The following is a 72,089-nucleotide window of genomic DNA, read 5'->3' as shown; positions in this document are numbered from 1 at the left end:
AGCCCATCAAAGAAAGAACAAGGAAAAAATGCCCATCAAACTGATGGAAGAGAATTGGACATTATGATTCCTTGGATTGAAAAGAAGTAGCCATGTACAAGTTATACAACTACATTGAATACAATCATGGGAAAAATGATAATGAAGAGATGAAAGAATAAGAAATCACTTTTGATAGATGTAAAGGCAACGAATCTAAAGAGAAAACAATTGAAACTCTATCTTATGCATTCGGCCTTGCTGTTTCCAAATCTAAACTTCCAAAAGACCGATCACCTCCTTTTCAAAATATCAAGTTTCCAACTCCAACTGTGAGCAAGCTAGGGAAAAACCAGGGCATCCATTTTTTTGTTTGGTGATGGCACATCAAGTATCCAACTCCAAAAAAACATCCCATGCATGCAAAAAATAACAAACAACAAAACATCCCATGTGCATGAAAAAAAAAACATGAAATCTTTTTATTTTTTACATCTAAGCCCCCCATTTCTACCAACATAGGGCTTGGTTTCAATTTTTAAAAAATTTTTTTTGCCTTCTACATTCTGACAAAACTAAACTTTTTTAGTTGATGGTCACAAATTTTGGTAGAAAAATGATGTTAAATGTAGTAGTGTGCACACTCATTTTTTCTAACACTTGGCATATTTGACAAATATCAAGGGTGCACACCTAACACACCCCTCAAGGTGTGCTAGGTGTACACCCTAAGTATTGAAAGTGTGTTGAAGGGGAAAGGTGTATGTAGCACACCTTCAAGGTGTGCAAGGTTCACCAAAGTTTTCCAAGTTTTGTTCATCTGAGGTGGTAAAATTAGCTTTTCAGGTGTTTTACTTGGGTTTTATGTTTTGGGTCTTTTTTATCGTGATTAGGGTTTGTTTTAATTAATGTTTTCAACCTTTCAAACTAATGGATGTTTTTTTGGGTAGATAAAATGGCTTCATCCTTGTCCTCCCTCACTACAAAGATGGCTTCAAAACTAGTGGTATTCAAATTTTAAGGTGTTCCATCGAAGTCATGCTTCTAGGATGAATATTCAAAAGTCTGAGATGCTGAGCTAGGTCATATTGAATAGAACACATGCATGGTCATATGCAACAAGCCAAATGAAAGGCCCTATATGGTGTTTGTACTTATTAGATTAGGACTAATAAACATAGCATCACACATAGTTTTATTATAGTCATTGGAGTTGATTATGGCATTAATAGAAAACTATGTTTTAGAGGAAAGGGTTGTAAAAAGCATAACTAGAGAGATCATCCCAGATTTGAGATCTAAGACTGTTGAGAAAGTATTTCATCTTCTGAGAATAGATCAGTACATTAGGTTAACATATCATTAAGAAAAAGGTAGTATAGAGAGCATGGAGAGGAAGTATTATAAATCATTCAATCCTTGTATCTCATTGATAAGACTCCTCTTGGACAAAAAGTAGGTAAAGTAGATATAATGAGGGGCTATATGAAAGATGATATCAGATAGTCTATAGTGCTCCTAAGTAGAGTCATGGGATTACCAATAGTAGGACACTTGAATATATGGATGGTACACTTTATTGAGACCATCAAAAAAATGAAGATGCCAATTGATTGGGCTTCAATTATCAGTGAGAATTTAGATGAACAACTAGTGGTAGTCAAGGATAAACACAAGTTCTATATGACATCTTATTTGGTGTACCTATTAGCTAGAAGAGCAATAGATTATTTGAGATTATTCAAAAAGGGCAACTTGCAAGATGCAAATGCATGGCCTTATGTGGTATACCCCTAGTTGGTAAGGAAAAGGTTTTTAGAGAACATTAAGGAATACATAATAGTGAATGATGCCTTCATTTTTGTAATCAACTAGTTCATTGAAGGAGATTATGCGAAAAGGATGTTAGAAGAGGCAGTGACAAAGATTACATAAATCGGCACCTATTACATCCAATTTAAAACATTCACCTATTTAAGGGTAGAGGGTACAACTGTTAATCCAAAGAAGCTCCCTAGCTATCCGTGTGATAGACACATATTGTTGGAGATTGCATGATAACTCTCATCTGCATATGAGGGAGTAAGGAGAAAAAATAAGAAGACCTAGGTATGGCCCATCATTATAGGTCTATTTAGTGTTAACCGGAAGTAGGATATTATGACTTTTGAGTCTGAGTGGCATCAGCATCCCTAGGAGGATTATAACTCTCCTCATCCCTATTTTAATAACATTGGCAAAGTTCAGTACTTGGTAGGAAAACAATTCCAACATGAAGATACCATAGAAGATCATTAGATGAATGTAGTTGATGACTACGAAATCCAAATAATGGATTATTTTAGGATGAATCTCTATTTGGTAGGCAATGCCTTGAAAATAAAGGTCCCATTAAAGATCATATAGCGAGACACTGAAGAGGTCTTAGATCCCTTTTATAACAAAGATAAGATATTTTATTAGCCTGTCATGAATATAAAGATTGATTGAGAACAAAACACATATATTAACTGTAGGTTGAGGCATATCATCCAATTAACCAAGGACTGGATCAAGAGACCATTGAAGCTGGATCAAATTCCACAAAATGTAGTTTTCCAAGCTACAACCTACCTAGTGAAAGGTAGAGGAGCCAGGGTGACATTTCCAACATTTACAACTTAGTCTCTAGTAAGGCCAAAAATAGTGGATCAACTTGATAGAGAAGTTGGATACTTCAGGGCATAGAAGGGTAAAAATAAAAGGAAAAGAACTTCCCCTCAACAAGCCGAGCCCAGAGAAGAGGCAACTCAAGCACAAGAGCACCAAGAGGTAGAGAATGTACAAGGGGCAAAAAATGTAGAAGGCATTTAGATTTAGGATAATTTGCTAGTGCCACTACTAGAACAAGGGCAAAAAGTTGAAATAGAAGTGCAAGAAGTGTCTCTGCCTGCACAAGAGGAAGAAGCATCTTTGTTAGCTCCCAAGAAAAGAAAGTTGAAAACTCCAGTTAAAAGGAGACAAAAGGTGATAATAAAGGTTATTCCTTTTCCATTACTCCTAGATGTTATTCTAAAGGAACAAGAATACGATGATGAAGATGAAGAAGAAAACCTTTCCTTGAGTTAAAGCACTCATCTTGCTAGGGCTACAGAGGTAGAGCATAGAATAAGCTCCACTATAACACCACCATCCATTCCTATACAACCTATTCAGGCTACAACTTTGGAAGATGAAGTACAACAATGGATCAATGAGCAAGAGGATGAAGGGGTTGATGTCTTTAAGATGCCACACCTTGATTTCATGGCGGTAGGCATTGAGTTGGTAAGCAATAATATAAGTGATACCCCAAAAAATCAAACTCTACAAGAGGATTGGAGTCAATTATTGCCTTAGTCAGTAGGACCTTTAATTGCTCCACCATTATTAAGTCAAGATTTATCTTGCTTAGATAAAGGTTTAGTTACTCCTCTCCCTCCAAGTAATGAAGACCAAGTGCAAGCTGAATGGGAAGAAGAGCCACAAAAAATACCCATCGATGAAGTATTAGAAGAGGGAAAAATATATGAGGAACCTCAATAGACTTCCCAAGATATAGAGGTGAGGACTATGGACTTGATAGACACAAAGATGCCTGAGGTGGATCTCTCATAAAAGGAAAAGACTCTGGAGAGAAGTGATAAGGGAAGAAGCCTAGTGGTACAAGCACCTCCTTCGTCTAAGGGTAAATATTTGATGGAAGATACTCTGAGATGGTTGAGAGGAGAGGTGATGGTTAGACATAAAAGGTAGCTATATTGTACTGAGGAAGAGGGGATGGGAGAATTAATTGAAGCCCTCAAGAAACCTGAGCCACTCGTAGGTGATGCACAAACATTGGCCTTTATTAAGAGAGATCAAAATTAGGACTTGTTTGCCGATGTTGCAATCCCTCCTTTACATGCAAATATTGAGGACTTGACTCCAAAAGATTATCAAATGAAGGTCTTGCTTGGAAAACCCATTGTGGATACTGCCAAATTAATGGTTACTTCGGGATCAAAGAAGTGTTTAGACATTTAGAACAAGATGAGTTTGAGTTGTTAAATCTATGGAAGGAGAATGAAATCCTAAGAGGATATTTGAATGAAGTAGTTGGTCCATTGGATCTTGAAAATCTCAAGTAGACTCTAAATGGGACACTTGATAAGAGGGATAAGGAGATTCTACAATTAGATCCATTTTGAAGGCTTGTCAATAATGGCAAGAAAGTTTTGAAGGGAAAGGTGTGCAGATCATACAAGGAAATCTTCAACTACTACACCATATGTATAATAATTTAGATAAGTTGGTTGCTACATTGAACCAGGATTTTGGGTTAATGGATGAAGTACATACTTGGGGTAAAGACCTACAAACGTTATAATTAATAAAGGGTGAGAGGTATTGGATGTTGATGGATGTATAAATTGTAGATGATTTAGGTAAGATAGATGATTGGATAGAGAAGATTTCATATGGTAATAAAGTAATGAAAACATTACACATGGTTATTCCTAAGCTCAAGGATCAAGCCCAAGAGTAGATTTTGGAAGCAGAGAGATATTACAACGATCCTTGCTTGGAAATTTTTGAAGATGATTCAAGGGATAAATTAATGACTGTACAAGAAGTTGTTGAAAATTTTTGGAAGACTTTTGAAGAGGCATCCACTAATGAGAATATTAGACAAGCATTTAAGACCAAAGAGGCATTGCTAGAATTGGGAGATTTTGCACAGACTCGCATAGAGGTGGGCAACTATAGACAAAATGTAAAGGATAAATATGATGCTTTAGATTTTTTGGATGCAACCCAAGTGACAAAGATTATAGAGAAATTCAAGAGAAAATACCTAGACATAGCTCTGGTGTGAAGGGGAACAAAACCCATAAGCTAGAATTTCAGTTTTGACGCTTGGTAAAATTTAGCATTTTTTGGACCTATCTTCTAAGGTTCTCAAGATTCCAAGGTGTGCAAGGTGTACTTCTCCCATCGTGTGCTAGAAGTTTTTGAAGAATTTATAGGTGTATTGACAGTTAATTGCTAGTTCCAAATTTAGATCTTTCCATGCACCAAAAATACATTCTGATGGCAGTTTAACTCCTATAAACATCCATACAAGGTTGAGCTTCTATGTTTGGCATCTCTAGAGACTCCTACATCATATAATGGCTTTCTTCTTCTTATTTTCTCATGCTTTGTTTTTTTAAAGACATGTAAAGCATCATGTATCCATTAAATGATATAAATAAGGATAGAGTCCTACTTAGCACCAGTTAGAGAGTCAATTTGTACATAAATAGATTTTTTTTATTAGTTTAGAAGCATATGTTTGCATAAAGAGATCTCTCTCTCTCTCAACATAAATTGAGGAGATGATTTCTTATAAATTCAAGGATGTAATATGTATTCAAGGTTGTTATTTTGATGCAACAATAGATGTTATTGGTGCTCTCATTCAGAGTGTAGTTATTCTTGCCTGAGGTTGTTATATGTTGTGAATGTATGTTCATGGAGTGTAATGGAGCCAATAGTTTTATTGTGTTATTTTGATTGAGCGATATTTTAATTTTGGTGTTTTTCATGTGTTTACAAATTCTACTAATGTACTTAGTTGGAGAAGAGACGACCCTAATCTTCTTGTATAGCTTTTTGTCTCACATGAGTGAACTTTCCATGGCCTTGTGATCTGATGAAAAGTGAAACATATTATGGTTACTAAATTCCCATCAATGATTGCATTAGTGGAATTGAGGAAATGTTGCCCCTATTTTCATTGGTTACTTACCGATCTTTTTAAAGGCTTAACTCACAAACATGTTGTTTCTGTGGCTTATGTCCATTAGGGATTTATTTTTCAACTAATTTTCTTAAACTTCTTGTCAGCCTACTTTGTTATTTTCTTTTACAAACACTTGGTTAATTTAGGAACTCATATAGTTGCATAGTTAATACTACATTCATTATAAATAGAAAATACCAAAAATATATTTTATTTTTGTGTGGTTATTCTTTTGAGATAGCAAGCAGATTCAACATCTTATCCAACATTGGTTAGAAGTAGCAAAGGCCTTCTCATGAAAACTCACATTTATCTTCTACTAAGAGGATTTCAGTAGCTCACAAGATCACTCAGAACCTTGGAGTTAATCCTAGATTAGTTTTACAAGAGAGGAGTTCGAAAGAATTTGTACTATTAAGCATCGTGTAAAATGACATCTCAACATGGGTACCAGGATAGAACACATGGTGTACTTTGATCCATGATGGTGGATGTGTAGGGAGGGATTGTTCCCTTGTTCATTTATGTGGCTACAAATTTACCCATGCAATGTATACAAGTGGGAAATTGTTAGGATAATGGGTGTTGCACACATTGCATAATATTGTTATATTGTATTATTTTATTTTATTATGTAATGTTGCAACTAGATGGGCGTGTAACATGTAAAGATTCCCATGGGATATACTTGATGAGTTGTATTGTAACATTGTGATAATATTTTATGTATTTATTTAATATTAAAGAAAAAAAATTAAATGTCCAATAATAAATGTGGGGTCAATGGGTTAGGTAGCACATGGTTTATGTAATACCACTTAGTGATTTTGTGAGACTTGCTACTATATAAGTAGCCACAAGGGTAGTTATTGTGTGTAAAGACAAAAGAACAAAAAAGGGAAAGAGTCGAGTGGGACAGGGCTTGACAGGTTAGCCAAGGGAGCATTTGTGAAGGTTGGAAACATGGCATGGGATGTATGGATTTATGCTTGTTCACATGGATTGCTTGGTGGTGGCTATGGCTTTGAAGGCTTCCATGGTTGTATTGTAATGGTATTTTTGCTGAATAATACATGGTGATGAATATTTTTGGAGGTTGAATTTTTTCCTTAATGAGGGTTTCCTAGGGTATATCTTGTGTCACATTTTTTTGGGTATGTTGTCTATTCTCTTGCATGTGGATTTCAATTGCATTTTTTTTTAAGATCTATTATGGGTTATGTGGAAAAGGTTATATTTTTGTTGCAATTTTCCTTACACCTAGGAACCCTCCAATGAGAAGGTAAAACTAGGGTGGGGATGACACTCACAAATCTTCACTACTGTAGCTGTAAAGTGTAGCCAATTAAGGCTATAATAAGCTTAATCATAAACTATGATCTACCCTGTGAAAGGTCTGCCATGTTAAAGGCTTACAAAGACTGTTAAATCTTACCCTGTTAAAGGATTTCAACACCTTTCAAAAGGTATGCTTGGTTAAAGGAATTTAACTTATAATAAAGTAAACACCCTATTAAAGGATTTAAAAAAGCTTATTAAGACTACTTTGTTGCGAGATTTGAACTGATTCACCTATTAGAATGTTTCAACATTGATCTTTTAGTTAGCACTTCTCTACTAGATATCAGATCTTTTCTTTCCTAATTTGTACTTGATCCTCTTGATCAAATGTATCTATTTTGTCCTCTAAATGTTCTACTCTATTCCCTCTAACTAATTCTGCAATTCATATTTATCTCACAACCTCTTTAGTCACTATGAATGCTCTCTCACTTAGCATTCACCCTTCTCTTCTCATCCATGCATAGAGAAAATCTTTAGGGTTTTCCCTCCTTAAGAAGACTTAGGTGAACAAGGGTTAGGTAAGAATTAACAACTCTGATTCATCCATTTTTCCTCTTAAAACATCCATCAATTTTATTGGTTACATTTAATGCATAGGGATTCCCAATATACCTTCATATATATCTTCTAGAATCATAAAACAATCCTTAAGTTGGCCCAAAAATGGTTTTCATAGGGGTTTGTGCCATTACAAACAACTATGTCCAAAACTGTTTACTCGGCACTTGAAGCTTTGATGTTTAGCATCCATTGTATCCTTAACATTGTAACTTGGCTTCTAAATGACTTGGAATCCACTATTTTACTCAACATCTAAATCACTCGACATATATTGACTTTCTTGACACTAGAGTGACTCAACACTAAGTGTCTAATCGACACATACTCGTGCTCAATACTAACCATATATTTTTCTTGATATGCATTATTTGATAGCTTATGCTCAATATAAAATATTTACTCGACATGCATTGTGTTGTGTTAAGTAATGACTTAAGTGTGTTGTCACTTAGTTATCAAAACCAAAATGAGATCAACATTATCCAAACTAATACAATTGTTAGAAAAGTAATAATAGGACTTGATGTGATAAAAAATCAAAACTCACTTGTAGATTACAGATCTCTAGTTTAGTCCTCCATCCTGTTTGGCATTCATACTCTTCATCTCTAAAAACTTGTTCACTCTTGAAGTATTCATCCCTCTTATCCTTCTTTCTTTATATGCCAATTGCATACTCTTCTATTCGGCCACCATATGAAGCAACACCATAGACTCCTTCTTTTCCTTAGGTTCTCGCACATGAAAACAATTTCTTTTGGCCTCGTATCCCCTTATAAAGAGAATTGTGACATTTTTCTGCTTAATCACAATTGTCCATCTTAGGGTTAGGTCAGATTCATCGAATCCTCCCTCTTTCTATTTTCTTCCCTCTTGAAACTTCTTCTACAATCCTCTTTGAATTTTTCTCAAAATGGTTTATCTTGAATTCAGTGTCTTGAGCTCATCAAGCTTATCTTCCACACACTTCATATGATTCAAGAAATTATTATTTTTGGCTTAGATTTAGTGAATCTTTGATGAAACTCTTATTGTTGTCACTCAACAATAACCTTCTTTTGATGCTTAACACACACTGGGTTGCTCGACATCCACTAAACTTTTCTTATACTATCTTTTTACCATCACTTAGCAGATACTAAATTTTTACTTTTCTTGGCACTAACTTATTTTCTACCTGACTTGAACTAACATCGCTCGACTCCTACTGATCACTCGGTCAAGCTTAGTAGACACATTTTGTTTTCCTTCTTCTCCTAGACTCAGCTAGTGTGTCCATCAATTCCAGCCTTGACTAGATAAACAATAGATCATATTATCCATGTATTACTTGGTCTTCATGCTCCTTTTATACAATAAATAAAACCTTTCTCTAGGCACTCTTATTAAAATTTTGAGGGGGGAGGGGTGTGAATCAGGAGTTTGAACTTCGACCCATAAAACTTTTCACCTCACATTCACTGTATGCATTCAATAGATAAACTAAAATAACATGTAAAGTAAATGCATCTAAAACATTGAAGCAATTAAACACATATGCTTGACACCAGATATGATTACCCATAAAACTTCCAAATGAGAAGGTAACACTAGGGTGGAGATGACATTCACAAATCTTCACTACTACAGCAATAAAGTGCGACCAATTAAGGTTACAATGGTTTGATCATTAGACATGATCTACCTTATGAAAGGCCTACCCTGATAAAGGCTTAAAAAGGTTGTTAAGTCCCACCTTGTTAGAGGATTTCAACACCCTTTTAGAAGTGTGCCTAGTTAAAGGACTTTTGACCACTCACTTGGAATGTCACCATATTAAAAGATTTGATAAAGCCTATTAGGACCACTCCACTTCAAAGATTTAACTAAAATCACTTGTCAGAATGTCTTAGCATAGATCTTGTGATTGGCTCTGGATTGCTTGATTAAAGATCAAATCCACACAATATCCTTCTTGATCCTTTATGATCAGATGTATCAATGTTATATCCTTATCTATCCTTTCTTCTCATTTAATTGATTCTGCAATTCATTCTCATTGCCAAGTCACCTTGAATGATGTACAAACTCTCTTGTTTGCTTCTTCAATTCAATTATTCACCCCTTTTCTATGCTCTCTATTCTCTCTCAAAACTTAGGGCTTCATCTTCCATATAAAGTCTTTGGTGGCTTAGGGTTAGGTATGAATCTATGGCTAAGATTCATCCATTTTTTTCGCTTAAACCTTCCCTTCTTCTGATTGGTTGCATGTAATTGCATAGGGATTTTGCAAATAGATTCATCCTTATCCCTAAAGAATCAAAATCTAAACTTAAGTCGGCTAGAAAAAAATTTACATAGTTTTTTGTGCAATCACAAACAAATATGTCCAATTTGTGTTACTCGACACTTGAAGTTACTCTTGCTCGACACATACTATAATTTTGTTTCTGACTCAACATCTAAACTACTCGGCATCTACTATTCACTTGACACTTGAATCACTTGGCATGGTCTATCTGCTTGACACTTGAGTTACTTAGCACATGAGTGACTCGACATGGTCTTGTATTTACATATTATACTCGACATGTAGAAAGATCCACTCAAGAACCCAAAAGAAATAAACCTAATATGTTACAAAGTTTACTTAACTATTTTTTTTTTGAATTTTAAGCAACATCAAAGTAAAAATAATGCAGAAGCAATATATACATACACAAAAAATACACATAAAAAATTATAAATACAGTTTCAATTCCTCAAGGGTTCCTTCACATTGAGTCACATTTAATAATATTTTATTAATAAGTTTAAGTCTCAATTACAATGTCCATAATCATAAAATAAATAAACATGTACTTAGTCATATAAGAAAATGCATAAGTACAACTAATAATATGAAAGCACATCTAATGAATAACATCCACTGCACATGTCATGGGGTATGTAAAAATGATACAAGTACATCAATATACAATACAATATCCCATAGGATCTCAAAACACATGATACATAGACATCAAATGAATAGGAGTCTTCAAGATAAGATGAAGAATGATAACGGTACCATTGTATCCACAACACCCAACATCTGTCAATCTCAGGGTGACCCAAATGGTAAGAATACACTACCTCTCAACTGCGTGGTCACCTAATTAGGATCCCACTTGTATAGGAGAGATAATGTATGATCCATAGACATATAATCAAATCATAAAATAATCCTAGGCAAGAAATCTTGATAGCCAAAACTACCTCAAGTGTAATACAAACTACTCAAGAAGAAGAGATAATCAAAATCAAAAGGACAGTCATTCTAATACTAACATCTCATACCAAGTCAACATGCCAATACCAAGACCAAAATATACAACCACCTCGAAATCAATGTCAAATGTCACAAGCACAATGACCAACAGATAAAAACTATCATCAATAAAAGTAAACTACCAATCACTAACTCCAGCAATAAAACACCACCAATGAATAACTAATCATTCATAAATAAAAGTCAATTGTCAATAATAAATGACATCCTATCAATAAGTAACAATTTATAATAAATAAACCATCAAAAGAAATATCCAGCAAGTACATCACTAGAGGCAAATATAAAAAAACCATGAAAGAGAATCAGGGTACATACTATGGAATGTCATCACATTAGCCAACTCTAGAGTTACCCTAACAGTCTCTCAAGACCCCGTCCCTCTAGTGACTCTATGCAAAACTAGAATACCATCTCATGATGATGAGAAAACTAGTCATACCTCTCAAGGGTATCATCTTCATCTCATCGTTAGTCTATATAAGCACTCAAGGCACAGATGAGAAAAAATCTAACTTATCTGTTTAATATATCTCAAGGAAAAGGGCTAGGAAAGATATTTTAATTACTATATTATCACTTGTTACACAATTGAGTTACCCTAGTAGCAACTTTGGGCCCCGACCCCCATTGCAAGCCACTTCCATAGACATGCACCTAAACTATCTTCTCAAAAATCACAAACCATAATAGTGTCCCATACCATGAGTAATATTGATTGAATTTGGTTCCTTAACAAGCAACCCAAAAATAAAATTGGTTCCTAAAATCCAAGTTATCAAAATTGCTCAATAGCATAAAACTCATAAAACATAAATCTTAATTCAAATAATAAATTTCCTCGTGACATCCAATCAAATAATCATAAAAGAAATCTCTAAACCTGCCTCTAGTTCACATCCTAACTTGGCCAACTAAACAACCCGCAAAGAAAAACCATCATGAAAATAAACATCACAAGACTATAAATAGAATATTAGAAAACACATAGTTTTTAGCCACATAATTTAAATCCACCAATTTCTCTTATTTAGTTTGGATCATAAGGATGTGTTTAGAAATAAAGTAAGAATATATATGTTAATATAAATTGTTATGTTGATGTACTTATTTAAAACACTAAATATTTAAATATCCAATCTTTTTGTACATATAACATATCCTTCAATTTTATCATATTATTAATTTAAATTATCTTAAATCATAAATGATTTAATTAATTACATAAATGTATATTTTAAATATTGATATTAATTTCAATTTCTAAAATATTAATATGACTTTATTTAAGTCTAATATTAATATTTACTTTCCCTTTAATTCATAATGCAACTAGAGATAAAATTATTAATTTAATTTAATTATTTATAATTTCTCTGATAAAGTCAAATATTTATTAACTAAATGATTAAAAAGTGAACTCTACCACAACTTCTCTTAGAATAAATTTTTTTATTATAAATATTTATTTATTAACTTCCCCCTTGCATTAATAAATATTAAATTATTTATATGCAACTAAGAGTTTAATTAGACTTAAATAATCACTAACATTCACTTTAACTAAATGAATAATATTTATTTAAATTTTTAAAAATTAATAAATAATTTTAAAATTTTATTTTTAATTAACTGATTTATTTTTTAAAATAAATAAATCTGAAAATAAAAAATACACATGCAATTAGTATTTTTGCATGTCATTGATCTCTCAAGTCATGCAACCATATTATAATTAGTTTTCTATTTTTAGCATTTTTTTTCACATGCAACCCTACTATACTTAGCTTTCTATTTTTAGCATATTTATTTTCACATGCATGTAACCATACTATACTCAGCTTTCTATTTTTAGCATATTTATTATCACATGCATGTAACCATACTATACTTAGCTTTCTATTTTTAGCATATTTATTTTCACATGCATGCAACCATATTATACTTAGCTTTCTATTTTTAGCATATTTGTTTTCACATGCATGTAACCTTACTATACTTAGTTACAACATGTTTTCCTCTCAACTAATCTTGTTCCTTTTTCCAATAAATTTTGCAATTAAATTATTTTAGATATAAGAATAATATTTATCTATATTTAGAAAATTCATGATAATCACATGGTTCTAATGAAAAATTTATAGTTGAAACTCAAACTAATCAATTTATTATTTTCTTCCAATTTTCAATAATTGAATTTTTTTTTTCTATTAGATATAAGAGTTTCAAAACAAAAAGAGCAACCAAAGTACCACCACAAAAATCAACAAGGAGGCCAAGCCTCACTAAGGAAGAACAGATTCAGTTGTACAACATAACAAAAAGAGGAGAAAGACTAGCTAACTAAGAACATCATAGTAATTGACCACCCAGGTAGTCCAACCTAAGGGACCCTCCATCCAAACGACGCTTTTACATTCTTGAATCTGCATCAGCCTGAATAAATCATCCTTTCTAGCATTCACTTTCTTACGGATTTCTCTATTTAGCCCAATGCAAGCTTGCTCAAAAGCTTGCAGATCCTCCAAGGTTCTACGCCATTGGTATCCATGCTGAAGGAACCATCTCATCTTGTCTCGCTCGATCAACATAGTAGCTTGCACCTACAAAGAAATTTTAAAATAAGTGAGCTTTCAAAAAAATTCAATAAGGTCCCTTGGCTTACCTTGGTATCTTTCCTCATTCCTGCATTTCCAGATCTGCCAGAGAATGTTAGATGACAATATATTCCAAAATAAATTGGTATCTTTAGGAAGACCATTAATATGACCAGTGATAATATCAAGAATATTAACATCAATAGGATAAACAATGCCAAACATTCTCCATATTTCTTTAGCAAAAGAACAATCTAAAAGAATATGTCTACCAGTTTCAGGAACTTTGCATAAATTACAAAAATCAGAATTAGATAAATCTCTCTTAATAGGTAGCTTGTCCAACATGACTAACCATCTGAAGCATCTAATTTTAGGCTCAACAGAATTCTTCCACAAGATATCAAAGTATTTTTTCCAAACATCAGCATCAGAAGAAGAGTACCAAACAACATTGACATGATCAATAATATTAGTATTACAATCTAGGATTCTGTATATATTCTTGGCCTTAAGTAGATTCGTGACCACTCCACCAGGGCATTTACACTTTAGGTGCCTTTGAGAATCAACATGGCATATAGTGGGAAGACCATTAACAACTTGCACAATCATGTTATAAGTTCTTTTATGGGAATCAGGGATATCATATTTATCTTTAAGCTCATCCCAAGGAGTGATTTGGTTCTACTCAAAGAGATCTATGAACTATTTAATACCTTTCTTAGCCCACAATCTGGCAGAACACCCTTGGGTAAGGGCCAAAGGTTTACCATTTAGGTGCAGATTCCACCAAATTGATCTTTCACAATGGAGTTGATCATTGCAATGAAAATCCTTGTTAGTGATGAATTTCCTAACATGGTCCCAATCCTTCCAAATAGATCTAAAAACTATGGAACCTTGGACCATGACAGGAAAGTTACCAATAATGAGGTCACAAAAGGGGAGATTAGTCCAAGATTTGGCTTTCTTAGGCATACCCCTTTCAATGTTATTTCTAACTAACACTTTCCAAGGATAGTCACCCTCCATGGATTGAAAAATCCATTTGGTAGATAGGGCAATACCTTGAATTCTTAAGTCCTTCAGCCCAAGTCCCCCAAGGGCCTTGTCAGTGTGGCACCAAGCCCACCTAACAGAATGAATTTTATTATTACCCTTTCCATCAGACCAAACAAATTGTCTGATGGACTTCTGAATTTCAGCAATCTGATAATTGTTAAAAAACCATGCAGAGGAATAGTAAATGGTGTAGGAGGACAAGATCTTCTGGAAAACTTGAATTTTTCCTGCCAGAGATAATGCCCTATTATGCCATTTGTTAAGTTTCTTATCAATCTTCTCTTTAACCCATGACCACATGTCCTTGAGGGTAGGATCCACTGAGAAAGGGATACCAAGATATATAGTGATCTTATTGGGGCCTCCCCAAAGAAAATTGTATTGAGGAAACCAATCCGGGGGCTGCACATCCCACCCCAAACAAACTGATTTCACTTGAGATATTTTAGCCCTAGATATAGAACAAAAGAAACTAAGTTTATATTGCAAAGCCTTAAAATTGCTTTCTGAAAGCTCAAAGAACAACGCGGTATCATCCACAAGCTGGCAATTGATGAGCTCTTCATCATTAGGCAAATAGATACCTATGACATTAGGAGATAAAGAATTATCTTGGAGAATATAGAAGAGAGCCTCTGAAGCAATCACAAAAAGAGATGGTGCCAGAGGGCACCCTTTTCTAATGGATCTCCCTAGAGAAAAAGGAGCAAAAAGAACACCGTTAACTTCAACTTGAGCACAAGCATAACTAAGAAGCACCTGCACAATATTACAAAAGGAGGGAGGGAAACCGAAGGCCTCTAACATCATAAGAATAAACCTCCATTCAACCCTATCATAAGCCTTTTCAAAATCCAAAAAAAGCATGGCCGAGTTTCGGTGTGAGCATTTAGACCACTCCATGGCTTCCCAACTAGTTATGAGATTCTCGAGAATATATCTACCCTTGATGAAACCAGTTTGGGTAGAGTTAACAAATTTAGGAAGAATATTGACTAACCTAAGAGCCATAATTTTAGCTAAAATCTTATATGACACATTAAGAAGGGTAATCGACCTCCAATTCCTAATGAGGGTCTTATCTCCATCCTTGGGGAGGAGCTTAATGATCCCTCTATTAACATCCTGTCCCAAGGAGCCAATAGACAAAGCTTCAGAGTATAAGTCATGGAGATCCTTATAGATCCAACTGATATTGGATTTATAGAACTCAACAGGAAAACCATCAGGGCCTGGGGAATAATTGAATTTTTATTATATTAGAAAGGGGTTTATAAGAATATAGTCACAATAATTTTCTACAGTTTTTCTATAATTTTCTTTAGTTAAGTTTTCTTGAATAATAAGTTTTTTAAAATTTTTTTTTAAATCTAAAACATAATTCTTTATTCAACAATCAATATAGTAAATTAATAAGCAATATGCAAACACCTAGGAAAACATATCTTTCAATAAAATTTTACAATGGATTTTCAAACCCTACTTCGAAACCATAGGTAAAATCTAAGACAATTCGTGAATGCATGTAAATCCAAACCCTCTAAAACTTTCAACAATTCTTTTGATCCCAATTTGACTTTTGCTCCCCAAAACCTGTGTATCTAGAAATGAGCTTTAATTTCCTTAATAAAGAGTTTTTCTCCCAAATCAAGGCTTTGATCATGCAATCATGTGAAAACCCTTCGTCTTTAATTACTATACTTTAATTTTCATGCACACAGTTTATGCAATTTAATTAAAATAAACTTTATTAAATTAAAGCTTTCTCTCCCTTATTAAATCATGCAACATTTTTAATATAATATTTATTAATTTAACTAATAATATTTTTAGATTTTATTAAAAATAAAACTCTTAAATAAATTATTATTAAATTAAATGAATATAAATATGCCTAAATTATAACTTTGATGAAATCTTTTAAATTTAATTCTCTCATGCACATTTAAAGAACTTTTTAATTAAAATGTTCTTTTATATTTTCTTTTCTTTCACTTATTAATTTGTGCAAGCACTAATTAAAGCATAGTTTATTATTTACATTAGTAATAATAATCGAAGCTCATTGTTTAAATGTAACTCTAATTTAATTATTATTAAATAAATAACTATAATAAAGCAATATTAAATATTACATATTTTAATATTTTAATTATCTCTTTTTGTCCAACTTCTTAAATTAAACTTTTAAATTGAATTTTTTAAACTGAAGTACATATTTAATTAATTAAATATCATCATATTCTAATTTCTCTTTAACCAATTTTTAAAATTAAGTATTCTAAATTAAAGCACATATTTAATTGGTTTTTTTAAAATTAATTAAATACTCTCATGCTTTAATATTCTCTTTTTAATCAAATAATATTTAATAATTCTTAATATTATATTATTAACTTAAATATTATTAATGCCGATAGGCATTCTACAATGGCAGAATGGGGGGAGTGGATGGTATGAGCGTGTTAATGTTAACTTTTACTTTTCGAAGTTAAATTTGACAACCATCTACATGTAAAAAGTTTAAATCTTATTATAAATAGAATATAGTTTTAAAAATAATTTAATAAATACAATATAAAATATCCATTTAAATTATAATATTTGGAGATATAAATCATCCATTTTTTAAGAAATTAAAATAAAAAGCTTAGTAAAAAATTAGATAAATGGAGATAAAGGAAAAATAAATATTTTTACATGTAGTAAATTAAGTTATAATTATTTTGTAGTGGATATCTATTGACATTTCTTTAGATAGATTTATTTAAGATATCTATACTAGTAATTAAATCATTTACCAAATAAATCACATAACAAAATCTACATAAAAGCAATATTACCAAAACATACCAAAACTCAAACTCAAACAACATAGACAAAGATAAACTCATAGATTTTAAAAAGGGTGGAAAGTTAGTTACGAGTCCTCCTTGCAAGACAAGTATTTAGGCTATGGCTGGGATTGGACCTAAACATTATCTGCCCATTATTACTATTGAGTTATTGTGATAGGGCACACTCATCCTAAAAATTCAGGGAAGTCAATGCTCAGTACCTATATTCTGTATAAAAGATGAGCATGCACATGTATATAAATATATCTAAACTAAATAGGCAATGACAGAAATTGGTACATCGTGTAGATCTGCGACTAATAGGTGACTATGACTCCCTCCCTTAACCACATCAAACACGACAAATAGAAAGATAAAATAGACACACTCACCATACATATGCAAGTATGGGGTAAGTACCATAATAATTATAATTCAAACATCAAATGCTTAGATAAAATAATGCATCATTACAAATATGAAGTAATCATCATTAAAGCATCATTAATGCACTAGAAATCATAATCATCAATAAACATGTGAAATATAATCAACTAATTAATTATTTATTGATATACATGTAATCCAAGTCATGGAGTAATTTTATAATTTTAAATCCAATACCCTTGAAACTAACACATGCATGAAATAGGCATAAAAATAGTTTGGTAAATATAATGGAAAAGTAAACTATGGGTGGGCATTACAACATGCATTACTAGTTCGACATGAACTAAGTAAATATCTTAAGTGTGTTAACACTCAATTTTAAAAACCAATCTAAGATCAACAATCTCCCCCTTTGACATGAGTGTCAAAAACACTTGAATATATAAAAACAATCTAATCTTCTCGAGTATAACATATCCATGACTTGGCTTATATACATAACTTCAAAAATTTCAAAATTTTGTAGTAGTCTATATACCTTAAAATTTATAACTCCCCATGAGTTAATGTGTTTGTTTTGTATCCAAAATTTGTGCTCCATTATGAGTAGATTTGCCTTTGCTAATACTCATTAACTTTAATGCACTTGTAACTGATGTTCTTTATGCTTTGCCTTAGCTGTTCTGCTCTATTTCTATGTCTGTGTTGTATTTCTCAAAAAAATGTATGTTATTGATGTCAAAATCTGATTTTTGCTTTATTCATCTCCTTTATCCATCTCTTCCTTTTAATCTGTCTCCCCCTTGCTTATTTATCTCCCCCCTTTTGACACTTGTTGCAAAGGGTCTATACACTTATACTATATTTGTCCAAAAAAACATTTATTGACTTCCATTATTATTATTTTTTTCCTTGTCATCCTCTTTATCATCATTTTTATTACCATTATTTCTTCCCTCAAAGGGATATTCTTCTCCTTGTTTGACAATTGTTAACCCATAAATCAATTTCCACATTTGGGTGGATTTCTTCACAACATTTTTAACGTTTTTCTAAAGAATACTGAAGACTCTATCTTTAGGTCAAATCTTCCACCATATTTCTTGTTTGCCTTGGTAATTTATCCTTTTGTCAATTATGGCATAACTTGTGCTAATGTAGATTCTCTAATTTGTTTCTCCAAGTTTAAATGATAATGCCACTTTTGTTCAACAATGCTATATAGACCTTTTGGTAGAGTATTGTCAAACTCAAGTGGAGTATTCTTGAATTTGGACATCATTGCATATATTGATTCTTCTACTAAATTCTTTTCTTCCCTTCCAAGTTTTTCAAAATCAACATTTCTCAAACTAGACAAATCTGCATTATTCTTGACATTCTCATAGATTATTTCAAGATCGGATTGAAGTGTATGACTTACCACCTTAAATTTGCTTATATCCTCAAATTCTATTCTCTCATCATCAGTATCTAGTTGTGCAATGTATTTTGTTCTTTGTTTCTTTTGCACTTGGTCTCTTTGTTCTATAGCCTTGGCCTTTTCTTTGGCTTTCTCCTTGGCCTTTTGTGTGATGGCCCATGTGCTTTCTTTGGTTGTTGGTGCTATTGGCTTTGCTGAGCTTGTCTTAGCATTTTTATTTGCCTTTGTCTTTGTCACAATTTGTGCCTTAGCCTTTCTCTTCTTAGGCTCAAAATGTACTAGTGCTTCCTCAACTTCTTCTTCCTTGACATCCTCTTCTTCTTCTTTGTCCTCCCCCATGCCTTGGGTTAATGAAAGAGGTTCTTTAGTTTTATCTTGTTCTTCCTCTTCATCTCTTTCATCTCCTTCTTCTTCTTCTTCAGTACCTTCATCGAATTTGGCCTTTAATTTCTTCACCAATTTTTCTTTCTTCTTTAGTGTGGAGGATGTCTTCAACTCCATTTTTACTTTGGACTTCATCACTTCACAATTTCCAAATATTTTGGCTTTTTTGTCAACTTCTTTAGCAAGAAGTGCAGTGATGGCAACTGAGGCTTTATCAACATGAATTTCATAACCTAAGGTTCTTAGCCATCTTACCTAGGTATGATAGCCTGTATATATGTGTAATCAATATCTACAAGAAAAGATATGTCATTGTAATATTGTTCAACTAGTGAAACAAGTATTCTCATCCTCTGCTTCATAGACTTCTTAAAGTCTTCAAAATAACTTGTCATGATAGTCTCAAAGTTCTTACCCATTTGTTCAATGTATTCATTGATTTGCACAACTACTGATCTATTTGTCTTCCAAGTCACCTTGCCAAAAGATGGAAATGTATTCTGTACATAGAAAAATATACAAATTAGGATTAATCCAAATTTGCTCTGTGCACTCTTGGTTTTTCTAATGCCTCCTAGGTTCTTTGTTATTCATTGCAATTGAAGTTCAGCTAGATCATAGGTACGATCCTTCACAATTTTTTAGCCCACATCTACTGCAATACAAGATACACTGTTCAAATTGCTTGATTGATAAAACTTATGAGAACTTACCCTTATGGCAAAGTCCAACTGAGGGTCTGTGATGGTATCAATTGCCATTCCACTTTTGTTCCATTTGGCTCCTATGTTTTTCTCTATAACCTCTTTTGAGTCACTTCACAGAGTCTTTGGCCAATCTAGGGTTGGAGAACCAATCACCCTATGAATTATTCTCTTTGAAATTTTGATTGGTCCATCTTCCAACCATAGGGATCCATCCTATATTTTTCTTGATATGATTTTTATCCATTCTATTTTGAACATTGTGGGGAAATCTAGGGCACGGGTCAAATCCTTCCTTTCTACAATTTTGAACTCTTCTTTTAAGACCTCATTTCCACACAATCTGTCCTATGCTTCCCTTATCTCCATATCACCAGTTCCACTAATCTTGTAGTTATAACATTTTCTAACATCCTAAACCATAATAACTTTTGGGGGAATCATGGATAGCATGCCTGATGGGTCTTGTTTATAGAAATTTTAAATTATGTAACTCAACTAATGAAAAATACCTTGGAAACTTGAAGAGCATGAGTGAAATCATTGTTGGGATCTTTATAGTTGCTTCAAACAAACTTTTGAATCATCTTCTACATCTTTAGCTCTTGCTCAAATTCAAAATGACAAATTATGAGTGAAAATTGACCATATACCCTTAAAAATCTTGCATTTAGTGCTTAATCCTTGTACAACTATAAACTCAACATCAACATGATTTTAGTTCCATTCGGCATCTAATGACATGATCATCACTCAATAGCTACTGCATGCTTGACATCCACTAAATTAGTCTCAAAGCTTGGTACTATCTAGTGTTTCATTTGGCATACACAGAGAACTTTTCATGCTTGGGAACAACATGAAAACTTTGAAGATTTAACTTGAATTTTCACAACACTTTGCATCTTTATTCATGCTAATCCATTCTTCTCAATACTATTTTCTCCTGGAACTGATGTATGATGCAATACTTTGAATATCAATCCCACATACCTCTTGTTTGCTTAGTTTAATGAGGTGTGACCACTGGACCCATTGGGTGAAGTGATCCCTTGTCCATTTGATGTACTATAATCATCTTTCTTCTTCCATGTCTTATTCATCTCATTCCTGGTGTGTTCAACATCTACCTTTCCTTTGCTTTTATCAAGTTCACAACTTGGTGCCTTTGACCTAGTTGGACAATGTTTACTGATGTGACCAGTCTTCAAACAACCAAAAGATGTAGTTTCTTTTGTAGTTACCACCGAAGTGATTCCTAATATAGTTTTCAGGGATATGTCCATATTCTTGACAATAATGATAGCTATATATTGTATCGTAATCCCAATTATAAGAATTTTTATAGCCTCTTACCTTTTCTAGCTTGTTTGATGACCATGTAGACTTGAATCTACATTCAAAGGCTCTATGTCCATACTTCTGATAGTTGTAGCAATATACTTCAAATTTTGGTGCATGCATAGTTTTGGATCTGCATTCATGTGCCTGATGACCTTGTTTATTGCACTTATGACAATGGACCATGTGCTTAGGCTTAGCATTCTAATCTATATTCTTGCTCCTGCACACATTAGAAGTATTTTTTTTCTTTCCACAATTGTGACAAGTGGGTTTGGAGTTCTTGCCTTTGTTGTTCCTTTCCTTAGTAGCTTTGAATGATTCTCCTTCTTTAGTGCTTGTGTAGCCCAATCCTGATGTATCTCTATTAGATCTAGGGGATTTCAGTAATTTCTCAAAGTATTTGATAGCTTCATTTGGCTTGTTGAAGCTTTCAGCAAATTATTTTTCTCTTTTCAAGTCATTATGCAATTGTTCATTATGTAATTTTAATGTATTTATCTCAATATCCTTGACATTCAACTCATGTTGAGCATTCATCATTTAGCTTAAGGTATCCAATTGCATGTTTGAGATCCTAGTTAGCTCTGTTGACTTTTCTTCTAATCTATTGTTTAAGATTCTTTTGTCTTCTTCAATCATGGCCTTATCTTCCATGACTTTCTTCTTTTTTTCGGTCACCTCACATAGCAATATAGCTTGTGATTCTTGCTCCAACTTGAGATTTTTTATTTCTTTAGCTTGTGCTCTATTCTTCTCCATTAGATATGCAACTGCTACATCAAATTCACTAGAGTTACCATCTACAAATAGCTTTGTGGTGTCAATCTCTTTGTATTTTGTGTCATTTTCTACTATGGCAATTTCTTTCCTTCTTTTCAATGAGCTCTTCAAAGCATCTCTAGCTTCATTTAGTTGATGTAGTATGAGATGCATTTCAATCTCTTGGTTCTCAACAGTCTTTCCCAAATTGTAGACTTCAATTTCAAGATCTTTCTTCTAAGCTACAAAGCTTCTCCTCTTCAGAACTTAGCTCTAATACCAATTGTTGGAATTACAAGTGCGAAAGAAGTAAACTTATGAGGGGGGGGGAGGAGGGGGGTGTGTGAATCAAGAGTTTGAACTTGGCCCCCATAAAAATTTTCCACTTGACACTAGATATGATTACCTAGAAACCCTCCAAATGAGAAGGTAAAGCTAGGGTGGGGATGACACCCACAAATCTTCACTATTGTAGCAATAAAGTGTAGCCAATTAAGGTTACAATAGTTTGATCATGAGACATGATCTACCCTATGAAAGGCCTGCCTTGTTAAAGGCTTACAAAGACTATTAAGTCCCACCTTGTTAGAGGATTTCAACACCCTATTAGAAGTGTACCTAGTTAAAGGACTTCTGATCACTTACTTGGAATGTCACCTTGTTAAAAGATTTGATAAGGCTTGTTAGGACCACTCTGCTTAGGATATTTAGCTTAAATCAAATGTCAAAATATCTCAGCATAGATCTTGTGATTGGCTCTAGATTGCCTAATTAAAGATCAAATTTGCACAATATCCTTCTTGATCCTTTATGATAAGATGCATCAATGTTGTATCCTTATATGTCCTTTGTTCTCCTCTAACTAATTATGCAATTCATTCTTACTATTAAGTCACCTTGAATGCTCTACAAACTTACTTGTTTGCTTCTTCAATTTGATTATTCACCCCTTCAATATGCTCTCTACTCTCTCTCAAAACTTAGGGCTTCATCTTCCATATAAAGACTTTGGTGGGTTAGGGTTAGGTATGAATCTACGACTAAGATTCATTTATTTTTTCACTTAATCCTTCCCTTTTTCTGATTAGCTGCATGTAATTTCATAGGGATTCTGCAAATAGATTCGTCTTTATGTCCAAAGAATCAAACTCTAACCTTAAGTCGACTAGGAAATAATTTACATAGTTGTTTGTAAAACCACAAACAAATATGTCCAATGGTCTACACTTGAAGTTACTAATGCTTGTCACATACTATAATTTTGTTTTTGATTCAACACTTGAACTACTCAACATGTATTGTTCACTAGACACTTGAATCACTTGACATGGTCTATCTACTTGGCACTTGAGTGACTTACCACATGAGTGACTCAACATGGTCTTGTATTTACATATTATACTCGACATGCATTACTAGTTTGACTTGAACTAAGTAAATGTCTAAAGTGCATTGAAACTCAATTGTCAAAACCAATCTAAGATCAACACTTTGCCATCATTGAAAAAGTAATGATTGTTCTATATTCAACACATCAAACAATCTCTTTTCAACAATTTTCACAATGACCAAGTTTTAAGTGATGATCGAGTGTTAGAACTTAGTGATTATCAAGTAATAGTGTTGAGAATGAATTCCAAGAAATTGTGATTCCCAACCAACTCAGTTGGTTTCTTGGGATATGTAAACTATGTTGAAGATAAGAATGATGAGTTGGATCATTAAATTCAAGGAGAGGATTAGGTAAACACCTAATAGATGAATTCTAGAGACATTTCTAGAAGATGATCAAGAAAATAGACATATACAATGAAACAAGTTGAACCCAATCGTAAACCCTAAGATCTACAATGATTGTGAAAAATGGTAAAGCATGAATTTCCTATTTAAAGTGGTAAAAAATCAAACCAAAATATGTATGTGTGTGTGTATGGGAGATGCAAGTGTATGGAAGAGACATATACAAAAGAAGGTTGATCAGAAGTGCACAAGTGTGAGTGAATGCGAAGCTAGAGAAGAAAGCTTGCAAAAGATGAAACTGATGTTGAAAAGTGAATCTAAGTAGAAGGCTTGAGTTTTTTTGAGAAGAGAAGGTTGATTTATAGAAGGATTCCCAAGAAAATCAAGATTAGAGATGATAATGAGTAACTTATCCATGGATCAACACATGATTGGAACATAGATTCAGACCTACAAAAGTGAGTTGTAATCACATAGATCAAAACCTACTATTTTCTTTCTAATCATTGTAAATGGTTTGTATTGAAATTATTTTGACAAAGCTTGACCTATCAATAATTTGGAAGACTTGACAGTCTATATAAATCTTGTAACTAGGTGACATTCTAAATGAAATGATCAAATTCCTCTAAAAAGACCACTCTTAATAGGGTGATTAAATCATTTAACAAGGTCACATTTAATAGTGTGTTTTGTAACCTTTAATAGGGGTGGTTCATAATAGAGCTCACTTTGAAAGAGTGAAAAGTAGTGACATGTTGTTGCTGATTTTTCCCAAATTGGGTTTCCATGTAAAATCCTAGTTTCAAGATTTGTGTTGAAAGCTTTATATGTTTTACATTTGAAGATGTTTTCATTATGCAACAAGTTATGTGCAAGTTAATATTTATAGTAGAGATTGGGCAACAATAGGATAAGAAGAACAATGAATGTTTGTTTTATTTTTCAAATGGTACATATGGACCTTGAGTAATTGATTAACCCCCCTTCTCTGTTATTCTAAAAATTTCTAACACTTGTTACTAAATACCCATTTAGTTCCAACAACATTCTTATCCTCAGGGTTAGGTAAAAATTCCTATGTTTTTTTGTTTTCAATCTGCTCTAGTTCTTCTTTCATAACTTTTATCCAATAATCATATTTACAAGTTTCATCAACATTCTTAGGTTAACTTGAGAAATTAAACATAGTTCTTCTTATACCTTGTTTTTTGTCATGACTCCTTTATCCTTACTTCCAATGATCTATTCACCAAGGTGATTATTTGCCACATTTTATTAGGAATCACTACTTCAACTCTTATTTATGCTCTAGGTTCTTCTCTCTATTCTTCTCTTTGAATTTTAGTATGCAAGTCAATGTCAGTTTCATAAAATAATTCTTGATCAACATTCTGCCTATTAGTTCTTGGATTAGTTTCTTCATTGGGATTATAATCAAGTATCCTTTCCCAAATTTTAAACTTTTCATCAATTCTCACATTAGCACTTTCAACAATAGTCTTAGACTTCTAATTGAAACATGTGTATGCTTTGATTTTCAATGGATATCCAAAAACCATAACTTCATCAGTCCTTGAAACAAACTTTCCAATATCATCATCTCTCTTAATGTATCATTTACTTCTAAAGATTCTAAAATACTTCACAGAAGGTACATTTCCAAAGGAAAGTTCATAAGTTTTCTTACTAGTGCCTTGTTTGATTTTCACTCTATTCATAGTGTATATTGCCACATTCACTACTTCTCTCCAAAGTATTTTTGATACATTTTTTTTCAAGCATCATTGCTCTTGCTTCTTTTATTACTAATCTATTTCTCATTTCTTCAATCCCATTTTTCTCAGGTTTCTTAGGGGATGGAATTTATCTCTTTATACCATTATCTTCACAAAAAATTTTAAAATCATTTAAAATAAACTCTCCTCCTCAATCAAATCTCAAAAATTTAACCTTTAAACAAGCTTCATTCTCAACTCTACTCTTAAATATCTTGAGTTTCTCAAAAGCTTCATATTTTTCTCTAAGAAATGAAACCCACATCATTCTAGTAAAATGATCAACAAGAATAAAAATATATATTTCATCATGGAATGCTCGTCTTTTTAGGACCACTCAAATCTATGTGCATAAATTCCAATTTTGCTAAAGTGGTATAATTTTTTCTTGAAAAACAATTTTTCTTCAATTTTTCCATTACACATTCTTTACAAACCATGTTAGTAGGTTTCACAATCTTAGGGAAACCTCTAACTACAAATGTAGTACTAATCTTCACAATGTTATCAAAGGTGATGTGACAAAATCTCTTATGCCATAACCAACTATCATCCACTCTTGAAACTAAACATGTCATCTCGATAGGATCCAATTGAAATACATTACCTCTTTTCCTTGTACTAGTACCAATAATCTTACCATCTTTATATTTGATAATGCAAGTTTTCTTTATAAATTCTAACTAATATCCTTGTCAACTAGCTATCCAACATTCAAAAGATTATGTCTCAAACCATCCAAAAAGAAAAAATCATTAGTATTAGTCTTTCCATCAAGAGCAATAGATCCTTTTCCTTTTATATGACATGCTACATTATTCCAAATCTAACTATGCCTCCATTAAACTCAACAAACTTAATTCATATCTCTAGTCACAATATGCGAACAATCATGATCTACAATCGAATCACATTTCTTCTTTTCAACTTGTAGCACTAATGTTACTTCTTCTCTAACTTCATTTTTAGGGTTTTCTTCCTTAATAGAAAAAAAAAAACTATTTCATCATCCTCATCATCAATTTAAATCAAGAAGTATACCATTTAAAAATTAATTTCATCATCCTCATCAACATAAAAGCAATCCTTAGGTACTCTTGATTTATAAGGCTTTCTAGGCTTAAACATCTTTACTCTCTTAGGACATTTATAAGAATAATGATCATGTTCATTACAAGTTCAACACTTCAAATTTTTGTTACCTTTAGCTTCTCTCTTCACAAGTAGGGCAAGTCCTTCCTCAATCTTCTTCTCTTAATTATCTCTTGTTCAACTACTACTAGCATAATATCCACTTTTACTTACACTTCTTGTCAATATAGGTATTTCTCTTATTACATTGAAAGCAGTTTCTACTATGGGTAATTCAGCAATTTGACTCATCCATATTTTAGCTAACTATAATCTCCCAAAAAGAGTATCTATTGCAAAATCAGTCATGCAAGGAATAACTTGTTCAATCATTCGTGTTTTCTATTTTTATGTTACATGCATCAAAGTCTCTAATATTTTCTATACAACTTAATCTTTTGATTTCTCTCCTCCACAAGTCTTAATTCCTTTAACAATCTTTGATATTCTACCAAAATAGCTTCTTATAGATTTATTTTCCATCCCTTTAGCATCTTGGAATAAAAATATCCAACTCTATAGTATAACCTTCCAAGCATGTGTCCACCTTTAAATGTACTTTGTAAAGCATTCCAAATTTCATGAGTGGGTCTCAAAGATTTTTCCTGACCAAATTTAGTTTCACAAAAAGTTGATAATAATGCCTCTCTAGCAAGCATGTTGTACATGAGTATATATTTATCTATTGCTTCACAACTCTCAATATTTGTTTCTTCAATCACATCTTAGCTATTTTTAGTAATTAACCAATATTCTAAAACCATGCATAGAAAATATGTCTTCATCTTTTCTTTCTAACTATCAAAGTTAACTCCATCAAACTTTAGACTATCTTTCAAAGTTTTCCATAGATCTCCTTAAGTTTTTAAGATTTTACTTCAAGGACTTGATGCTCTAATACCAGTTATTAGAACATAAAGTTCACCAAGATAATGGGGGGGTGGGGGTGTGTGGGTGGGGTGAACTAGTTATGCCATTAAAATAACTCTCAATATCCTTATTAATTCTGAAACATGTAAACAATAGATGCAAAAAAGAAGAAGAAAGGTGATCATTCATAAAATGTCACATTTGTTAACTAGGGAAACCCTTATTTAGAGGGAAATCCCTGGTGAGAATGATGGCCAAAAGATGATGTACTAATATAAATGTTCCTTGTAAAAGGATGGGCCCTATTAGGAGCGAATTAAATCTAATTAGTACATATGAGTCCCTATTAGGAGACTTTTAATCCCTGTTAGGAGTTGAAGGAAAAATAGATGGACCCACTTTCCAAATAGCTTTAGTACTTTCCTCACTTAATAATACATGTTTATATCAATAACTATCAAATAGAAACTTATCTTGACAAACATAGTTCCTTGTAAGCTCACTATGCCTCAACTACACCAATCACTACTTTGATCCAAAAAATATTTGCATTCAAGCTTTCATATAAAAAAATGATTTTACTGATCACAAACTACACTCTACCACAAGGAAATAATCTTTCCTTTATAACAAGTCCTAAAAACATTTATTGAGTCAGCCTTTAGGATTTCCCAACTTACAATGATAATATAAGACAAACTTATGATATTACTATTAGCATGAATACTAATGTTATTCCTTTGGGGGAGTATCCTAATCATTGCTTGAACACTTGAGAGATTGACATGTTGCATTCATGACTATGTTTGTCATTGATGTCAACATAGTATTGTTTTTGTAAAGACTGGCAGAGTAGAAAACAAAGAACAAAGTCATACAGACTATGTATTGATGGTGAGGTCAAGTGTGGTTGAGGATATGTTCTACAATATATCCTCATGATGTGGAAAAGTGTGTGTGTGCAGAAAGTTGAAGACATGTGAAATTTATTTTTCATTTACAGAAGATAGTGTGTAAATAGAGTACCTAATAAGTGATTTCTAGTGTTCAGATTGTATCTCCTAATAGGGATAGAATCATGATGAGAAAATTTAGATAGTGACAGAAGAAAACCTAATGATGATGTCAATGAGTGCATGAGGTCTAAGGTCATAGCGTGAAAAGTTGTATTTGCTATGAGCTGACAATGTTTTGTAATTATGAAAAGATATAATGAATTGTATTATCTTAATGAGATCCTATTATCAATAATTGGGAAAGCCTCAAGGCTAACTTAGTGAATTATTTTGAGGGTCCATGGTATAAAAGAAAGTTTTTTTTGTAATGATTAAGTGTGTAATGAATGTAAATGTATAAGTTGTAAGTGAACTTGTATAATAGTATATAAAAATTTAGTAAATGTGAGTAAGTGATCAAATGGATCAATGTGATACAAATCCAAACATCTGGTATTGAGATCCAAAAGGTATTTGGCATAGTAAGAGGATAAAGAAAGAGTTTGAGTTGTGCAGATTAGTTGAATTTCTATTATTCTAAAAGGAATAATATAGAGTCTAGTTGGACAGTGAGTTCAATTGTCTTGCCCCATAAGCTATTTATATAGTGGATCCATATGTCTTCTACAACTCCTAATAGGATTGGAGTCTCCCAACATGGATTCAAAATATCCTAATAGGGACTGATATCTACTGAATGTATTTCATTGGCTCCTAACAGAGTCCATCATCTTATAAGGAACTTATATATTAGTATATTATTTTGTGGGTATCATCCCCATCTAGATTTTCCCTTTGATTAAGGGTTTCCCTAGTTAACATATCCAATGTTATTGTGTATGCGTATCTTCTTATGGTTGTTGATTATATTGATCACATGTTTAGGGTTTAATAAGGTTGATCAAACTTGTATTGATCAACTAACTGATTCATGCCCCCCTCTCATTTATCTTGGTGGACTTTACTTTCTAATAATTAGTGTCATAGCATTAGGTCCTTGAAGTAAAAGATTGACAACTTAAGGAGATCAATGACGAGTAACTTTAGAAAAGATAGTCTTACATTTGATGGAGTTAACTATGACAACTCAAAAGAGAAGATCAATACACATCTTCTATACATGGGTTAAGGATATTGGCTCATGATGAAGAATGGAAACAAAATTATGGAAGAAAGAAAAATTGAAGAATGCAGTGAAGGTGAAAGAGATCTATTTATGTGTAACATGCTTGCAAGAGAAGCACTTTTGTCAGCTCTTCCTGAAAATGAATATAGTCAGGTGAAATCCTTAGAAACATCTCATGGAATTTGGGAAGCTTTGGAATCTACTTTTGAAGATGAGAAGCATGCTAATAGAATTAGATTAAAAAATTGGATATGTTTTTTTAAAGAGTCTAAAATGATGGAAGATGAATCTGTAAGAAGTTATATTGGTAGAATATCAAAAATTGTTGCAGAAAATAAGTCTTGTAATGGAACTAAAGATGAAGATGAGATCATATGGAAGAACTTGAAAACCTTGACACCATCATTCAAGAAGAAAAAATAAATGATTGAACATGTGACACCTTCTACTAAGAAATTTACCAGAGAGACTCTTCTTGGAAGATTGGAAGTAGCAGAAGTAAGTTTGAGATAGTTTGGAGATTTTACTAGTGTGGAAACTACTTTTAGTGCATTGATTATTCTCCCTTCCTTTTCAAGAAGTGCAAGCATTGGTGGAGATTATGCTAGTAGAAGAAGATCCATATCTAAGAAAGAAAAAAGGATCAGAGAAGGAATTTCCTTTTTTGTAAGGAGGGAACAAGACAATAAGTTTAATCTTTAAATGTTGGACTTGTGATGAATTTGGTCATTATACTTCTAAGTACCCTAAAAGAGTGAAAAAGTACCAAAATAATTTCAAATCTAGAAGGAAAAGAGAATTTTTGTATGCAAATGAAGATGATGAGTCTAATGAGAGAGTTCCAAGTGAATGTGATGATAAGTTAGGATTTGTAGCTATAAAAGGAGAAAAATCCTAAAAAAAGAAGTCAGAGAAGAGAAAGCCCTAGTATCGTAGGTTGAGAAGAAAGCTGATTAGATAATAGAAAATGGTTGTTCACATCATATGACTAGTGACATGAATAAATTATTTAAGTTTAATAGTCATGATGGAGGAATTGTCAGATTTCAATGTGGCTTGTCATATCAAGGGCATAGGATCTATTACTCTTGATGGGAAAACTAACATAGATGATGTTTATTTTTTTGATGGATTAAAGCATGAAATACTAAGTGTTGGATAGTTGGTTGAAAAGGGATATTAGTTAAAATTGATAGAAAATACATGCATTATTATGAACAAATATATGGTAAGTTGATTGACACTGGTACAAGATCCAAAGGTAATTTTTTTAACTGAACCCTACAGAGATGACATGTTTGGTTACAAAAGTTGATAAATGTTAGTTGTGTGATAGAAGTTTTTTTCATTTAAGTTTTGATAATATTATGAAGGAAACTTGTACATTTGTTTTTAGATATTTACCAAAAATTGTGAAGCCTACTAATGTAGTGTGCAAGGAATGTGTTATGGCTAAGGAGAAGAAAATATGATTTCCTAGAAAGTTCACTACAAAAACAAAATTGGAAATTGTACATACATATTTGCATAATCCTATGAAGACAAGAGGATTCTATGATGATAGATACTTAATGGTTATTGTTGATGAATTTACTATAATGATGTAGGTAGCATTCCTTATGGAAAAATCTAAAGCATTTGGGAAGTTTAAGTTGCTTAAAAATAGAGTTGAGAATTAATTTGGATTGAAGACTAAATGTTTAAGATATAATAGAGGTGGATAATCTATGTTGAATTAGTTTAACATATTTTGTGAAGTGAATGCAATTTAGAGGCAGTGATCGACTCTGAAGACTCCTGATAAGAATATAATTGTTGAGAGAAGAAATAGGTCTATAATAGAAGAAAAAATAGCTATGATGCTTGAGAATGATGTATCAAAGAAATTTTGGAGAGAAATAGTCAATACAAAAATATATACAATGAACATAGTGTAAACCAGAAAAGATACCAAAAAGACATCTTATGAACTATGATCTAGACAAGCACTATTAGTGAAATATTTCAAAATATTTGGAAGTAAATGTTATATCAAGAGAGATGATGACATTGGTAAGTTTGATGCAAGAAGAGATGAAGGTATGTTCCTTGATTATTCATTGAAAAGAAAAAGCTTATAGATATTTTAATTAGAGGACTAAGATTATTGTTCAAAGTGCAAATGTAAAAGTGGATGAGAAGTTTGGAGTTAAAGAAAGAATGCTTGATTACAATTCTAATGATGAAGAAGTTAATCCTAAGCCTATCCAAGAAAATTTTGAGACTTTCCTTGAGACTAACAATTATTTGTAGAATGACATTCAAGTTATGGAAAAAAGAGAACAACAAAGATCTAAACCTATACTAGAAGTAAGAATTGAGTCAATGACACAACATCAAACATGAATTTGACAAAGAATCACCCCACTAAATTGATTTCCAAAAGCAAAGATAGAGGATTTATGACAAGAAAAAAAGTTCATGGAGAATTATGTTTGATTTCTAAATTTGAACCAAAGAATGTAGATGAAGCATGCAAGGATGATCATTGAAGGCAAGTAATGAAGGAAGAACTCTAGACTAGATTGTGGAGTATGAGATGTGGGAATTGGTCTGTAGACCTAAAGATAATAATTTGTTATAGATAAGAATGTTATAGGAACTAAGTGGGTTTTCAAAATAAGATGAATGGACAAGATGAGGTTGTCAGAAGTAAAGTAAGATTGGTATGTAAAGGATATTCATAGCAAGAAGGTATAGACTATGAAGAGACATTTCCTCTTGTTGCCAGAATTGATGTAGTAAGGATATCTTTGGCTTATGCAACATGTAAAAAGCTCAAAGTGTATCAGATAGATGTGAAGTGAGCATTTCTAAATGGAGAACTTGAAGATAAATTCTACATTGAGCAAATTGAAGGATTTCCTTTTGATTTAAGAAGGACTCATGGTATGCAAGTTGAAGAAAGCATTGTATAGACTAAATCAAGCACCTAGAACCTAGTATGCAAGGTTGGATAAGTATTTGGAAAAACTGAAGGTAATGTAGATAGTAATTTATATTCAAAATAAATTGAGAATGACTCATTAATTATTGTGCTATTTGTGGATGATATAATCTTTGGAGGCAATGACGAAGCAAGTGAAAAATTTGTTGATGAAATGAAGAATACATTTGAGATGAACATGATTGGTGAGATGAAATATTTCTTAAGTTTAGAGATTATGTAGAATGGTGATGGTATTTTCCTATCACTGACTAAGTATTTGAAAGATTTGTTGAAGAGATTTGGCTTGGAAAGTTGTAAGCCTATTAGTACACCTATGATAACTCATCATAACTTATTAGCAAAGATGAGACCCTAAGGAATCACACTAGTAACAAGATTTCAAGAAGACCCTAAACAATCACACTATGCAATATTAAAAAGGATATTCAAATATTTGAAGGGTACACTTGATTTTTAGTTATGGTATGAGAGATTAAATGACTTTACTCTAAATGCATATATACTGATGTGGGCTGGGTAGGAAATATGGATGAAAAAAGAGTACAAGTGGTGGAGCATTTTTCCTTAGAGGAAGATTTGTTTCTTCGCTAAGGAAGAAATAAGATTGCATTTAACATAGTACATTAGACATAGAGTATGCAACAAAAATAATAGTAATTAGATCATGTGGATGAAATAGATGTTGAAGGATAACAAGATATTGTTTTTAGGACATATAATCATACATTGTGATAACAAAAGTATAGTAATTATGTCTAAGAATCCTATGTTACATTCTAAGAAAATGCATATATCTATTAAGTGTCATGTTTTGAGAGAGAAATTTGTAGAGAAAGAAATCATACTAGAGTATGTTAATATAAAGGAGAAAATTGCACATATTTTTACAAAGCCTTTTCGTAAGGATACATTTGAGTATTTGTGAAGTATGCTTAGAGTTATGCCCCTTCCTACTTCAAAGCAGATGATGTAAAGAGTGCATTAGTCTAGTGGTACAAAGAAATATTATTTATCAAGGACTCTTGGTAGCTAATATGAAATAGTGTCTTTGGACACTTGAGGTAGTTGAAGACTTTGAGAAGTTTATTGACATGACGATGCCTTTGTCATTGATGTCAATGGGTGAGAGAGTGTATGAAAATGATATTATGATATTATGGGGGAGATATATAATCAGATTGAGCTATATCTATTGGATATAAGTGTGAATAATTGATGCTTGTCCATGCAAGAATGAGGAAGCATTGATGAAGATTGTTTCCATAAGTTTCATATTTGATCTATGAAGACAATTTAAAAAGATGAGAGAAGCAACAAAAATAGAGTTGGATTTGGTGTTCTTGGAACTTAGATGTTTTTTTATCTATGTTGTCCTAATGCCAAAGGGGGAGATTGGTAGCATGCATTCTTAAGGTATTCCTTTGGGGGAGTATCCTAAGAATTGCTGGAATACTCGAGAGATTGACATGTTGCATTCATGATTTTGTTTTTCATTGATGTCAACATAGTATTGTTTTTGTAAATACTAGTAGAGTAGCAGATACATAATGAGGTCATACAAATTGTGTATTGAAAATGAGGTCAAGCATGGTTGAGGATATGTTCTATAGTATATCCTAATGATATTGACAAGCATGCATGTATAAAGTTGAAGACATATGATAGTTCTTTGGGATTTACAGAAGATAGTGTGCAGACATAGTATCTAAGAAGTAGTTTCTAGTGTCTAGATTGTATCTGCTAATAAGGACAAAATAATGATGATCAAAGTTAGAAAATGATAGTAGAAAACTTGATGATGATGCTAGCGAGTGCGTGAGGTTCAAGGTTACACATGTGAAAATTTGTAATTACTATGACCTAAAAATGTTTTGTAATTATAAAAACATGTAATTAATTTAATTATCTTGATGAGGTCCTATTATAATTAATGGGAAAGCCTCAAGGGTGACTCAGTGAATTATTTTGAGGACATGGTATAAGGAAAGTTATTTTCCTTGTGATGAAGTGTACGATGAATCTAAGTTTATAAGTGGAAAGTGAACTTGTACTGGATATGTAAAGTTAGTAAACATGAGTTAGTGATCAAAAATATTGATGTAATACAAATTTGAAGATCTAGTATTAAGATTTGAAAGGTATTTTAGTGCAGTAGTGGCATAGTAAGAGGATAGAGAAAGAGTTCAAGTTGTGGAGATTAGTTGAATTTTTATTATTCTGAAAGGAATAAAATAGAGGCCATTTGGACAGTGAGTTTTCTTGTCTTTCCCCTAAAGCTATTTGGACAGTGGATCCATCTTCCTTTTACAACTCCTAACAAGATTGGAATCTCCTAGCAAGGATTCAAAATGTCCTAACAGGGACTAATATGTAGTGAATGTATTTTATTGGCTCCCAATAGAGTTCATCCTCTTACAAGAAACTTATATATATTATTACATCATTTTGTGGGTACCATCCCCACCAAGGTTTTCTCTCTGATCAAGGGTTTCCCTAGTTTACATATCTGGTGTTATTGTGTACGTGTATCTTCTTATGGTTGTTGATTATACTACTCAAATGTTTAAGGTTTAATAAGGTTGATACAACTTGTATTGATCAGATAACTAATTCACCCCCCCTCTCAATTATCTTGCTCAAATTTACTCTTTGACAATTACAATAGATGAGACATTATAATATTCCATCTTTTCATAATTACATTTAGTTTGTTAGCTCATAGTCTTCATAAATTTCCACGAGGTGACCATTTGATTATGCTAACTTAACTAAAGGACCTTAAACATGTCTTCAAGCTCTATCTTAGCTTTCTCAACTAGATTTTATCTCTATTAGTCTAGATAAAATTGAAACAATAGTACCCACTTTCTAGATACGATGTTTGAAATTTGTCTTCACCAAATTATTAATGACTCTATCTAGTCTTCATATTTTCATATGCACTCTTAACTATAGCATCTATACATAGTCTAGAAAATAATCCCAAGTGTGCATAATTTGATCTTCACTCCTTGAACCATGCAAAGCTTATATCTCTCTTCTAATATGTCAGTCTTTATAGAATAACAAGTATGTTGACATCAATTGACAAACTTTGTCATAAATGCAACACATAACTACTCAATCTTGTCTCCAACACTACTAGGATACTCTCCCATAGGAATACCAATAGTACTCATGCTAACATGGTTTATCTTTGTGATATTGTGAATAGGGGGTGACCATTCTAGAAGTCTTCTTAGAATTTCACAATGGTGCCACTATTAACAACCCCAAATAGATGAGGAAGGCATGATTCTATACATATTATAATTAATTTCCACTTAGAAGATCAACTTGCAGGGTTTTTAATAGTGAATATTCTCTCCTCCAATTCAAATTTGAGGTATTTGATCTTGATAATTTTGACATACAGGGCATTTTGTCTTTATATAGTTTACAAACTAAATTTTTCCCTAGATTGATATTTATTTTCTTTAAGCTAAGACCCTTTCACCACTTTGTATCTTTAGCTAGCAAATATTACCCATGGTATTAAAGGAATTTAATTTTTTCTCATCCAGATTACCTTTGCATAAAATGCCCCTCATGTTTCTTTTAATACTATCTTGCATAATTGTAGGATCTTAAAGTACACAAAGTGCTTAATTAGGAATTGAAATAAGGACAATTTTGATAAGCAAAAATTTCCCAATAAGAAAATTCATAGAAACTAAGTTCCAAGATTAGATTATATCTTTAATGGATGTGTTAGTTTTAGTCTAATATGATACCTTGTTTTCACCATTAAAGACATGAGTTTGATAATTAGATGTGGTTAAAAATTAACTATTGTAAATAAATACTACATTGGTCATTATAAATTATTGAAGAAAAGTAGTACTATAAGCTTTGATACATTACTGTCACACAACTTTCAAAGAAATAAGATTATTGACCATGCACATATTCAAGGGAAAACATTCAAAAGAGGGAATTTATTACTTAATACACTTAAGATATCATCCAAAAGGTGGGTTTGACCTAATTAATCCCCATATTTATTTACTAATTATATATAATATATTTTTGGTTTCCAATACATTGAAGATATTTTAAACACAAGTTAAAAAGATTTTCCACACAAAATTAGTTGAAGGCAATTGTTGACTTGCAAGTTTTGTCAACCAAACAATAAATAAACTAAAAGAAGTATATATAATTGTGACTATGATTTAGTTCCATTAATTTCATGTTGTGGCTATGAATACTTGGGCTCAAAACCCAATAACCACATCATTTTATGCAACATTTGTTTTAATCTTGCCTCTGTTATTTATACTTATATTAAAATTTATTTATTATTTTTTTGGAAAAAGTGGCAAGCCATTAATATAACAAAATACAACATTAGTCCAAGGTTCATGAAGGAAAGAACCAACAAGAAAACCCCCAATCCTTACCAAATATAGAAATTTCAAAGTTTACGGTTCCTAGGTGAACTCGATAAAATTGATGGAAAGATAGAGAAGCCATAATAAAATATAGAGTACCCATATCAGATGGGCTACAATCAATGAACCTAGGATTCTATAAAAAAATCTATCTAGTTCCCATAAAATTCATGAACTATAATAGATTCATTGAGACTGAACATAAACAAGTCAGAACTCAATAAAAACTAGCAGCCTTGAATCATGATCGACATGTTCTTGAATCTGCGAAGAAGCAGAGGTCATGAGCCTAGTAAAAAATCATGATCTCTTTATCATAATGTTAGACCAATCAACATAGTAATTCTCATAAAGGAGTGTGAGGAATTAACAGATCGAAATTAAGAGGGAGGGGAGGATGCCAAAACCTTCATAAGAAACCAAATCACATCAAAGTTCTGAACACCAGTGGTACAACATCATTTTGATTATATAAAATCCATATCAATAGCAATCCACATGTAGATAAGACATATCTGAGCACATGTCACTTGACAAAATAGATACTACACTAGCATTTGAAGACAAAATTTGCAAAGGTGTAAGAAGTTGATTGCAATAGGAAAGAATACAAGGCACTAAATTGGCATCATAAAAACAAAGTCTGCAAGAATTTGAAAAAATGGTCATAACAGGAAAAATACAAGGAAACCATTAATCATATGAAATAGGGGGTACACTGGAACCTCAAAGAAAAATATGCCAAGTGGACACGAGGAACTGACTATGCTAAACAAAAATATGCAATCTGGATCTATTCTTCCATTGGGACCACATGGCACCCACCCTAATCCTACACTAGTTTCATGTTGGAGAATGTTGCCACAAAACCAGTAATGTCAAAATATTCACTAGACCAGAGAGTAACCAATGAAGTAGCAAATACCATATGAGAATGAGAAGAACCAATTTTAAGAGTACAATCAATGAACCTAGGATTCTATAAAAAAATCTATCTAGTAACCATAAAATTCATGAACTATAATAGATTCATTGAGACTGAACATAAATAAGTCAGAACTCAATCAAAACTAGCAGCCTTGAATCATGATCGACATGTTATTGAATTTGCAAAGAAGTAGAGGTCACGAGCCTACTAAAAAATCATATTTTTTTTATCACAATGTTAGACCAATCAACATAGTAATTCTCATAAAGGTGTGTGAGCAAATTAACAGTTTGAAATCAAGAGGGAGGGGAGGATGCCAAAACCTTCATAAGAAACTAAATCACATCAAAGTTCTAAACACCAGTGGTACAACATCATTTTGAGTATATACAATCCATATCACTACCAATCCACATGTAGATATGACATATCTAAGCACATGTCACTTGACAAAATAGATACTACACTAGTATTTGAAGACAAAATTTGCAAAGGTGTAAGAAGTTGATTGCAATAGGAAATAATACAAGGCACTAAATTGGCATCACAAAAACAAATTCTGCAAGAATTTGGAAAAAAGGTCATGACAAGAAAAATACAAGGAAACCATTAATCATATGAAATAGGGGCTACACTGGAACCTCAAAGAAAAATATGCCAAGTGGATACGAGGAACTGACTATGCTAAACAAAAATTTGCAATGTAGATCTATTCTTCCATTGGGACCACATGGCACCCACCCTCATCCTACACTAGTTTCATGTTGGAGAATGTTGCCACAAAACCAGTAATGTCAAAATATTCACTAGACTAGAGAGTAACCAACGAAGTAGCAAATACCATATGAGAATGAGAAGAACCAATTTTAGGAGTGCAAAATTCACATGAAGACCTGATCAGGCAAATGGCTTGGTATGGAATTTGTAACCAAGGATGGTTAGAATAGCTTGTAGTTTGGAAAATGTTGCAAGATACAATTCAAAAGTGAGTGCCTTGCCCATGTTCTATAACATGTGTCCAAGTGGGTGAATGTGGCAGGTTCAAATAGATCTTTTCAAACTATTCATAATAAGCTTAAAGTTTGAGTTAGCCTTCAAAGGTTCCTATGTGAAAATGCTAGCAACAAATTCATATCCACCCTAAAGGTCATATTGTTTAGTAAGGTTCAAAAGCACAACGAAGGTCCTAATCTAAGGACATATTGTGCAGTCAATATTGTACTCAAAATTTGTTCATTTTTTTATATACTAGTTACTTGCATTCTTTTAATTAAATTTGTATCTTTCTTAGAAAATCATCAAAATATCTATAAATTATTACACCCACAAACAATATTAAAATGGTGAATTGCTAATCAATGATGGAGAGAAAAAACTATTTATAACTTGATAATTAAATATTATATTAAACAAAATTTTAAAAATGTAAGTACATTTATTCCTTTGATTAATAATAGAACTTATACAAATTATCTATTAATATATTTAAATATTCTTACTAAAATATTCAATTAAAAGACAATTAAAGCTATATTGTTTATTTGTAATATATTTATAATAATACCAATAATATAAGAAACTTCTTATTACCATTTTAGTTAACTATATATACTAGGTTCACTTATTTTTCATAAACTAAATAGGTTAGAAATATAATTATGTACCACAACTTGTGTTATTGGAAAAGAATTACTTGAAAGAAAACCATGGGAAATAACCTTTTAAATCATGCAAGCAACTTATTTAAATTTAAAATTACCATTTTAGTTAACTATATATAATAGATTCTTTTATTTTTCATTAACTAAATAAGTTAGAAATATAGTTATGAACCACAACTTGTGTCATTGGAAAATAATTACTCGAAAGAAAACCATGAGAAACAACCTTTTAAATCATACAATCAACTTATTTGAATTTAAAATTGGATCATTTTTACAATAAATCCAAATAAATTCAATATACACAAGTAACTCATTTTTCTTTATAGAAATCCTTTATATATTCTCCAATAGGTCTTACAATAACTCCACAATGTTATTTACACAATAATAGTAGAATTAAAGAGAAAAATAGTCCACTCACTTAAAAGTACATATAAGAATAAAAATTGTTATCATACACAAATGAAAAAATATGCCTCGGTTGGGTGTGCCATCAAATTTTAGTTTCTTTGTAAATATTTGAATTGCAAAAGCAAACATGCTGGCAACCAAATATGATGTGATGAGTGCAAGAAAGATTTCGTATTCCAAAAGCATCTTATATTTTGAGAAAGCATCTCCATGCTTACCTTTCAAGCTCTCAAAATTATAGGGTATGATGACAATAATGATGGCACTCATAAATGCTACTATTGTCCACAATATCGAAATGAGCAAGGTCAATCCAGACATATCAGATACCATGTATGTATCTAACCATGCCAAATATGTATTATGGAACTTTTGTTGTACTAGCCACTGAGAAACCACTGAAAGGGATGTGATGAAGGCCGCAGTGTCAGAGAAGATGAATAATCTAAAAATTTTAGTAAATGCCAGCTTAGCAGCTCCATAATGTACACTTTCTTTGTTATCCTCAATTCCACCTGGGATTTGGAAGATGGCTGCAAATGTGATGGTGGCAATCAGTGATGCCACCACCATGTGCGTATTTATTATGTCTTTTTCCATCCCTTGCTTCCATTTTTTTTTGGGCCTCAAAATATTTACAATGATAGAAGAATGAGGGTTATTTTGCATAATGTTTGAAGCTATGTCAAGTGCAGTCATGCCTTCATTGTTTAGGGTAGAGATCTCTAGTCCAACAAATGAGACAATGTACTCCACTATCTACACTCACAAAAAAAACATATTGTGTTATATTTATAATAATTTGAATATGTACTCTCACAAAGTGTGCAAGTTTTGAGATACATTTAAGGCCATTTTTCTGTTTAAAAATATTTGAAGTGAGCATGTTAATATATTTATAAATTTAAAAAAAATTATAGTTTTGGATAAACTTGATCCTCTTCTAAATAGAATATAGTTAGGATGAGAGAAATATAATTTTATATTCTAAGACATCAAGAAGTCATGTATATATAGGTCTATAGATGGCTTATAGTTTGATGAGATTATTGCTTCTTCTTTACGAAACTTGAAATATTATAAGTTGACACATTTTATATTACATTTATATGTCATCTTTCCTCTATTTAAAAAAAATTGTAACATTCACCTAGATCATCATTTACTTATATGTATGTGTTTTCATATCCTCAAACATAGTGTTATTTATTTCATCCAATCATTCATATGTCTTTACCATTTTGACAAGTATAAGTTCAATCAATGATTATACATTTTACTCTTTAATTGTTAAAAATACAATTCAAAATTATGTAGACATTTCTAATTCCTAAGTTATGATTAAACCAAAAGAATACACATGATGTGTCACTACTTCCTTCCATTTCAAACTAATTAATTATACTCACTATATGCCTAATCATCACCCAAGTATCACAGATATTTAATGAAGAAAAATATTCAATTTAGTACTCTAATAAGAATTTAAATATGCACATTTAGTGTAAGAGTTTAAATATAATGAGATATGTCCCCTTGTGACATAACAAGAATAAATATATTTTTAAATATTGAAAGATACTTTTGAATACTATAATTTGTTAGAGCATCAAGAAAGAAAAAACAATAAAATTAAAACTAGGAAAGATAATTTAAAGTTAGATTTGGACATTTTCAAAAGTTATGCATAAATTTATGAACTTAGATAGGTCATGTTGTTGGCAAAACCAAAGTATGCTCATAATAATATAGTCCTATCTAATATGGTGAATGATAAACTCAAAGATATGGAGTGCCACTATAATTGATTGAATTTATAAGATATATTCTTAAATGAAGGATAAATTCACCAAAAACTTGACACTTATCTCTAAATGTAGAGATTGAAAGAAGGGTATGTGTAATAAGTTGGGTCACAATTAAATAGAATCTTACATAAAATTAAAGAATCCCATTAGAAATGAGTACTCATTTTGAAATAAAAAAGGTCTGCATTTTAAGTTCCAACACCCAATCTACAAATTTAAAAATGAGAACTATTTTTTTTCAAAATGTCTATGCAGTAATTTTCAAAGAAACTTAAGCATTTTTTTTTGACAAATAATGTCTATAAACTCATTTTCACGTAAAAATTCATCATATTTATGTATAAGGTATACATTTTTAAATGAGTATGAATTATTTAAAAGTTGAATTCATCTCCCACCCTTTACATCAAGTTTGAGGTTGGGATAGGCTTGGGAGGACCAAGGTTACACAAGCTTTACATCTTCAAATTAATGGCTAAAGCATTAGAACCTATAAATTATACTCTTGCATAATTTTAAGTCCTTTTAAATTATGGCTAAATTATACTCTTTCATAATTTTTAAGTCCTTTCTAATTGAATTGTTCTAATAAAAAAATCCATTGTAATTCTAACTATGTAGATATCAAAAAAATATTTTTTTTGACTTAATTAATTCCATTTTTTTGTATTATTTATTAATTGATTGATACATAAAATTCAAATAACGATCTTGTCCAAAATTTTAACTTTATTATTTCTACATTTTAAACAAAATAAACTATATGAAATCAATCTACATACAATTAGATTAAAGATTAATGTTTTTTTTAAATATAAAAATTCTTAACATATATATGAGAAAGTATACCCCCTTGCAGTTTTGGAGTGCAGAAGGATGAGAATTATTATGATCATAATGTGCATTGCTTGCTATGCTTTCAATTCTTTTTTCATGATGCCTACAAGAAATTTTAGGAAAAAGGTGGAACTATTTTTTCTGATTTTTTAGTTTTGTATCAATGGACATAAGAATTTGAGGAACTTAAAAGATTAAATCTCATAGAAATTTGGAACTATATAATGTAGTGTTTATAGTCTACATATCCAATATGTCATTTATTTGAAGATACACATGGAATAAATCAATTTTTAGTAGGCATCTATAAAAACCACTTTTTCAAAATGATTGTGTTAGGATCATACCATACATGTGTACAACCACCATATTTTTACATAAAAAAGGATTTTTTGTAAATAATTTTAGGGAAAGATGCCAAAGATACTAAATATTTATAAGCATTTTATTTCTTCCTTTTTTGAATTACTATTAAATTCATTTTTTAGTAACCCGAAGGTCTATTTCAAAACCTCTAGTGTATTGGCATCGTAAATTGATGAAATATCCTCTACTTAAAGGTCTCAGGTGTCTAATGTAGGAGAGTCTTGGATTGGGAAATCTTGCATCAACCAAAACTATATATATTTCTTTATTTGTTCCAGTCTATTGTTATTGGGGGAAACCTTGCTATTCATGTTTGTTTCTTCTATGAATTTGTCTCCTTAATGTGCACCTATCATGCATCCTTACCCTGTGTTCATAAAACATGATTTCAGTTCACTTGGAAGTTATCTTTCATCCTTTCTTGAGGCATGTTCATTGTTGGGATATCATGTAATGTGAAAAAGTTGTCTTAAACAAAGTTCATATGGTTAAGCAGTGTTTTGTGGCTTTGGGGATTTATTCTTGGATCACTTGCTGACCTATCTTTATTCTCACAAATGGATTTTTTCTTAGTTGTAAGGTTATTGATTTCCCTTTGGGGAAGGACCTTTATTCTTTAATAATTATAACTTGACCTATGTGTCTTGATGGCTATATAATTGTGATCTAACATGTATATAGGCTGTAATATTTTTAGATAGGAAGAACAAGGTTTTGAATTGTGTATCTTTTGAGTTCTCTCATGGAATTTCTCTTGTAAATGGCTACAACTAGGTAGGCCTTATGCATGACACATTTTAAGAGTATTGTCTCACCAAATTTGTATTGGAATACAATTCTTTTGATTGTTTTATTATCTTGTGTTGTGGTTCCATACTTTAGAAGGGTATTTCAAGAGTGACTCGTTAAGAGAATCCACACACACACACACACACATCAGATACATGCATATATATATACATATATATTTATGTATGTATGTATGTATATAGATATGCATGTGTACAATGTGTGTGTGTGTGTGTGTGTGTGTGTGTGTGTGTGTGTGTGTGTGTATAAATAGACACACATATATACATATAGACATATACACACACAAATATATATAATATTTATATGTATCTATGTGTGTGTATATATATATATATATATATATATATATATATATATATATATATATATATATATATATATATATATATATATATATATATATATATATATATATATATATATATATATATATATATATATATATATATATATATATATATATATATATATATATATATATATATATATATATATATATATATATATATATATATATATATATATATATATATATATGTATGTATATATGTTTGTATGTATGTATGTATACATATCAAGGAAATCATGTTTCACCCATATGGAAGTGAATTTTCATGGAAATATATTATATGTTTGCATACCCCCCCCCTCCCCTTGGAATATATTATGCCTTTCTTTGAGTAACATGGTTCATTGAAAGTGTAGGATATTTTATTTAAGTGTCTAATTATAGCTTAAATAATGGTCATATATTATCTACATTAAAAGTTTTTCTTGCAAAGAATAAAGCTTTTACTTCAAAATTGTAACTTTTGGGGAGCCAACCTTCTATCTAACTATTTTGATCTTTCCCTATTATATTCTTTCATAGCTTATCCTATATATACCCATATGGTTTATGCTTCCCTAAAATACACCTATTTAGATTTTTCTACACATGTAAGAAATATCTAACCTAATGCATCACATGCCTACCTAGCATTTTCTATACATGTCAAATCACTATTTAAAGCCTCCCTATCACATTCATATCTAGTATTTTCTATTCAAGTGAACACATCATATAATATTCCTATAGAGTATTTTCTACACCTCTCAAAGCACTATCAAGACTTCCCTATCATATGGCTATCTAGCATAACATAGCTTTCAACCCATAAAGGTATACCACTAATAGCCTTAGGTCCATAGGTTATTCTTATCATATATCATGTTTAAATAGAACTTATGTGTTGGATGTTCTCCATTAATAATTAATAAATTCCAATATAGGGGCAGCCCTAAATGATAGAACCCCATAGATAATTTAGATAAGTTATTTACTTTAGATTACATATTTTTATGCTAGTATAATTCTCCATCTATCATTACCCCTACCTTTGCCCAAAAACATAAATTTTACACCATCCATTCATACTCACTCACTTGACCTTGTCATCACCCATTTTGAATCTCAACCATGTGACCTAGATAATATACGATGCATGAGAATCATGGAGACATTTGGATGTGATATGTAGTTATTCATGAATCTATACAATTGGATGGTATAATTGAGCTATTACACACTTCTTCCATGTAGAATGTAACACTTTAATTTTCACTTATTGATATGGAATTTGACCTTGTGTACCTAAATTATAAACTTTAGTTGGTATCCCTTTGCTCATTATTATGAGATTTTTTGAGCTAGTCAACACACATTTAGGTTATTCATCACTTTCTTTATCTCCTCACTATATTGGAATATTTTGAAATATTTTGGGTCAATAATATTAATATTTTAAATTCTATCTCATTGAAGGTTCAATTTTTTTCATCCCATTTCATTTTGTGTCCTTGATAGTATATTTCTTTCTCCATATTTTTTCTATAATTTATTTATCTTTTATATATATGTGGGGAAGGAAATAATGCACCAACCTAGAGGTGGATTAAAACCTCAAGAAATGCACTATTTCCTTTAAACCACGACATTGTTCTAGTTAGCTAGAGTGTCATAGATATTAGATTCGAGATATATAAATCATCTTGATATAATGTAGATGTTAATTAAGTGTGAATTATGTGCTTATATAAAGTGACTACAAGATTATGGGAGACCATTATAATAGCTACAATAAAACTCTATGAGATCAATACCATAGGAAGAAGCATGATCTAAAGGACAACATAACACAAAATGGACACCAACATGATGCTTAAAATATTACATAGGCAAAGCAAAATTTTGAAAATAATATAATTAAAAGATAAGCCAAGAATTAATTTGTGAAAAATATGTACAAATGTAAAAAAATAGAATGTGACTAAATTAAGAAGATGATTTACATGCGAGAAACAAAAGGAAGCTAAGGTTCAGATAGAGTTTATCTATTAATTGAGAGATTTCAAAATATGATAGATTAACCTATTTTATGTATTCAATAAATGAAATGATAAAGAGAAAGAAGAAAGAAGAGATAAGAATTGGTTTAGTGAGAAAGAAGAAAGAAGAGATAAGAATTGGTTTAGTGTTTGATATTGAAATCCAATAGGAGCTTTTGAACCCATGAACTTTTAGTAAAGATTTTCATAAAACATAAAGAGGAAAATTTTTGTAAATATTTAAGAGGTTTTCCTTGGTCAAAACCCCACTTTGGTGTTTCCACCTCCATGAACAAATTTTAATCAAAATGTCAAATTTTGTGATGGATAAATAGAATGGAAATAATAATAGAAAAAATAAATAGAAGTGTTGAGGTAGAGATAAACATTCTCAAAAGATAAAAAGGTGTGAAAATAGATCCCTAAATACAAAGAGATAAAATGCATGATATGAAGTTGAATATGAGAGCTTGGATAGCTTGAGCTATTTAAAAATGTTGAAAACCTATAATGTTAATGATGCAAACTAGATGTATGGAGTCATAAAATCATAGCCAAGAAGTTGCATTAGATTTCCAAAATACCTTATTAGATTTAATCAATAACCAAGAAGACCAAATGCATGAAAAAGAGGGATTTTTGAATTTAAAAAAAATATAAATAGGAAACCATCATTTTGGGAATTACATTCACATGGTGTCAAGTTTGTAATGTTCAAATAGTCCTCTACAAGCTTGCATATTTGTAGGCAAAAGCATGTGGATGTCTTTTTAGTGCACACACATTTGAAGACTACTATAGATCCATTATGAGGAATCCAAGCTAGATCGTGTGTTGGTTGATGACAAGGATAGCAAGATGATGAGTTTTTTTTTCTTAGGCTAAAGATGAAAAAATGTAAAAGTGACATTATACATAAGGGTGTAAATTTTATGTCATTACACTATCTTTTCACTATAGTTATCTATCACCATTTTATCATATCTATATCAACTGTTATAGAGGTGAAAACATAGAAACAATGATCTAAGTCATGATGGTATGAAAATATACCCAATTCTCTCCATAATTTCCATATGTGTAGGTTGAAAGAAATGAAATCTCAAGTCATTAACTTTATTGAACAAAAAACCAAATATTGCATCATCTTTCATTATTTTTCAAATTGTTCTCATAACATAACATGTTTGTGTAGTCATTATGCTAGTATTATATTTTAGATAATATTTTTCTGTATTATAGTTTTATAATGTTATTTTCATCATCTCCTATGTTGTCCTCTGCACTCTATCTATACTAGGCATACACACACAACATTAGCATCATGTACTAATGCTTGTATCCTAAAGTTGCATGTGTATTTGAGGCCATGACTTTATGGAGATCGGTGATAGTTCCTTTCTGTTTGTTTCTGTATTTCTTGTAGTCAAATTATTTTAAATAATTGATATCTTTAAATATTTGCACATGGAATTTTGTTTGTTTTGTTAGAAAGGTTAATCTTTCCTTGGATATATATTTTAATTGGGATATTCCAAGGGTCCCTACATGTAGTTTGTCCACTTGTACACATGTGGAGGACATGTCATTGTTTGTCCTTTATTCCACATGTAAGGACAACTCTTGTTTATTTCTTTATTTAGTTTATCCTCCTTAAGAGGATTGTGACACTTTGCACACACCTATTATGAATGTGGCATTCATAGAAATGGGAGTTACAAATGCAACTCCTCTCTCATCTCTATATAAGAGATGCTCCTCCTTCTTTCTACACAACTACAACAACACTCTAAGCACTTGATGTTATTGTATTGAGCTACTTTTGCTCCAACACTCTCTCTCTCTCTTCTCTAGGCATTTGCCTTCATTCATAATACTCACAAGGGGTTTTCTTTTCTTTCCCCTTATAAATCCTTGTCTCCATTGTTGAACCATCTTGGTGTATGCTCTTGGAGTTGCTTATCTTATGGTAACATTGTTTCACACTTAACTTACTTGGATTGTTTCTCGTTCCTTGCTCAACATTATCCTTTCTTACATGGTATCAAAGCTTGGTTATCTAATCCTTATTTTAAGTTTTGTGGTGAAGGTTGCCATTCATTGGAGCACACCTTATTTGGAGACGTTATTGAGAGAAGAAGTTTGTGTTGTGATTTTAGCTCTTTTTAACTAATCTTGTGCATGCAGGTTTCATATTTTTTTTAACTAACCCTCTTTGGAAGGCTTGCCGCCAAAGGGTTTTCTTGTAAAGTTTCATATTTTTTACTAACCCTCTTTGGAAGGCTTGCCGCCAAAGGGTTTTCTTGTAAAGCTTCATATTTTTTATCTAACCCACTTTGGAAGGCTTGCAGCCAAAGGGTTTTGTTAGTAATTTTCAAATTTGTTTTATTTTGGACGACATGCCGCCAAAACAAAAAGTATTACATTATTCAAGTTTTATATAACTCTCTATTATTTCTTACTTCTTTTAAAAAAATAAAAAAAAATAAATATTCCTATATATTGGGTTTTTGTTATATGCTTTCAAAATTTTGGTATATGCCTATTCTCACATCAATTATCATTTCTTATAATTTGTACATTGCATTATTATTGCATTTAAAAAAAAAAAAAAAAAATCAAAATCTTGGTTTGTGTTGGGTGGCCGCGCCACCCGCGCGCCACGCCCGCACCTCCGCGCGCAAATGCCGCCGACTACAGCCACTCCCGCGCAGAGCCCCACGCGCAACCACCGCCTGCAGTTTGTTTAGCCCTGCGTCGCTGCCGCTGTTTGCAGAGCCCTGCACCACCGCTGCCGTTTACAGAGCTGCCGCACCACTGCACGAAACCCAGTCGCGATCGCGAGCTGCCTGCCTCTGTCGCGTCCGTGGCTAAACTCCAACGCCTCCTTCGCAAGGTTTCGGCGCCTAAAACCTGCAACTTGCCTTATTCAACCGCCGCCTGCACCATTTAAACCATCTTCCACCACTTCTTGGCGTGGCCTGCGTCCCAGCCACGTGGCAACCATCGCCCGCGCGGGCAGAGCCCGCAACCTTATCCTCTTTTTTCAAATTCTCCAAAATCCTGCCTTTTTTTTCCACCGCCCACCTTTTTAAAATAATAAAAAAAAACTTGTTTTATTTAATAAAACTTAAACTTTTATAACCTTTTTATCACATTTTTTTATTTCTTTATTTTTTAAAAACCAATAAAAATATTAATTCAAAACATAAAAATAAACTTAATTTAAAAAAAAAAAAAAAACCAAAAACATAAAATAAATTTTTACATTAATCAAATTAAATTTTTTTTCTCATTTAACAATTTTTTTTAATTAATCTAATTTTCAAATTAAGGTTTTTTTCAAAAAAAGAGAAGAATTTTTTTCTTAATCATGTCAACATTAATTCCAGAAATCAAACTTAATTATTCTAATTATCATTCTTGGAAAACTCATATCTCATTTATTTTTCGTTTTAAACATCTCTTCGAAATAGCCACTAACCCTTCTCTTGAACCCGGTTCAGCGGCTCCTCAAGACGAGAAAGATACTTGGAAAGCTAAAAACGAAGAAGCTTTAGGATTAATTGGTATTTCCATTATTCCAGATTTATATATTTTAATTGCTCACTGTTCTAAAGCTCATGATGCATGGTCCATCTTGAAAACCAAGTATGACAGTGGCGATGAATACCGCAAAATACAATTGCAAGATCAACTCGAAGATCTCAGGTATGCAGATTTTAAAAGTATGGATGAATTCCTCTTAAAAGTCAAATTATGGCTTTAGGTGTTCAATTAGAGGACATTCGTTTAATTCATCTTATTCTTAAAAAATGTCTTCCTAGACAGTTTCAACAATTTATAACTAATATTCATGCACAGCTTGCTATTCCTACTTTAACTTCTCAGTTAACTTATGCTATTTTTCAAACTTTATTAAGACAGGAAGAAGCTAAGCTAATTCAGTTTGGTACCCTCAAATCAACTGAACATGCATTTGTGTCTAGAAATTCAACTAATAATTTCCGTTCCAATAATAATAATTACAAACAATATAATTCTAATTCAAATAACTCCAACAATAAATTTCATGCCAAATATAATAATAATACCAATCATCCTAATATTACTCGTAATACTAATAATCAAAGGAATCATTCCAATTCCAAACCTCATTGTTCTTATTGTGGCAAAGATGGGCATCTTGTCAATAATTGTTTTAAAAAGAAAAATGATAAAAAACCTATGAATCATAGTAACAATCATCAAACCTCAAACCATAAAAAAGGTAACTTGACTAGTTCTAATCCTCGTCATGCTTTTACTTGTAGCTTTAATCTTTGTAGACCTTTAGAATGGATTGTTGATAGTGGCGCATCACAACATGTCACTTCTCATAAAGAAATTTTTGATTCTTTACAACCTGATATTGCTAACATTCCTATTCAGTTAGCTAATAATCAGACTTGTAAAGTTGAAGGACTAGGTGATGTTACTATTCCTAATGGTAAATTACATGATGTTTTATATGTACCTGACTTGAAAACTAATCTGCTTTCTGTTTCACAGCTATGTCAGAACTATAAAGTTGAATTCTACAAAGATACATGTTATATCATAGATCCTCAAACTCTCAAAGTGATTGCTCATGCTAAAATGGATAATGACAATTTGTTTAAATTCCATGAATTTGCTAGTTCACGATATTCTTTACATACTTCTATTGATTTCAATATATGGCATGAAAGACTTGGTCATTTAAATTCTGATTATATTACTTTCATGCAAAAGCATAATATGGTTGATGGCTTGCCTCACATTATTCCTTCCAAGATTGCCTGTACAGGTTGTATGAGTGGTAAGATGCATAGGGAGCCCTTTCCAAGTGGAAAATCATGGCGATCAACTCATAAGTTGCATCTTGTCCATAGTGATCTTTTGGGCCCCATGGAGAATACCTCCATCCAAGGTTCTCGGTATGCACTTACCTTTGTTGATGATTTTTCTAGACGAACTTGGATCTATTTTTTGCATAGCAAGGATCAAGTTCTTGATATATTTATTGAATTTCAGTTATATGTTGAAAGGCAATCTGGGTATAAACTTAAAATTCTTAGAACTGATAATGGGAAGGAATATGTGAATAATGCTTTTCATTCTTATTTGAAATCATGTGGAATTAAGCACGAGCTTACTATTCCTTATACACCACAACAAAATGGTGTGGCCGAAAGAAAGCATCGGACCATTGTTGAAATGGCTAGAAGCATGTTGCATGCTAAGAATTTGCATTATAAATTTTGGGCTGAAGCCATGTTTTGTGTAACTTATATTCTTAATCGAACTCCTACCAAAGCTCTCAAGGCTATCACTCCAGAAGAGGCTTGGTCTGGTAGGAAACTGAATTTACATCATTTATGGATATTTGGTTCTATTGCTTATGTTCATACGCCTAAACAGAAAAGGCATAAATTAGATGCTAAGTCATCTCCTTATATGTTTGTTGGCTATGATGAAAACACTAAGGGTTATCGTGTTTATGACTCCACTACTAACAAAGTTCAAATTGCTAGAGATGTTTGTATTGCAGAAAATGGAGTTCATGATTGCTCTACTACACAGGATGAAGAATTCAGTGGCACTAAAATTGTGCTGGTGGAGGACCAACCTCCTTCTCTTAACCCTACTCTTTCTCTTAATCAAGTACCACCGATTATTTCTACTCCTACTCAAGTAGATACTAATGATACTTTTATTACTCATGATTCTTCCTCTAGTGATAATTCCATTACAACTAAACGTAAACCTAAATGGGCTCAAAACCTCATCAATGAAGCTGATGATTATATTTCTAAATCTGGTGGAATTAAACATAGAAGGATTAATTATTGTAATTATGCTTTGATGACTACTATTATGAATTCTAACGATCCTAAGTTTTTTGATCAAGCTAACTCTCAACCTCATTGGCAGAAAGCCATGCAAGAGGAATATGATTCTTTACTTGCTAATCAAACTTGGGACCTAGTTAAATTACCTCCTGGCAAGAATCTAGTTTCATGTAAATGGTTATACAAAACCAAATTGAATACTAATAATGAAATTAGTAAATTTAAAGATAGACTAGTTGCTAGAGGTTTTTCCCAAATTGAAGGCTTAGACTATAATGAAACTTTTGCACCTGTTGCTAAAATGCCTACTATCAAATTAGTTCTTGCTTTAGCATCTAAAATTAATTGGCCCATTCATCAAATGGATGTTAAAAGTGCCTTCTTAAATGGTGATTTACATGAAGAAATCTATATGGCTCAACCCCCTGGATTTGTTAAGAAAGGTAGTGAAAATCTGGTTTGCAAATTGAACAAATCTATTTATGGTCTTAAACAATCACCTAGAGAATGGTATTCTAAAATTAATTCTTTCTTCATTTCTCAAGGTTTTACTAGAAGCAAAAATGATCCTAATTTGTATATTAAACATACTAACGATGATATTATCATTGTTATTGTTTATGTAGATGATCTAATTCTCACTTCTGGTTCAGACATTTTGATTTCTGATATTAAATTCCAACTTAAACAGCAATTTCAAATGACAGATTTAGGTATCTTACATTATTTCTTAGGTATGCAAATTTTTCAAAATCCTAACGGTATCTTTGTTTCTCAAAGCAAGTATGCTTATGATCTTTTAGAAAAATTTAAGATGAATGACTCTAACCATGTTTCAATTCCATGTGAATTAGGAATTAAATTAATGAATGATATGAATACTCCTTTTGTTGATGAAACTTTGTATAGACAGTTAGTAGGAAGTTTAAATTATTTAACTCTTACTAGACCTGATATTGCTTATAGTGTTGGTTTAGTTTCTCGATTTATGTCTAAACCTCAACAAACTCATTTTAAAGTTGCTAAATGCATCTTAAGGTATCTTAAAGGAACTATTAATATGGGCTTGTTTTATGATGCAAACTCTGAATTTATTTTACATGGCTATACTGATTCCGATCTAGGTGGAGATCCCAATGATGGGAAATCCACTTGTGGTTATTTTTTCTTTGTTGATTCAGGTCCAATTTCTTGGAAAAGCAAAAAAGAAAACTCTATTTCCCTATGCTCAACTGAAGCTGAATACAAAGGTTGTACCAATGCAGCTAAGGAAGCTTTGTGGATTCGAAGACTTCTTGACGATTTGGGTCTACCTCAACAATCACCTACACCTATACATTGTGACAATCAAAGTGCTATTGCCTTGGCAAAGAATCCAGTGTATCATGCACGCACCAAACATATTTCACTTCAACATCATTTCATTCGAGAACAAGTTGAAGACAATCAAATTATTCTTCTTTATTGTAAAGGAGAAGATCAAGTGGCTGATATTTTAACCAAACCACTTTCTAAAGAGAGATTTTAGTTCCATTGTAAAAATTTGGGTTTACAACCCGTTGAAGTAAACTCCCCAAGTAAAGATTAAGGGGGGGTGTTAGAAAGGTTAATCTTTCCTTGGATATATATTTTAATTGGGATATTCCAAGGGTCCCTACATGTAGTTTGTCCACTTGTACACATGTGGAGGACATGTCATTGTTTGTCCTTTATTCCACATGTAAGGACAACTCTTGTTTATTTCTTTATTTAGTTTATCCTCCTTAAGAGGATTGTGACACTTTGCACACACCTATTATGAATGTGGCATTCATAGAAATGGGAGTTACAAATGCAACTCCTCTCTCATCTCTATATAAGAGATGCTCCTCCTTCTTTCTACACAACTACAACAACACTCTAAGCACTTGATGTTATTGTATTGAGCTACTTTTGCTCCAACACACTCTCTCTCTCTTCTCTAGGCATTTGCCTTCATTCATAATACTCACAAGGGGTTTTCTTTGCTTTCCCCTTATAAATCCTTGTCTCCATTGTTGAACCATCTTGGTGTATGCTCTTGGAGTTGCTTATCTTATGGTAACATTGTTTCACACTTAACTTACTTGGATTGTTTCTCGTTCCTTGCTCAACATTATCATTTCTTACATGTTTATTCTCTCTCTCTCTCTCTCACACACACACACACACACACACACACACACACACACACACACACACACACACACACACACACACACACACAAATAAAATAAAATAAAAATTTGTTAGTTGAGTTCTAATGATGACCAATGACATGTTCATCAATATATTTGGATGTATACTTATAAATTTAAACTAGATCTAAAGAACTACATTTTAATATTTTTTTCATTAAAATAGTAATAATTGAAAAAGTTTATTAGAAGATAACATCAAAAGAAAAATCTAAAATCACTAAAATATTCAAGATTTTTCAAAAAGGTGAGGAGTGGTGAAATAATAAACAAAATAAATATTTAGTACACACCTATTGAACTTGTATTTAGGCTTAGGATGAATAAATATTAAAATTAAACAAAGAAAATGAGGAAGAAGCCTAGCAAAAGAATAAATAATAAGAATGGATGGAGGTTAATTTTACCAACCAAATTTTACTAGTAATAATTGGAAAAGTTAAGACAAGATAACATCAAATGAAAAATCTAGCATCAAAAACATAAATTACTCAAGTAATCAAATTTTATATCAATTTTGTTTTTTAGTAATGAGAGAAAATAATGATAAATACGAAAACAAATACTTTATGCACACCTATTGAACATTTGTTTAGCCTAGAATGAAGAAATATTAAAAACACAAAGAAAATGAGTTAGAAAATTGGAGGGATATTTTTCAAGTAGTGACTATTTTATCAATTAAATCAAATATGACATTAATTTTTTCTTATGACTTAAGAAAATCACTAAATTGTTGTACTTCATTCTTTAATAATCAAATCAATCAAATAGTAAATTTTTACCATATTTTTATGAGAAAGTGATAAATAATTATCTTACTTTTATCAACAAAATTTAATTTTGACCATTAAACTAAAAATATTTAAATATAACACTTATAAAATAAAATCTTATATACTTGTAAATTCAATTTCAACTCTACATTTTCTTTTCTTTTCTATATTACTTTATCCTTAATATGAATCATTTTATGTTTCACATCCATTTTGCTTTTTTATTTACTTTTATTCTTCATCTCCCCACATAGACAAACGACATCTTCATTATGCTTATGCTTTGCTTTACTTTTACTTTACTATTTAAATGGCCCACTTACACAATTTTCCCAGATTTCTCTCTCATACTTTTATGATTCTTACTTTCATTAAACATGATTATGACAGAAATGAAATTTAAGAAATTCTTCGGACTGTAAGAGATGATATAGAATGGTTCTTCTCTTATATTTTATTGTTTTGTAAATCTTCTAGTCCATTTAAAAAGACAATGTTAATTAAAAATATATTAAAATAAATTATAAACAGGACTTCCACTTATAGAATAAATAAAAAACTGTTAAAAGTTTTCGCATGTTAGAATTTCTAAACTTATACTTTATTTCTAGATATAATATAAACCTATGGCATAATCAAGAAAAAATCAGGCGAGGTTTAAATTGTAACCTGAATTCTCCAGTCGTATCTATAAGAAGTTTTCTGTAATTTTTTCTTATCTGTTATTAATGTCATATTTTTCTGTAATTATGTTAAATAAGAGACTCTTAACTAGAACATTGCAACAATAAGATCGTTATTTCAAATTCTTTTAAACCAAAACAACAAATAATGCGAATACACAGCCCTACCATTTACCATGTATTCCTTTTAGCTTTCCCTAGTCTTAAACAATGAGTAGAAATAGCAAGGAAAATGAATGAGAGGAACTGGAAAAACAGGAAGATGTAGTAAACGAAGAATGTCAAACCTGGGGATCCACTGCATTTTTGGCTGCTAAATGTAGCGCTGTATTCTTCTCCAGGTCATGGTCACGGCTCACCCATTCAACTATTTTCGATTTCCTTTTCCCCTTTAGAAGATTCTTCACTACCTCAAATTGATTGTATTCCACAGCAAAATGTAGAACAGATTTATGATCTGAACTACGGATTTCAATACAGTCTGGCATTAAGGAGATGAATTCACTGATTATGTTCCAGTGACCTTTCATGGCTGCTACATGAATTGCGCATCGTCCAGACTTATCCTTCTCCAACATTAATTCCTTACGCCAAGAACGATCATTCTGTATTGCAACCACAACCTCTAGTTTCCCTCCATGCACGGCTGCATGTAGAGGACAGATCGGGCCTGTACCCATCTCTGCAACCCAATTCATTTCAAGCAATCTCAGTAACTTATAAGTGTATATTTTATCTTACAATATTTCTGAATTCAATAGTGTTATTATATATTTTTACATAAGGTTTGGCATCAGACTGTGTGATCCATCATCACGACAAATGATCTATTATTCTTTCTGATGATGGATCTAGAGTGTGATCTCAAATGTTAAAATGAGATCATTCATTCTGATGATAGATCACAGAATGTGATTTGAAACGTTGATATAAAAGAAGAGAGAAGAGTGACACAGTTGAATACAGAAATATTATCTATTACTTCTATATATATTTCATGCCTAAACAAAGACTGTACAAATTTCTTACCTTCCCAATATATTTCCTCCCTAGCAGATTGATGGGTTGCAGTAGCATCGTTGTACGGCATTGCTTCCAACAAAGATCTAACTGTTTGCACGTGGCCATACCTGCAAGCTATTGTAAGAGCCGTCTCTCCAAACTTGTTGCATTGCAAGGCACTAATTCTGTTGTGATCGAGTAGAAATTCGACGAGATTTCGATTGCCGCTTTTAGCAGCCTCATGCAGTGGCGTATCATCATCATTATTCCGAGCTCTAGCCAAAGCGGGATTCATTTGAAGGATCCACTCAGCAATATGTTTATGGCCTTCCCGTGCAGCAATATGAAGAGCACTGTCTCCTTCGAATGTACGGTCGCTGAGGACATGTGAGAACTGCCGATCAAAATCATGGGGGTTTCGAACAGTGCCACTTTCCAAAGCAAGGAATAGCTTTTTATTCATCCTTCCTATTCTCGTTGCTTAGGGCGGATCAAACCGTTCGCAACAAAACTAGTTCAATTCGTATTCTCCTCGAATGCTGGGCCGCAATGAGGATCCAATGCAATTATTTCTGAGGGGAAAAAGCTGTAAAAGTGAAATAAAATAGCATGCCTTAAGTACGATTCAATTCAACATGTAAACACTTTGCCTTGTATAACAAATAGAATTGTGCTCTGCGGTGGTCATTTGCTAGGCTTTTCGAAATGTTGCTATGATGGGCCAGTCTTTTCTGGCAAAAGGTGACCAAAGAATATTGTGTACAATGATGCATTTTTAATGTACCTTTGACCATCAATGTGTGCTAGATTTTGATACGTTAGTAGATCACAATTAATCAATATTCCTCGCGCTTTCTGATTTTCTGATTGATGTGGATGCGCTGATAACATTTTGATTTGAGATTGGCACTCCCCCCACAGAAAATTTAGTTTCTTATTAAACTCACCAACTCGCTTAAAATAAGAACCCTTGCGACAGTTAGTGAAAGCCAACATAAACTAATAATAATAACAATTCTTTTGTTTAAGCTTTTGATGCGTCTCTGCACTGTAGCAGTAGAATCTATATTTCTATAAATAACATCTGTAGTATATTTGGTAACTTTACTCGGTGCAATAATTTCTGTCGCTTGCCTTTTAACTTTGTCATTTTTACACTGGTTGGGAAGTTTGGACCGTAGTTTCAATACTATTTTCTGAATCAACAGCAGATTAATGTTAAAAGTATATTGCTACATATTCGATTCACTACAACATAAAGGGGGGTTTTAAGACAATATTTACGACAAATTTTAAGTGAGTTGTCTTAATTTGAGACAAAAATAAAGTTGTGTATTGTCGTAAATATTGTCTTTAAGGGAGTGTCTTAAAACTACTGTTTTAAAATGTTGTCTTATAAAGACAATAAGGAACAACAGTATTATTATCTCTTAAAGACAATTTTAATTTTGTCTTTATAGAAATGAATGTCTTCAATCTCACTACAATATAATTAATTATTTCATGAAAGACACGATGAATTTGAACCATCATCCCCTGCTTGTAATGCAGGTGCTCTTCCATTGAGCTAGCACCTTTTAAAATAAGGAAAACTAAATAAGAAAGGGACAAGATAAATTGAGTCTATGACTAAGAGAATTGGTGGCGAGTTGAGACTTGCATGGACAGATGGTGCAAAGTTTAGGCATGTGAAAATCTCACACTAAAGTTGTAATAAAACATTATATGAACGAACTTTAAAACAAATATGGTACGTGGGTAGTGACTATTAAGATAGTGTTTATGCTATCTCTATAGAAGAGTTTCCTTGACTTCTAGACTATTATGAATGACCAATATAGGAACATGTATTTTTACTGGGATGATGTTTAAGTTTATACCCATAAGCTTATATATTGTATTCCTATAGATGATGAAAATTCATCATCATAGATGATATTGTTAACAACACTAGAATATGCATTGTGTTTAACTACTTATACTACATTGGGAATACTCTATTCAAATATATTGATGAGGTCAAACATCAGACTCCACATTTGGTTGTCAAAATCAGATCATACACAGCCTAAGATCTCACAGGCATCTGGATCATAAGTCCAATGAAAATATCTCAATATTAACCACATGCATTCTATCATTGACCATTTTATTTTGTAGATTGAGAACAAGCCTATGCAATTCTAGATGTTGCAGGTCAATATGAAATAAAATTTATATGAACTTCATAGTATTTGTATTGGATTACATTATCATTTGATCCCTTGCATCAAAACATTTGGCCTTATCATTCCTTGAAACACATGCTCACTAATTCATGGTGTCTTCCTTATCACTTACATAAATTCACTATCCTCTTATCTAGATCTATCATTTCCATTTTAAATTCACTTGGATGCTTTTGACATTCATTAACCACTTCTATGATTACATTTTTATAATTGGTTTTCGTATTTAAACCTGCTTTTAGTTAACAAATGTGGGACCAATTGTATATATTGATTGACCAAAGAACTAGCTTACGAACTCTGAAATATAGTTTAGTTACATGTATAAACCTACAACACAAAAAGGGAGATTCAATAGCCAAATGCTAGCCAAAAAAAAGAGTTGTAGAACATACCTTGCAGTAAATGGCATGATGGGGAACTTCTGTATTATTTTGCTGAAAATAACCCTTGAAGATTTCGTCTTTAAATGGTAGTTTTTATTCACAGCCCTCTTATATATAGTTGTCTCCTTTTCATCAAGAAGCTTCAACTGAGCGTGCATTTCAAAGTACAGAATATTCAAAAGAAATTAGTAACCCAGCTTAAAATTTAAGTACACTATTCCCTGTATAAAGCAATCATTGTATGAAATTAGAGAAAATTGAAAATTTTCTCACTATTGTCACAAGAAAAAGGTAGTCATTTGTATAGTTCAAATATTGTTAATTTGTTAAAATCACAAAAAATATCTTCAAATTTTGATCCTTTACTCCTATTTGAAAGATTTCTTTTTTAGCATTTATCTGCCTCTTGCCACTAAACTGATTTAAAATATAAAGGAAGAAAAATAGAGTTATATTCACTAAACATGTAGCTTTGGACTTGCTCTATGAATAACAAAGATGAATTAAAAAAGCAAGCATATACTGTGGTTTTCCCATTCACAAAAAATAGCTCCCCATCTTTTAAAATGTCATAAAATACATTGAAAACTTTAGCTTGAAGCATAAAATATATTAGTTCCAGTAAGATTACCAATCTTGATTATATTCCTTCACCTTCCCATCCCCTGTGCTTGTGACAATGTTGATGGCATAAACTTCATTTTCCTCAAACTCAACATCACCAACTCAAGTATCTGGGTTGCTTACACCCAAAACTACTTTGTTCCCATCAAAAACAAATTACTTCATTTGATGGCTCAATACACTTAGCAATTTTACAATCATATGCCACTGCAACTTCTATATAGCTTTGATGACATTTTTATTCCGTGTGATTCAAAAACAATAATACAGAAACATTTTAGTAAGCAAGACATCCAAAAAAAAGAAATAAACCCTTTATACTAAAGCACTTCTAAAACATACCATATACTATAAATTATCTCCTATGCTCAAAAATCCAATAGAGAAGCAATGGATCTATGTACATTGCTTTTGGTTGTTGAGACGCCACAAGAAACACAACTCAATTTATAAATGATAAAGGTTCATCTTAAAAACAAGCAAAATCCAATTGTTTCTCTAATTGACCCAAAAAATCATACTGATACAATTATTGTACAATTATAATAGTCATTCTAAACTGCATTAAGCTTTACCAAAAGGTTGCCTAGATTTAGTTGGTTGACATTCAAAAATCTGCATATGTACATGGAACATAACTACTTAAATGGAATAAAATATGAGTTTTGAAAGAAAAAATCATTAACATTCTTAATTCTAGAATTGAATGGATATGTATATGGATACAAATATAGCTAAGTTCAATAACCTTGTCCAAAATGTCTGTTAAATAATTATAAAAAGGGAAAGTCAATAACCTTGTCCCAAATGTTACCTTGACCAAATGGGCATAATTTATAACTAGCACTTGTTTGTGGCAGGCACAAGGGTTACACCAATTTTTGATCCATTATAATGATCACTTGCTACAATTTAGGCTATTATATGAGCAATTGACAACTTGCTATAATTTACATAACCAGAAGTTGTTATGTGGACAATAGACAACTTAAGGTTTTGTTGCTTTGTCATTCTGCTTCTAATTCATTTTAGTCTCAAGTTCTCTATGATTTCATTTTATTTCAATTATGAATGATATGAGAGGAGATGCACTTCGCAATTCTATTATATAATTTATCCATACTACTTTTAGTGCTATTTACCATTTGGCCTTTAATCAATTTTGAAGTTTGAATATCAACAAATTAATAAATTAATATCAAGATACATCTGTGGATGTAAAATTGTGCAGAATTATTATGTGCTCTCAGCTGATCCATGTGGATCAAGCACTGGATCAATAGTTGGAATGTCAAAAAAATATGGTACCAATTTCATTAGGCACAAAAATAGCTGGTTTCATTTAGTGCCTATCAAGTGCAATTCTAGCTATATTACTACAATTCTATAGGCTGCTAATTATTTCATTCTAACCTTGTTGTCTTTCACAGTTCACTACTTTATTTTGCTTGGTGCAGTCCAAAAAATCTCTAAAATGATCCATAAAATTGGGTTAGTCAAAACTCTTGACTGGCAACCAATCAAACATTTTATTGTAGCACATAGTAAGAAAGCGTATAATATATCTAGGAAAGAATAAGATTATCAATTAGGCCATGTAGTTGGAGAAAGCTTGCAACAAAAACATTGACCAGTGAAAGAGGGAAAGTGTATTAGGTATTACTCAGGATAGAAAGAACAAAACTTGTGACTTCTTTATTTTAAAAGAAGCCTATGCAGTGGCAGCTACTTAGTGTTGCATTAAGGTAAAACAAACAATGACATTCCCTAGGTTGTAAAAGAACCATGGATAGATAACAATCCTGTCTCATGTTTGAGCAGCAAATAGTACACACTTAGTCAAAAATTGCAACCCAACTAAAGATCAAAATAAGCATTACATGTATGTAGTACAGATGAGGCGAACAAGAGCTGATCTCCTAAACTTGGGACCAAGATTGTAAAACAAATCTGGGTGAGACAAAAACACATTATTCAAGTAGGAGCTAGGCCTTGAATCTAGTGAAACATGAAAACAACATTGTCACATATCTACAACACAACTAAGAACAACATAATGACATGAGTCTGGTACTAGAGGGATTGACAAATTTGCATTAACAAAGATACAATTCTTGCAAAATAAACTAGGATCAAATAAGTTCTTTTATACTAATCATAGATATGACAGTATATTCAAATCAGCAAGTTCAGAATGACTTATCCTACTGCCAACACTAGAAACACCAAATCCATGCCCATTGTTGAACGTGCTCTTTACAGTAACATACCTATTTACCCATAGGTGGAAGAATGGAATCCTTCGTACCTCAACTTTCCTTTAGGAATTTGGACCAATCAAGCACTCCAACAAAACCACCAAATATTTTGGATAATATGCAACAAATAAGTTTATCCATGTACATGTCTACTTGTGTATGTTTCAATGTAGGCAATTACAGTCAGAACAAAGAAAAGATTCTAGGTGTCATAAGAGACAATCAATTGCATATAATTATTACTTCTACCAAGGGAATTAAAATTGTCCCACTTAAACCTCTGCCTTAACTGTAATATCATAGGACAGTTTCATAAAACATTGATGTAATCTGTATAGATACATTATTCTGCATAACCGAAGGCACACTTAACTATTCTAACAAAAATATAGAATCAAGTTAGTTCTTTAAAATCAATCATAGAGACAACATTGATTCAAATCATCAAGTTAAAGAATTTTTTTATCCTCCTCCCACAATTAGAAGTTGCATTGTTTAATTACTTAAAATACTAGATCCATAACCATTGTGGTGCACTCTCTCTGCCCTGTAATATAACTATCAACCTAGATACTCAACTCTCTTATATGAACGTAGAGGAATTGAGTAATCCAAAAAATCCTCAAAAATGTTTTGATGGTACTAACAAATAATTTATTCTATATAGATCTGTGTGTGCATCATTCATGCTGTAGTGGCTACAATTAAGTATGAAGGAAAGAAAATAGGTGTTGTAAGAGAGACATTACACCTAAATATTGCTGCTAGTAAGGGAATAAATATTGTAGCACTCTTTCTTGTTTCTTCAATGTAATAACATAGGTAGGGTCAGACAACTTCAGCGTCATATCTATATAAGTTTCCTACTCACAATTTGCATAGATAGATTACATTACTTTTCTTAAGCAAAGGCACAATTCTGATAAAAAAAACTAAAGATCAAACCAGTTCTTAAGAAAAAGAATAGATGAGCGTTGAATCCAAATTAGAGTCACAAAATTCCTTATCCTCATAATCAGAGTCACAAAATTTCCTATCCTCCTACCAAAAATTCCAAATCCATTGGCAACAAACTTACTGGAATGATTCCCAATTCGGTGGGTGCAATGAATTCACTTCTAAATCTTGATTTAAGCTGAAATTCATCGAATGGGCAGATACCAACTACTATGTCAAATTTACAGCATTTAGTGTCTCTCAACTTATCATTGAACAATCTTAGTGGAGGCATTCCGGTGGGTTTGGAGAAGCTTCTGAATCTGAAGAACCTAGATTTGCATCAAAATCAGCTATCTGGACATGTTGAAAGTTCTTTAATGCTTCTGATGAGTGCAGAGTACATTGATCTGAGCTACAACTTGTTTTCTAGACAAATTCCTTGGAAAATGTAAATTATAGCCAGCTTAACACAGTCACTCTCGTATTTGAATCTTAGCCACAATAGATTTACATGACTGTTACAATCTAAGGATAGCATACCTTTGTTTGACAGTCTAAAGGTTCTAGATATTAGTAGTAATCAACTGACGGGGGAACTTCCTGCTTTTCATTTTGTTTATGCACTTGAGGCTTTGCGCTTGAGCAATAACCAATTTTTTGGCTTTGTAACATTTACACTCTTGGCACAAGATTCTTCGGTATTGGTTGAATTGGATCTTAGCTGCAATAATCTTTCAGGTAATGTACTAAATAGTCATTATGTTCCCCTTGTACAAGACAAATCTTTCCATAGCATTTAACATTGTATTTTCCTTTGTATTAATCTATTTAGATGTTTAGTTTGTGATTTGGACTGATTATAATGGAATAGTGCATGTTTTAAATATGCATTTATTTTCCAATGTCTATTCTCAATGCATGCACTTTAATCTTTTCATTTGCTAATTGTGTACTCTTTCCTAATTAGTGTACATTATGAGCTCAGTTATTTATGAATTTCTGCACCTTGGAGTTTGCTTTGGTTAACTGATCTAAGAATGTCAAATGGCATATGACACATGCTTTCATTGAAATATTCTGTTGGCCATATGAGTTTTCCTTTTCTTTTGTAGGTCCACTTGGTGTAATTACATCAACCACTCTGAGAATTCTAAATATTCCATAAAGTTCTCTCTTTGGTTCGCTGCCCAACAAAATAGGGACATGTGTAGTGATGGATCTAAGTAATAATGAGTTTACCAGAGACTTAACTGTGATGCAGACCTGGGGAAATTCTATGCAAGTCCTTGATTTGAGCCTTAATCAAATTTCAAGATCAATACCAAATGAAACATCTCAGTTTCTAAGACTGAATCGTCTAAATCTCTCGCACAATGCATTAGTTGGTCCTCTCCCATCCATACTTGGAACATATCCCAAGCTTAATGTGCTTGACCTTAGCTTCAATCATCTAAAATGGTTTATTTCTGACTAGCCTTTTTAGTTCATCTATGTTGGCAGTTTTACACTTGGCTAGCAATCATTTCACAGGAGCTATTCCATTGCTAAAAATGCTCCCTGTCAGTCCAGCATCATCATTTGCATATACACCATATTTACAATATTCACAACTAGATTCACTGGATATTTCAAGAAACCAGTTGAATGGCTCCATTCCTGCAGATATTGGCTTCTTGGAAAGCCTCAGGGAACTAGATCTCCATGGAAACAATTTCCTAGGATCAATACCATCTAAAATAAGCAAGCTTAGTAATTTGTCATACCTTGATCTCTCTGTTAATCATTTGACAGGGCGCATATCTCCCAATCTTCCAAATAGCTTGAAAGGACTAAATATTTCCTACAATAATTTAGTAGGAATAGTTCCTCATAATTTGAGAAGGTTCCCTGAGTTATCCTTTCATACCAACAATGCTCAATTAATTTATCTTCATATTGCTTCCCCTTTTAATGGTGTTCCAAGCAGAGAATTCAATAGAAGCCATGCTAAGAGCCTTAAGCCCCTTCATAAGGCTTTGATCATTGGAGGGTGTGCTGCTGGTGCTGTAATTCTCATTGCTCTAACTCTTTTCTTGCACCATAGAAGAGTTTCAAATTCTTAGGACCTCCTGGAACATCCTAAACATAATAAGCAAGTTACTCGAGCAGACAACAATAAGGGTAGCACCTCCTCTGCTCGGTATTTTTTACTCTTTCAAGAGTGCTGATATGATAGAACCTGCATTAGTAAGCTTTTCTGTTGATGACCACATTGCTTCCAAAAAAGCATCTCTAGTTGCCACACAAAAGGCATTCTCTTCTGAACTAGCTTTACTGTGGGCTTCAGATGTTAAATTAGGTCTGGACTCTGCAAAGCTTATTGGTTCAACACTTTCTCCACCAATGATTAAGTGGTCCTCTCCTGGTTCCAATAGTCACTTCTCATCATCTCCATGGTTTGAAGATTCATTCACACCTGACTATCCTGTTATATTGAAGGTCTGGTCACCAGATCACTTGGCAGGGGACCTCTATATTCTGGATCAGAATTTGGGTTTAACAGCTGAGGAGCTGTCACGTGCACCTGTTGAGGTTATGGGTAGAAGCAACCATGACACTTCTTATAAAGCAACACTTAACAATGGCCATTTTCTGAGAGTGAAATGGCTGAGGGAAGGCTTGGAAAACTACAGAAAAGATTTCACAAGGGAGGAAAAGAAATTTGGTAACATAAAACATCCAAATATAATCTCTTTGAGAGGATATTATTGGGGACCTAGCGAGCATGAAAAGCTAATTCTATCTAGTTTTGTGGGTTCAGGCAGTCTAGCAAGTGATATGTATGGTAAGACATCCTCCCATATTTATATCTTGATAACTATATCTCTTTATAAATGTTTCTTTTCTTTTTGGGAGAAGAGTGTTGAACTTAATTCTTTAAATTGTTTATTATTAGTTTCTTACCCCTTACAAATTTGTCTTTTTCATAAAGTTCATATCTGCAATGTGGCTTTTTTATGGACAATCAGTTGGGTAGTATCTGTATGGCATTGTCGTAGACCATTTTTATTTTTAACATTCCGAAGGCAGTAAGTTTACATCAGGAGGAATCCTGAAGGACTATATCATTTCGAAGTCAAATTTGTTCAACTGCTCCATAGCCTTCAGGCCCGCAAGGGAATGCACAGAATTTGAATCCCTGGCCATTTGAAACTGTTGGTTATAACATATGACTTTCTATTGTTTGTTACGTCTCTTTGCTTTAATGCTTTGAATTTCTTGTGTCGCTTGTGCATTGAGATGTACTTTAATTATTTAGGTTTATTGTAGAGTATGAAGGACTGTGTGCAATTTTAATTTCATAAAATTACTTAAACATATTAATGAACAAGGAAGATTTTGGAGAGAACTCTCTCTTAATCATGTTGCTTCACTGCAATAACTTCATTTGCTATCATATAAGCTAAATTCTCTTAGCAAAATTGTTCCCACCTAAATAAAAGAAAATATCATTTCTTTAAACTAATTTAAAATGTAATGCTCAACTCAAATTAAAAAGAATAGAAATTGACATCCTGCTGCTAAAATTTGGCGATTTGTTTCCATGTACACGTAACCACTCTCTTACCTGAAGGAAATCAAATCAAGTCTTCAATTATCCAATAAATGGAAGCACTACAAATTATTAGGGTTTCAAAGAGCCCAATTGCTAAAGAAGTAGGCATCGGCAATACAATTTCACATCCTCTGCCATGCCATGTGACATAGCCACAAATTCTAGATCTCTTGAATCTACCAAAACACACTGCAATAAATGATTTCTATAAATTGATCATTATATAATAGATAAAATTGACAGAAAGAGAGTACTCAAATGTGATATATAATTATTCAGATTGTCTTTGCCTCTAATGAATGCTCCTCCCTTGTGCCTAGTCTCTCCAAACAAGTATCACAACTGTCATAGCTCCCCCCTCCATAGCATAGAGCCCACAAGCTCTTGGCTAGGGAAGGTGCCTAAAACACTAAAATCCCTTTAAAAGAAGGTTTAAGAGAGAAGAAGAACTACAAAAAACATAGTAACAAATTGCAAAAATGAAAGTTTCATAAAATAGAGGATGAGAAAGATATTTAGCTCACAAGGCATTCTATTTCTCCATGAGCTTATATAATTTATAAAAGGGGAATAAATATTGTACCACTTATTCTTGATCACAGTGATAACATAGGTGTGAATAACGCAACACCTATTCAACACCATGCTTAAGTTTCCTACTCCACATCTGTATAGAAAGAGTACATCGTTTCACATAAACAAAGAAGATTCTAACAAAACTAAGATCAATTCAGTTATACCACTTATTCCTCCAGTCACAACATAGGTACAAAACACACAAATCCCATTCAAATGTCATGTTAAAGTTTCCTACTTAGCATCTGTATAGAAAGAGAACAATGTTTTACATAAGAAAAGACAATTGTTACAAAACTAAGATCAAATCAAAAAGTGAGAGTTTCTTATCCTCCAGCCAACATTCCAAATCCATGTCCATCGTAGAGAAGAATATTTTAATCCTATTAATTTACTCAAAAGTCTTCTAACTATCCAAAAAGATAAAAATGAGAAAAACAATAAAAGTTTCAAAAAATCGTCTCTACAGATGCAGTCACCAACCATAATGTACACAAACCAATACAAGTTAATACACATCCTTCACCATAGTTACCTTCTAAATCTTTATCCATAGGACCGTTCTAATCATTTCCCAACCCAATTGAAGGAGATATCAACTAGGCTAATAAAATATTACTACATATTAAAAATCGTGATTCAATCCACAGAGATATCAATGTTTCTACTCAAGACCCTGAGACATAAAATCCTTGATGCTATACAACGTGTAAGACTACTAATATCTTTGTAAACCCTAACACGCATTGGTAAATAAATATTTCAAAATACTTTTACAAAAGCCAAATCTTATGTTGAGATAAACTTAATGTCAATCCACCAAACTCACAACCCAACTTCAACCACACCAATGAGTGTAATGAAACCCCTAAATTTCATTAAACATAACCATTTATCTAATTTTAGTTACATTCAATCCACCATAATACCTTGCAATAAATAAATTCCACAAATAGGTTGATATATAGTGGAGAAAGAGAAGTCAAGGGCGAGAGAGAGCTCAATTATTCGAGTCATTTAATACCCAATTAATTATGAATATCTCCTCCTTCAAACGATCATCACCTAATTCCTTTAGTCTAGGCCTCTCCCAATGGGGCTTTCATTGCCTCATCAAGATAAATTGGATCAAGCCATCAACTCAGTTGTTGCTTCTTATATGTCAAACCTAGATTTTCACTCAATCGGCCTACAAATGAAGAAAATGGTATGCACCGACACAATTATATCACAAAAATAAGGAGGAAGAAATCTAGCTAGAAGTCACCCTCTCTTTCATGTATGATTTGTTAACTCGGGAAACCAACAGACATATCCCAATAACAAAAATCAAAGGAAAGTATAAATACCTTCAATCCCTTGGGTAAGATGGATAGAGGATGTGAGCACGTGCACTTGCAGGGAGGTTTCATTTATCCTCTATAGGGGAAATTTGCACATATGAGCATACAAGGGCCCAAAAATCCTATTTTTGTTCATTGATTCACCGTGAACATAGTTATACATATGGGCTTGTATTGTTCTCACAGGCAATAGTGGTCGTGCAGTCGGTATAATTTCCATATGAAAAAAAACCCACAATTGTTGCTAGATTCAACAGCCTACCATAGTTTTTTCCTTTTATCTTGCACCATGTTGGGAGCTTAGGAATAGGGCACGACATACAAATTTGCAAAAACATGATTCTGACTTGGCTGAGACAATTGAACCACTGCTTTGTTTTTTCGATATCTAAATAGGACACTTTCTAATAAAGGATCCCCTAGAAGATAGCCTATTGGCTAATAATAATTTATGCAAGGGAAATATTTAAATCAAGAATCCTTTCATATACTACATGTTCTGACTCTAATATTCCTAAACTCTCCTCCAAGTTCACAAAGAATGTCCAAAGCTTCAATGACCTATGCAACCTTATTTGTATTGATTCATTAACATTAGCGCAAACTGCATAAATAATAGTTTGAAATTAATGCACAATTTTTTTTCAACATTTATTTATTCCATTGAAATGTGTTGGGAACATTAAAAATCATTCAAGCTCCATACTTGAAGACAAACCATGCATATTAGTTGTAAATTTAAAATATAATCTTCAAGCACCTGAAGGGCCTAAAAGACAAAACATGCATATTAGTTGCAAATTTAAAATATAATCTTCAAGTACCTGAAGAGCCTAAAAGAATTGCATTAGAGTTTAAAGAGCTTGGGATTAAAAATTTAGTACCACAACAAAAGAAGAAAAATAGCTAAGTTCAGCTTGTGGAAAACAAAATTTTTATTTAGTGGATATGCTTGAAGAAATCATAAGGCCTTCAGCTTTCGCAGAAAGAATCTAAGCTTGTTAAATTTCTTCAAAGGTCATAATCAAATATTTTAGAGCAGGAACAATCAATATACTATGTATTGTAGAAAGCATTGATGTCCCTAGAAGCCTTTTGTTTTTAGCATAAATAGATATAAAATAAACTATTAGTCTATTAATGACAAAAGTAGAACTGATTGGACTTGTAGCTACAATTCTAAAAACTAGAACCAATTATTTTTTCTTATACTCACAAGGACAACAAACCTACCATAACCAAAGTCTTTTGGGAAACATATATTGAAATTAATGAGTGTCCAACATTGCCAATGGTACTTTACAAAATATCATCAAAAACACATCTTTTATAATAAATCAAAGATGGTAATAAGTGGCAGTTGCCTTAGACTACTTGATGATGCTTTGTATAGAAAATATTCATTTTAATCCCGATTTTAATGATTAAAAATCCATATGAAAGCACATCTAGAGATCTATCTCTTCTAGGAAAAAGTTTTGAAAATTATTAAATTATATTTCAAACATGCTAAGAAATAGTTTACATGCCAACATTGTTTTCAAATTCTTGCATAGACTAACAATCACAAGATTGAGTACCCATTTCTCATTTAATCATGGATTGATGTGATCCAAATTGGAAGAGATAGTAGATCCAATGTTTAATTTCCACTTCAACTAGGATTTGAAGAAAATAATAATTGATTCAAAAAAATGTGCCAATGAACTATCAGAAAACGTGAGTTTTACTAGTGCAGATTTAGGATAGACAGACATTATTTTGGGCACAACTTTCTCATATGATATCAAAGTTGGGTGATTAAAACTGTTTCATAAACTAGATTCATAGGAGAATATGCCTTGGAACTAGACTTTAAAGATTCAACAATTTGATCATCCAAAAATGGACTGTCCTAAGTCTATTACCACTCTTGCTTTGAGTTTCCTACATGACATCTACTGGATATTCTGGCCACATCTTTTTTGTTTGATATCCAAATTAAGAAATTCAAATTGAATTAAAAACTATGTTTTGAGGGATACTTTGGAAAGAAACAAATTTTAAAAATGTGCCCATATGGCCCCTCAAAATAGGACTATCTTAGTTGTGATTTCACTAAAGTAAATGTACTAAAATGTCGTAAGAGCCTTAATAAAAAAAAAAAATTTAAATTGTGCAACATGAATCATACAAGTTTTATAATTAGTCAAAATCTCCCAACATCAATCTAGTGAAAGATGACTAAATTTTTAAATCAAAACTAATGTGGTAATAGGATCCTAGCATAACCTAATGCGAGTTCAAGAGAGGCTATAAAGTGTCCTTTATTAAAAACATAATCTAACATCATCTCCATCAAAATCGAAGAGAATCCAACAAGTGTGTCATTATCCATGAAATAAATTCCACACCTTTCTCATTATAATGATAACCTTAAATGATGTCATTGAATAATTGCTTATGAATCTTCATGAGGAAATCTAACATGCCTCTGTTAAAAAGGATTAAATATGGGACATATATGATCAAGATTTCTAACGAGCTAGAAATGTCAAGTACAAAAGCTACCAAAAATGCTTTGGGCGAGTTGTACTAAAGATGGGAGGAAATACGTTAAAATCTTAAAAATAAAAGGGTGATGGGCCATATGTTGTGCAGTTACTCCCAAAAAAATACTATGCACACAAAAAGCCTAGAATCTAAATCTTCCATGATAAATTGCATGTGCCAGTAAATTGAACAAACTCTTTGTTTTTAATAAGTATCAGAAATAAATCTGAACCTCTAAAAGGGCCAGCAAAATATATCCAATCCTTCAACATCTCCTTGCAAAACTATGCTTGGTAGAAGTCAGATGCCCAAGATAGTTA

General features: G+C 32.1%; 1 protein-coding gene and 1 pseudogene across 2 annotated transcripts; one reads left to right on the top strand and one right to left on the bottom strand.

The window, feature by feature from the left end:
- Positions 1-13,161: 13,161 nt before the first annotated feature.
- On the bottom strand, positions 13,162-57,961 carry LOC149558573 (uncharacterized). 2 transcript variants are annotated; one of them, XM_089832744.1, is made up of 3 exons: positions 57,316-57,961; positions 56,574-56,968; positions 13,162-13,582 (listed from the first exon to the last, which is right to left on the bottom strand). In XM_089832744.1, exons 1-3 carry the CDS (start codon positions 57,749-57,751, stop codon positions 13,319-13,321), a joined length of 1,095 nt encoding a protein of 364 aa, XP_089688870.1. In that variant the 5' UTR covers positions 57,752-57,961; the 3' UTR covers positions 13,162-13,318. The 2 variants fall into 2 exon arrangements, with proteins under 2 accessions (XP_089688870.1, XP_089688869.1); XM_089832743.1 differs by lacking the exon at positions 13,162-13,582 and adding an exon at positions 40,437-41,306 and having other exon boundaries at positions 57,316-57,960.
- Positions 57,962-58,803: 842 nt separating this feature from the next.
- On the top strand, positions 58,804-66,913 carry LOC149558572 (putative inactive receptor kinase At5g10020; annotated as a pseudogene).
- The last annotated feature ends 5,176 nt before the right edge of the window (positions 66,914-72,089 follow it).

The sequence above is a fragment of the Cupressus sempervirens genome, chromosome 5 (genome assembly GCF_028749045.1).
Source record: "Cupressus sempervirens isolate cs-2001-9-10 chromosome 5, ASM2874904v1, whole genome shotgun sequence".
NCBI lineage: Eukaryota > Viridiplantae > Streptophyta > Pinopsida > Cupressales > Cupressaceae > Cupressus > Cupressus sempervirens.
This window is presented reverse-complemented; position numbering and strand designations above follow the sequence as displayed.

What these genes read in the sequence shown, in the direction of transcription:
- LOC149558573 (XM_089832743.1), bottom strand. Translation starts at nt 57,751, where the DNA reads ATGAATAAAAAGCTATTCCTTGCTTTGGAAAGTGGCACTGTTCGAAAC. An exon ending in GGAGGAAATATATTGGGAAG is followed by an intron (nt 56,969 to 57,315) that starts GTAAGAAATTTG and finishes ATTGGGTTGCAG; the next exon opens with AGATGGGTACAGGCCCGATC. An exon ending in AAAATGCAGTGGATCCCCAG is followed by an intron (nt 41,307 to 56,573) that starts GTTTGACATTCT and finishes TTGTGAGTGTAG; the next exon opens with ATAGTGGAGTACATTGTCTC.